This window comes from Engraulis encrasicolus, chromosome 16, assembly GCF_034702125.1.
Source record: "Engraulis encrasicolus isolate BLACKSEA-1 chromosome 16, IST_EnEncr_1.0, whole genome shotgun sequence".
Classification (NCBI taxonomy): Eukaryota; Metazoa; Chordata; class Actinopteri; order Clupeiformes; family Engraulidae; genus Engraulis; species Engraulis encrasicolus.
The window spans coordinates 7,071,424-7,143,133 of NC_085872.1; the positions used below are offsets into that span (position 1 = coordinate 7,071,424).

Below are 71,710 nucleotides of genomic sequence, written 5' to 3' on the forward strand. Positions count from 1 at the left end.
TCTTGACAACCCTGTTGTGCTTTTTAGAGCACTCTAGCTATGCGTACACTTTAAGTAATTGCAACCCCCCCCACCAACCCATCCATACACACAACAGCAAAAATCCCCTGTCTCCCCCTGATACCCTCTATCCATTGATTAAGGCAGTGACCAAACTCTTTAGTAGCAGTTTAGCAACTTGGTTGAGGTGAGTGTAGAGAAATGGACGCACCTGGCCAGTTGTCTCTTTTCCTAACTGCATAATAGTAGTGGGGTACTTTAACTCAAGAATCATTTTCCTACCTGGTCAGGTGTCGCAAAGCAAGCCTGATACAACGAGCATCAGACCAAGACATGGCCTTAGAGGCTAAAGAGTTCTCATTTTATCATGTTATCCATGTGTTTTAATTGAAGATAATTTCGGACTTTGGTCAGAGAATGCAAGGTGGGCATCCTCCCAGATCTCTCCAGCTCCCCTCTCTGCCTACTGGAAAATCCCTTTACTTTATGACTCCCCGACTCCCACTCCCTCAGCCTCATGAATCCTACCTTACTAGGTTTCCAGGGTGGGTAGATGGCGGGTAGGGGTGGGTTATGTATCCTCTACCGCTCACTAACAAATTGGCTTGCATTCCCTCCTTGTCCTTCCCCACTCCCCATCCACCCCCACCCCCTTACCCATCCGTCTAGCCGATCGCCTTCTTCCATCCCCAGTCTGATGGCCAGCAACGTGACCAATAAGACGGACCCGCGCTCGCTCAACTCACGGGTCTTCATTGGCAACCTCAACACCATGCTGGTGACCAAGGCCGACGTTGAGGCCATCTTCAGCAAGTATGGCAAAATCGTGGGCTGCTCGGTGCACAAGGGCTATGCCTTCGTGCAATACGCCAATGAGAGGAACGCCCGGAACGCAGTGGCCAGTGAAGACGGCCGCATGGTGGTGGGGCAGGTGCTCGGTAAGGGAGAGGGTGGCAGTGCAGTGCAGGGTACAATTAGTGTTGAGAGGGTTTCATTGTGGTCCTTAAAAGTAGATTGCCAGGCATGTAACAGAATTAAAAATGCAATACTGGGGTTATGATTTCTGTAACGGTTTTTAAGTTTCCATGTATAGACAGGTTGCTGTTGGTAGACAAAAGGCAATTTCTCATGAATTGCGTGCCATGCTTTAGCACATTACAGTTACAGTGGTTGGGTGAGGAGACATTCAATTTTGTGTCAGGCTTTGAACGGAGGTCTTGCTCGCCAGGCTAATTGTGTGTTTTTGTGTGTGTGGGGGGGCTTTGCAACGTTCCCATAGATATTAACTTGGCAGGAGAGCCCAAACCGCACAGGACGAAGACTACAAAACGCTCTGCAGGAGACATGTACAGGTGAGACAAAAAATGTGCCCACACTTTATTTTTTCACCAGTCAATGTATGCCCTCTTCATTGTGTGCCTTCAGGATTTTGTCTTAAAAAAAAAAAAAAATGTTTGGTCTTTTTGTCTGTTCTCTTTTTTTTCCTACATGCAGCAGCTCAACATTCGACCTGGACTATGATTTCCAGAGAGATTATTATGATAGGTAAGAGTTGTTCAACACACTTTGCATAAAACTTTGAAATAAAAACTATGCATAGGGTTGGTAGACAAATCCTGCACACTGTCCATTATGCTTGCATTTTAATTGCTCACAATGTTTCGGTCGTCCGCCTGCAGCCGAAACGTGAGTAGTTTGTAATGGAGTGTAAGTGTAATGAACAGTGTGTGAGATTTTTGTATATGACTACTACTTTGAATAATTGGTTACATACAGTTCACCCGTTAGATTTCAGCTGGGCAAAAGGGTCCTGTGGTGAAATGCTTAGTATATTGCTTTGTATATTTTCTTATTGGCCCTTAGCATGGAAAACAGATTTGAAAAGGTCCAATTAACATCGCAATGTTCAAATTTTGTCAAATGAAATTGATCCTGTATGCTAGGGGTGGGGAACCTTTTTCATTCGAGGGGCCACTTCAAATTCCTACAAGGGCCGTAAAAGTCCTCCGAGGGCCGTATTATGAACACAAAACAGGATTTCCCCCTGCACTTTAGGCCTATATTTAAGGCAGCTACCTTTTAAAACAGTCCCCACCTTCTCTAGGACCCCTGAATATAACTTAATTGTATTGCAAATGTAATTTCTAATATTCATTTACAAAATATTTCATATGAAGCTGCATAAGCTTAAAATCATATCGGGGGGCTGGATAAAATGACCTCAAGGGCCGCAAACGGCCCTCGAGACAGAGGTTCCCCACGCCTGCTGTATGAGGATGAATGTCATCAGTAGTACACATCCAAAAGTTTCTGCTTTCCTGATTGGTTTGCTCTTGTGCTCGTAGGGTGTACTCGTACCCGTCCCGAGTGCCTCCGCCGCCGCCACCCATCCCTCGGGCCGTCATTCCCTCCAAGCGGCCACGCGTCAGCATCAGCAGCGGTGGCAGCCGACGCACCAAATCCAGCTTCTCTTCCTCGTCCAAAAGCAGCCAAAGGACATCCTCACGCACCAGTTAGTATTCTCCTCTCCATTATTTTATTTATTTTGGAAGGCATTTTATTGGGAGAGGGTTTGAAATGATGGGTTTGGGTTGAGGTGGAGTAGGGTTAGGAACTGACCCAGGCCCTGGGTCTCCACGAGCAGCTTCTCGCACTGTCCCGCCACTGGGACGTTGCTATAGTCACTGACAAAACGACAGGGTTAGCGAATCTGTCTCGGGGGCTGTTGACGTCCCTTGAGGCTGTCTTATCCGGCTCCCGATGGAATTTTAAAGGGACACTGTGAGATTTTTAGGTGTTTATTTCCAGAATTCATGCTGCCCATTCACTAATGTTACCTTTTTCATGAATACTTACCACCAGCATCAAATTCTAAGTATTCATTATGACTGGAAAATTGCACTTTTCATACATGAAAAGGAGGATCTTCTCCATGGTCCGCCATTTTGAATTTCCAAAAATAGCCATTTTTAGCTGCAAAAATGACTGGACCATACTAGAAATATTTGTTTATTACTTAGTAAACTTTCATGTAAATATAAAATTAGGCAATAGGCAGCCCAGTTTCAATGAGCAGCATAGTTGCAGTACCTTTTTTTTGGACCATTTCCTGCACAGTGTCCCTTTTTAATGTTATTAAGTTTGGCATGAATTGGTAACTAGGTTTACTTGCACCGGTGACCTCTGGAATTACAAGGACTGCTTAGAATATTTAAAAAAAGTATCATCATGTCTAAAAGACTCTGAGTTACTAGGGAATGGGGTGCAATGTCAAGGGTCGCTTTAAACATGTTCTTGGAATACCCCCCTGAACGTCCCCTGCTCCTTGTTGTTTTATGACAGTGAAGGCAGATGACCTGCAGACCATCAAGAAGGAGCTGACACAGATCAAACACAAGGTGGACTACCTACTGGAGAGTCTGGACCGTATGGAGAAGGACCACAGCAAAAAGTCAGGTACAGGACACCCCGTTTTCAGGATTAAAATAGAAAAAATCTACTTTATTTTTGTAGGGTAGTCACATTAAGGCTGTTGCCTCTTTTTTTAAATGTGCTCCAGTTGGATGACGTCTAAAAGGATGTCTCTTTCTGTATCTCTCTCTCTCTCTCACTCCACCCCTTCTCTCTGGGTGTGGTGTAGACGGTAAGAGTGTGAAGACAGAGGCTGGTGAGCCATCGGCGCTGCAGCACTCCAGCAACAAGAAGGAGCGTGAACGCGAGCCCCAGGAACTCAACGACTCTGAGGAGGAGGGCGACCTGCTGGAGGAGGAAGAAGAAGAAGTAAGTGGCCGGCCGCCTTCCCTAGACCCCTTTAGAGTTTGTAAACCGCTATGACGTAATTTGGCTGCGTGCCTCAGATATGCAGTGGGCACCAAGGACACGGGTATTCCTGGCGATGTCATCAGTCCAGTCAGTAGTTTAATGTCTTGTAACAACAAACATCTCCTATGCTTCTGGAACAGCCTCTTCCCTCTCAAAATAGCATAACAAGTGTACTTTTCGGAATCTCTCTTTTTATCAACGTACACACTTCAGAACGGCAGTTTTTCTCTCTTTAGTGTCTACACTGTCACCCAGTATTACATACAGAATCACCACTCCCAATTTCACTCATGGCTGCAGTTATAGTGGCCGCTGTCGAGATACGGCTCTGAGTGCAGCCGCCCGTTCTTTCTGAATGGAGTCTGCACTCCCCCTAGAGTGCAGTACCACCCAGAAAAGTGGAGTCTCTCGTAATATCCTTACAATATCTCTGGCGTGTTTGAGTCCACGATGCGCACGCATTCATGAGCACGTCGACTCTGAGTGGGTCTATAAAGATTAACATTACATTACATTACACTTAGCTGATGCTCTTATCTAAATCCCTAAAATAAAATTAAGTGTGGACTGCATTTATTTACGCATGTGCTATGTAGGTGCATGTGAGATTGACAAGTACACAGTATGGGTAGCCTGCTCTTCTGCGTTTTGCGTTGTCTAATAATTCCATCGTCTGTTTTTGTTCATTCATAGGTGAAGAGCCAAGGAAGAGAGAATGAGGAGGAAGAGGAAGAAGGGGAGGAGGGAGAGCAGGAGGAGGGGGAAGACGATGGGGACAGCGTCAACGGAGATGATTCCTAAAGATCAAGAAGTAACTCATCCATACACTAGGTTTTCACACATTCAAGTGGTGTCATTTGATTGGCATTTTATCAATTAACACTAATATAGTACACATGCATGTTCTCTCGGTCTCACTCACAGAAAGGCACATTTAAACACACACACATACACACACACTGTTCAAGTTCACTTGAAGTCCTTGGAATGAATCTTGTCTTGCCATTCCATTTGTTCTTATGTCCTGGCATTTCTCTCCGCTGTAATCTGCGGTTAGGACTCGCTCTGCCTGTGTGTGTGTGCGTGTGTGTAAGCGGGAGAACATGTGTGAGAATGTGTTATTCGGTTTATGACCAGCATTGGTAAAAGAAAGTGGTTGTGTTCCCAGGAAATCTCAAAGCTCTAAGTGTCGTCAGGATGCGTTGCAAATATGATGTGTAAAAATGTGTGTGTGAAGCAGATGTGGCATCTCCTTTGTGAACATTGTGAAAGAAATGCTTTTATCTTTGTATCGTTTGTGTTTTAAACAAGTGGTGTGTCGTTTTTAGTTCCTGAATTTGTGTCTTTTTATATTATCTCTGTAAAAGAGAGTTAAATAAATCTTAGATCTTAAAATACTGTTCCTGTGTTTTTTCCTTTCTGCGTCCTGAATTTGCTTAGTGTTTTTTTCTTTGTAATGCATTAAATGAATATTCCAACAGTTATAGGAGCTGCTACAGGGGGAGTACACCAGCAATGTGCTCAAGTCTCCTAAGGGGGGCGTTGTCCCCTCCTCTTTCTGTGGCATTTGGTGACAGCGTGCATAAGATGTGTTCTACTGCCACCTACAGTGCCAAGGTTTATTCTCAACCTAAAGCCTCCAAAGGTGTCCTAACAGCAGGTCTCCTAGAACCAAGAGTTCCTAGAACCTCCTAGAACCAGCAGGTCTCCTAAAACCAAGAGCTCCCTTGGTGCTGTAGATGGCGGTAGTGCATATCTTATGCAAGCCGTCACCGAATGCCACAGAAAGACAAGAAGAAGGAGGGGACAACACCCCCTAATTAGAAGACCAAACTTCAGCACCCTCCTTTGCATCGGGTGGGTGGAGTTTGAATGATCTTACTCTACTGGAAGATATTTGATCCTACTCTACTCTATATGACCGTCTGAGACACACCTGAATGTTTATTGTTTTTTTGTTTTTTTTATTGTTGATGGTCAGTGTTCTACCACTTGGGGGGCAGTCTTGCTTTCTACCCAAATCAGGGTGATGCAAAACATCAGCTCTTTGTCATAGTAACACGGTTGTAAAGACGTGAGTGATCATTCTTAGAACTATTGACAACCTGGATTCTCTATCGCGCACACACACATGCGTGCGTAAGAAGTGTACTTATTCTTATTACTCATTTTTGGAAGCAAAGCTGAATGGCCAAAGGTCTAACCCTGATGCAGAGAAAATAAATCAAGTCGATACCAAATGAATGACCAAAGGGGCAAATGGCATTTTTGCTGCTCCAGATCCTTGTGTCTTTAATAACAAATCCCCATCTGATGTCAAAATAGGCATTAACTTCACAGCACACTAAATAAAGACGCTGTTGGATCTCCTTTCATACTTTTATTAATAACTCACCTCTCGACTTTCAATTTGAAAACTGATCTGGGAGCCATTTAGCTACCACAGAAAGGCACAGAGACACACTCCAACACACACACACACACACACACACACACACACACACACACAGCATTTACACGTTGCATTCTTTTGTTTACTTGAATGGCACACACAATAATATATTATGTCGACTATGTCCTATGTCAGGTCTTTTCACTTGTGAATTTGTGTAATACGCTGGGTGTGAAAAGTGTGGATTAATAGATGGATATGGAAAGGGTTTCAACATAGCCTAAAATATCAACATGCATTAGCGAAGCTGTTGTTACAGTAGCCCTACAGTGCAGATTGGTACAGTTGAGATACACATGTAACTTGCTACATTGCCATAACAAAGCTTAATTTTTTTCTTACCAATTGTATACAGAAATAGCTGTACCGGTACATCAAATGCGAAGAATACCAGCAGTTTGAGTCATGGACAAGAAGGGACAGCCATGCAGATCGACCCTGTGTACCATCCTGTTCCTTGTTGAAAGATCTTTGTAGCCTTCTCGAGTAATGCACAGTAGAGTAACATTAGAGAAACATCTGCAATCAGTGCTACTGACCGCTTTGGCTGAGCAAAGAAAGCTGAAATCTGATTCCCTGTCAATACAATTGGACGAGGACTCGATTCAGAGCACCCCTTTTCCCTGGCCCAGGACAATGGACCTATTTGTCCCCCTCTGACAGCTTCCCTGTTCTAAACTGACTGAAGCTGGCACAGGACTGAAGGTGACTTGTCTGTCTAAGTAGCGGCCAAACTTGAGTGTGCAAGTTGGGGGCCAAACTTTTAAGACCTGAGCACCTGTGCTACATATATAGTACAGTTTAATTATGCTGTTCCAGCAAATACAATGAGATGTTCAGTGATCCTGACACAACTGCACAGCTAAAAAGTGTCATTTGCTTAGTCCAGAGCAGTGTATGGCTCCTACAAAACAAAAGACATGGGTCTCAGTCTAACTATGCCTATTTCCCACTGTGCCCTGTCTTTTTTAAAGATATTTTTATGGCTTTCTGGCTTTATTAATGATATGACGGCGAGAGAGAGACAGGAAATGAGTCGGGAGAGAGAGTCAGGGAAAGTTGTGGCAAATGACCCGGGCCGGAATCTAACCCGGGTCACTGGTGTAGTGGCCCACTGCCCTACCGTTAGACCACAGTAGGGCCTTGTGTCGTGATGTTGCACTGTGATTTATGTGCTGTGGACCGACCGCGTAGTGTGCTGAATGCCAGGGAGTGAGTGCATCGTCAGAGCGGAGGGAAGGTCATCGATGGACATCTTCGAGGAGGACTAGTGGTGAAACTCGATCTGGAGTCCAGTCGCCCGCTCCCTCTTCTGTCCCCATGCGACCCACTGCCACATTGTCGCCCAGGCTGTAGCCAATGAAACCTAGCTGGACACCAGGATAGACCCTCCCTTCCACACACACACACACACACACGCGCGCGCGCACACACACACACAACTTCTCCCCTCCTCACTCATGACCGCCATACAGTATTTTTAGCCTATGGAGCACCTTAAAAAACTCAACATGGGAGAGGAGTATTGGGTGTTTGCATTCTCCGTGTGTGTATGTGTGTGGTTTTTTTTTGGGGGGGGGGGGGGGTCCTATTATCAATCCAAGCTTTTATGTTTCTTTACTATCCAGCTTGTACTCTGTGGCTGCAGGGCATTCTCTAGTTTCACTTCCACCACATTTGTCTTCCCCCGTTACAGTAGCCCTGGCGTCATCTACGAGCCATGCCAATCCTGCTTTGGCCCGGCCATATCATCTCCCTTGCTCTAGCTATCTCTCTCTTCGTCTCTCTTTATATCTTTCACCCTCTTTCTCTCTCTCTCTCTCTCACCCTCCCTCTACTTGTCTACCTCGATGTCTCTCTACCCCCTCATCATTCCTGTCTTCACAACTGCCACCCGCTCCTTTGCCCTTCCCATATATTTTCCCACACCCTCACTCTCTCTCTCTCTCTCTCTCTCTCTCTCTCTCTCTCTCACACACACACACACACACACACACACACACACCCTTAACCCCCCGTCTCCACCCCATCCCCCACCCCCACCACCACACACACACACCAGAGCCCTCCCCTTCAAGTGTCTTTGCCCCCCTTACAACTTCTCTGTGTCAGGGGGTCTTCTCTTGGGGGGCTCAGGACTTGGCGTTGCTCTTCTCTGGGTCTGCTTCTTTCTTCCTTTCCTTTCTTGCATTCGGCCTTGCATATTTTTTTTGCGGTGGAATAATTTCGCCCGAGACGTTCATCTGAAGCACAATGAAGTGGGGCTGGGTGCTGGTGGGGTTCCTGGTGGCCTCCCTGGGGCATCTCTCCCAGGGCAGCCACCACGGCTTGGACGTACCCGAGTATGACGGACGGGACCGCGTCGTCGACCTCAACGTCAAGAACTACAGGTCTGTGATGAAGAAGTACGACGTGTTTGTGCTTTACCACCACGAGCACGTCGGGAACAGCCGCGCCGCCCAGAAGCAGTTTGAGATTGAGGAGCTTGCACTTGAGGTGGGTCTGGTTTGTGGTGGGCCAGGTAGGGTGGGTCGGGTCAGGTTGGCCCGGGAGGGTCACTCACCGTGGGAGCAGAGGTGACAATTTTGGGGTTATCCAAAGAGTTTAGCTAGCTAGCAGGCTGCTGGACTTAGAGCTTCCCATGAACAGTTTGAAGACTTTGGAAAGAGTGAGAATGAGACATTTTCAAGCTCAAATAGGAAGTCCAGTTGCCTACCTCTGAACTTTTTGGATAACTTGACCTGGATGAATGAGGCTCTTCCCTGTCATAAAAAAGGTTCAGAAAAAAATAGAGTGATGGAGAGTAGGGAGTGAGGGCGATAGATGGGGAGGGGGGCAGTCTGTCTATCTGGCTGGCCGGCTTATTGATGCAGCTGAGGTGCACGGTGCCAAGATACAGATGTGCCATTCATGCGTACTCGAGCTGGAGGAGTCACAGTACAGTTCAGTATCTAAAACACCAGGAGATTATACTGTACGGCAGTGGTCTCCAATCAGAGGACCGCGGGCCAGATCCGGCCCGGGCATAGCAAACATTTGGCCCATCATGAGGTAGGAACAAATGAAGACGTGTGTATTCCATCTGTCGCCTTACAGCCAGGCGATTTGTTTGGCCCTCAGCATGATTTGCTCTACATAATTTGGCCCTTGGAGAAAAAATATTGTAGACCACTGCTGTACAGCAAAGCAGTCCAAACAGATAAATTCCAATTAGTATGTTTGATAACATCTAAAAGAGGAAATCCCTGCTGAATGGTAGGCACGGCCTAACTCTGTTGACCAGGGGTGTCGAAATCAAATTCACAGTGGGCAAAAATCACAATCTTGCAGTTTGATCTTGCAGACCAAATAAATTGGCCCTGTGGGCCAGATAGACATTTGACATGACCTTGTAGGACAAATAAAATAAGATTAGACATTGTAGCTGTGTGGTATATTTAGCTACAGATCTTGTACATTCTGCAGTGATCATCAGGGCTGGACAAGGACCAAAAAAAGGCCCGAGCATTTTTGCACATGTGGTCCCCTCTAAATTGCGGGCCAGATTATGACAAAAAAAACCAACAGTATTGGCCCCTATGAACTATCGGCCCAGAGGGAAATGTCACATTACCACTTCAGGCCTGATGACCGTGCTCCAATAGTTAAAAAAGGAAAAAACTAGTATTTTTCTGCTCCCACTTTTTTGATGTTTTGCATCATGTTTCTGACTTTACTTGTGCAAAAAAAGGCAGAAGAATCCTGGTTTAAGTGGACATTTTTATCGTATTATCTTAGTATTCTGTCATTTGGTTCTCCTGCTCCCAGGTCAGACATTTTTGAAAGTGCAGACTTTAACCTACTCGTTCATGCTCCAACAGTTATCTGTGAAGTTGGCTGTGAGATTGAGACCTTTACAGTCATGAGAGGGTTACCTCAGGGCCTGATCATGACTAAAGATAGAACTGTGAATATCTGGTTTGTTGAGATCTTTCAATACCTGTTTGATGAGATTTTGCAACCTTTTCATGAATATTTATTGACTAATTAACTAATATTTACTGGTCTGACAGTACATTTTGCAGCCAAATATGTCTGGTAATTCAAAGTGGCACACTTGGAGAAGATCCACCTATTCATGCATGAAAAGTGTATGTTTCAAAGTCCTAATGAATAGTATACATGAAAAAGATTTGTGAATGGACAGCATACATTATAGAAAGAAATTATTTTTAAGAAGAAGAATACTACCTCTCATATCTGTAAAATCCCTGTTTTTTGGGGGGGGGAAATCATATCAGAACAACGACCCAGTTTGAATTGCTCTGATGCGACCATACCATGCAGATGTGCTCACTTGCACTAACATTGCGGGCACTCACCTCTCAATGTGAATGGGCATTGTATTAGCATCGTTATACAGTAGCTCTAAGTTTCAATGGGCTTGAGTGAGCTTGTAATTTACCTGGTGAATACCACTGATGTCGGGGACTCATGTATGAAGTGCATAACATCATCATTTCACTCTCCTTTAGTGAGACTTACAGTGCAATGAATACAGAGAGCTATAGCCCAGGGTGCAATGGCAGAATACATGCTACAGACATTTCCTAGTCCTGGCTAAAGCTACCAGACCAACTGAATGTACTGTATGCCGCACACAAGAACCACATTGGCACCACACACTGTTGACTACTGTTTACACAAGACGGCAATATTTTCTGGTCCTTGTTGAAACATGAGAGGCTTGTTTTTAATTTCGGTGTACGACCATGTCTGTGTGTCTGTGAGCCTGTATGTGTGGATGGGGCTAGAGAGGGAGCTGGTGGCGGGTGGCAGCAACTGCTGACTGTCCGAGTGTCTTTCATATCTATTTCATACATTGGAGACCTAATGGGTCGCCGTCACAGCACCGAACACCCAGGGCTGGACTGGCCATCTGGCATAGCGGGAATTTCTCAGTTGGCCCTGCACCCTCGTTGGGCTCCTACTTTCAGAAATGTAACAAAAACCTTTTACATTTCTGAAATTAGGGCCCATAAGGGTGCGGGGCCCACCGGGTGAGTCAGTTCTGCACCGCTAATTATGAGGGGCCCCTTTAAGCCAAAAGTGCCCAGGCACTATTTCTTGCCCAGGTCAGCCCTGCGCACACCTCGGTCTGTCTCAGTCCAGCGTGCCTACCAGCCTGCCAGAGCCCCACCTGCTGACTCATGCAGACATGCGACTCCACGGCTATCTCTGGCCCGCTGTCAACTATAGGGATACCTCTGTCCCTGTAAAACGGTCACAGGTCAACGGATGATGGAGACCAAGCCAAAAGAAAAACAAAAAACAAGCAAGCCTTGAGCTGAGTCATTAGTTAGGCAATACAACGTGTGGACATAAGTGTTTCCATAGGCTTATGCACTGTATATTACATAGGCCTATGCATTTTAAAAAGCCATATTAACAGTACATGCAGACTCTCAGACATGAAACATATCCATACTCATAAACCTTTCCAAGGGATGAGCTAGGACTGTTTTCCAAGGATTGCTGGATGGATGTCACTTGGTATTTTGTGCTTGTGTTTTGTGCAAGTTGTCATGCAACTAGATTTGAACCCACGTCTGTGCTGGTATAGAGGGCATGTCCCAGTCCTCAGGGGCCAGTGCTAATAGGCTTTTGCATTTTCTTCGAGACGGGCCCAAAATTGAGGAGCCCGCACAAATATTATGCCTGCTGGGCCTTGTTTTGGTGCAATCCAGCCCTGTGTGAAGCCTGTTTGAATGAATGGAGCCCAAGTAAAGTTCCTGGCGGTGATACGTTTTTTGGTTAGAGGATTTCACAAATCACTTCCATGCATTTTTTTGGGCAGTGGCATGTGTGTTTCAGCAAACAGGCCTGACATTGCCATTACTGTGCGAACAAGTAAATGTTGTGCCACATTACAAAGTTCAAGGTATAATGAGCTACTGTACATCTGTAATGAGTCAAATACTGTGAATGTGGACATGGTTTTGACCTTGTACGGAGAAACATGCCACTTTATACTGCCAATATTCTTCTGTCTCCCATCACTAATTAATACCGACGCCTGGGTTTGCTGTGTGTGTGTACACATCGTTGTGCCCTCATGCCTGTTGGAGGACTAGTAGAGAGCCAGCTGTTCCTCTGCAGACAACCTGATGAGCAATAGTATGAGCAATGGTGGAGTGGTTCAGGGGGACACAGGGTTTGGATAGGGAAAGGACAGGAGAGGATAGATAGTTCCAAGCTTCAGGATCCATACATGTAGCTACCTCGAACTACACAACCCTCCAACAACCCTAGCCTACTTTAATCAGGCCTGGACCGGTAATCTGGCATACAGGCAGGGGCGGAGCTATAGGGAGGCGAGCAGGGCATTTGCCCTGGGGCCCAGGGCCCTCCTGTATTGGATGTGCCACCCTATTGTGACCTTGGCAGGCCGTATGGGAGGCCCTATCAGAGTCTTGCCCTGGGGCCCTGAATGTAATTGTTCCTCCACGGCATACAGGATATTTCTTGGTGGGCAGACTCTTCAGGGGCCGATGCTGTTTTTTTGGGGGTTTTTTGTTAGAGAGAAGGAGACACATAAAAATGATTGTCTCCCAGTCCAGCCTTGGCTGCTATGGTCTACAATTAATACCCGGATGGATAAATTGGATTGGAAAGATGAGTGAAAGTGAAAGCCCACCTGGGAAACTCCAACTCCCATTGTCATTGTGACACAGCACTCCACAGCACTTCACTGCACACTCCACAGCACTTCACTGCACACTGCACACAACGAAATTGCATTTTATGCCTCAACCGTGCGAGGGGGCAGCCCCCAATGGCACAGTGACTGGAACAGTGCGGCGGGACAGTATCATGCACAGGGTACCTCAGTCATGGAGGAGGATGTCAATTTACACTTAATAAGGTGGAGAATGCGCGCACATCAGTGGTACAGGTGCTGGACAAAATAGAGTAACTGAAATAAATGATAGAATTCCGCAACATTATTAATGCTTCCAGTGATTTATTTGCACGACGTTTCGGATCTTCGTCCTTTCTCAAGTGCAACTGGGAGCATTAACAGTGTTGCGGACTTCTATCATTTATTTCAATTTACACTTAATTACATAAAGCTGCTACAGCATGTAGCCTTTTCAGTTTATTCAATTAATTGCTATGCTGACCATGTTCAAAATGGGCACTTGCTCACTACGGGGTACAGTATGCATCGTTATGTTCCCCACAGAGTCCCCTATGCAGTGTAACGAGTGAACATTTTCAGACTTTTGTCAACTGTGTTGTCACATGGCCCCCTTTGTTGATTGGTCTGATCTGTTTTCTCGGACAGAAAAGAGTAAACTGTCAGGAATCCTTCAAATAGAAGGCCATAAGTCACCCAGTCATCCTGTCACTTAAAGCCCAGGCAGCATTCCTGCTGGTCAGAAGGTTAGATAATTGTTTGGCCGTGCTGTCACCCCCCTGGTTTTGAATCGTGTCACGCCTGACGCACACCTTGGAGGCACAGCACGTGGACACCTGTTTCCCTTCAGAAGGTTGTACAGTATCTAATGCGTGGAAATACAATATATACTCGAGTAGGAACTGTCTGTGTGAACTTTACATTACACTTCTTTCAAATTATATTGCATTGCAATACTCTTGGCAGATGTTTTTTTTTAAATCAAAAGTGACTTCCAAAAGAGGACATACAGCAAATGTGTGAATCAACACAAAGTAGGTAAAGCATAACACGGCTAGTGTAGCCAATAGTACAGGAAAGTCTTGGTGAGTGAGCGGAGTTAGTTTTGTGGGCATATTTGCCAGAAATGTGCAGCAAAACTATTGGAGAGCAATAATCTCTTTTTAGAATTTCTGTTCAAGAATGTGCATGCAAAGTAATAGGTCAATATTTCTTTGCATGTCTTTGGAGGAATGCAAGTGGACTATAAATGTGAACGTTACATTCTAAATTAATATAAATCAGAGTGATAGTGGATGGACAGATAATTAATGGCATGGAGCGGGAACGAAGCGTTTCTGTTCAGCTTTGATGTAAAGACCAGGCATGCGTGTTAATTTTGGTTTTAGTATTAAGTGGTATAAATAGGTAGCACATTGCATAACTGATCTCTGAGCCACATGCCACGTGGTTCCTCCTATATGTAACAGGAGAAATGAACGTCCGAAATGGATTTGATATAAAATCATCATAGTTCTTGTCAGTCAGACTATAACTTTGACAAGTGTGTTGCTATGCAGGCATTTACACCAAAGTCCAGAGTTCAGCAAGTTCACAGAACTGATCCCAGTGGAATCATCAGTTCTATATGGGTGTGCACTGGTGGGCGAATTCTGCGATCATGCCGTGCTTATGTGGCAAGTTACACCCGAGGAACATATTTGACGCGGTCTCATATGACGTGTGGCCCAATACCGGTACATCTGCACGGCACATACGTGAGCCAGAGCTTGTTCGCCTTAGCAGGGGGACATAAATCAGGCGGCTGGCCGCTCATGTACAAGTATGAGATCATTTTGGGGTGCGTGTGTGTGTGTGTGTGTGTGTGTGTGTGTGTGTGTGTGTGTGTGTGTGTGTGTGTGTGTGTGTGTGTGTGTGTGTGTGTGTGTGTCAGAGGTTACCCAAGAGGGCGTGGAGTGGGGTGTGGTGTTGGTGTGTGGTAGGGGGTAAGGGGGTTGGCGTATGACAGATGATGAGGAGTTGGGTCTGGTACTGTACCGGGGATCTGGCAGAGCAGAGCAGAGCAGAGGACTGGCTACATGGGGTTACTAGCAACACACAGCAGACACATCCCCCTGCAGCACTGGCAAACCAGGCCAAGCCAGGCCGAGCCAAGCGTAGCCAAGCCGGCCGATGCCTAGCAGAAGAAGGGAGCGGCTGGTACTGTACCTGTCAGCAGATCCCAGGGACTCCAGTGTCACCAGTGCTGCACCTGGCCAAAATAGTCCCGGGCCGGGCCGGCGGTGTCCTCTCTGGCTCTCAGCAGCTAAATATAGTCAGCATCGGCATCGGCTGAGGTTGTTTGTGCTTCTCGGGATGTTAAGCAGCTCCTGAAGATCATCTTTCTTCCCTTATAGATACATTTGCAAGGGCAGGGAATGGCACTGACTGGGATCGAATGGGATTGGATGGGGATGGGATAGGGAGTGTGCGAGCGAGTGGCTAACCCCAAAAGATACAGCATTGGGTACATTCTAGCCTTTGTCCTTAGAGCAAGGGTTCATGGCTAGCTAGAGATGGGATGTATGAGTCTTAAGCATACGGACAGATCTTAGTGGCTTGTTATTTTCAAAGAACCATAAAATAATTATTTTTAAACATTTCTTTAGTGTTAAAGGAACAGACCACCCCTTTTTGATTTTCACATAATTTGCAGTATTTCTAAGCATTATTCATGAATGCGCATATCATGTGCATATTTGTCTAAGTGTTTGTGGGTGGTTGACGTTTAAGGCCGTAACACGCTTAAAGGAGGAAACATATTCCAATTCCTGAAAAAATGGGTGGAAAAATTGGAAAAAAAAGAAAAAAATGGGGATGTCAGTAGTCCGTGGAATTTCGCCTAATTCTTGCCATTTTTGGGAAAATGTGTCCTACGGTGTGACATCATTGGTGTGACATTTCTGTAAGATACAATAAAATGATTAAAAAAAAAACAAACAAAAAAAAAACAATAAAATGATTAGTATTCTGCACAAACATACCCCCAATGCTCTTTCTGCTATTGTTCCTTTCCCATACCCCCACCCCCCCAACACACTACAACCCACCCGCACCCCCATCCCCACCCACACACGCTTATGCATCGTAGAGGCAGACAACTGTGATTTCACTGCATGGTTTCACTGTATTATTTGTAATAATTGTGTGAATGTGACAAATAGGCTAAATCTCCTGGTATCCTTCTGGGTGATTCTCACGAAACGCGCAACAAAGGTGTTTTGACAACCATTTTTTCAAAATGCTTTTTTGATTGAATTTCTTTTTGAATCGGTTACATTAAAGTGTACAGTTACTAAGCACAATAATATCAACTTACCTGACAACTATTTAAAACACATTTTCTAACGTTTTAAAAGTCCATGTCTGCTAAAATGCTCATTACCGCAATTTTTTTCTTTCATGAAATGTATTAGGAAACTTAATTGTTCTTGCAGTTTTGTTCATTGAATATTGATAGTTGTACTAGGGGCTACATAAAACACTCAAAAAATATTTTTTTCTTATTATTGTAGTTTAAGAATTTTACCATTTTACCTCATTACCGCAATAGGATCATTTGTTTTCCTCTTTAATTTTAGAATAAATCAGTGAAAACCTACAATTTCGGTCCAAAAATATACTGAAGTGAAAGAAACATGAAAGGTACTGTGTTCATAAAAATATACATGAATACAGTTTTCCTTTAGTACTTTTTTTTCCAATTAAGTGCTCATTTCGGTAATGAGGGATACGTTTCGGTAATGAGAATGAGTTTTCGGTAATGAGAATAAGGAGGAATAAATTGAACTAAAGACAAATATTAGTAAATGATGTGATTTGTTATTATTATTAGCACAATGACAGAGTCTCCAGGGCAGAACTAATCAAATGACACCTCAAATTATTATAAATATATTCTATATAAAACCGTTCATTAAGCTACTAAAGGATATTGGGATTCAAGACTTAACCCAGCCAAAGACCATAGGTCAGGGGTGGGGAACCTGTCTCGAGGGCCATTTGAGGAAGTTTAATCAGGCCCCCGATATAATTTAAATGTTATGCCGCTTCAAATGAAATATGACATATTTTGTAAAGGAATCTAACAAAATACATTTGCAATACAATTAAAACTAGAGAAGGTGGGGTCTGTTTTAAGGTGGCTGCCTTCCATATAGGCCTAATGTGCAGGGGGAAATCCTGGTTTGTGTTCTTAATACGGCTCTCTGAGAACTTTTACGGCCCTCAGATGAATTTGAAGAGGCCCCTCGAATGAAAAAAAGGTTCCCCACCCCTGCAGTAGGTGAAGAGGCGAGGCCCCTCCTGGGCACCAAAGTAACATCATAGTATAAGGGGCGAAGGCCAAGGGGTGCACTCTGAAGTTAAAGTTAGTCCATCATCAAAACACCAGAGGGTAGCCACCTGATGACCCCTGATACATCCCACTCCTCATCCCCACCCTGAATATGACATCACAACTCCACCACTGATCTCTCCAGTCAAAAATCTATGGTGGACCAGAAATCTAAATCTTGTCATGAGAAGGAAAATCATGTCGCAGTGCGAGGCCGTGCACTGGACTTTTTTTTCTGACTCGGCGCGCACCGGCAACTAGGAAGTAGGTAGTAGAAGGAACAAGAGATGACTACAGTAGCTTGTATGGTATGCGGGTTCGGTACACCTTGGTTTTAGGGTCACAGTTCGGTACATTTTTGGTACAGTATCACCATAATGCTGTCCGGACCAAAGCCGGAATTCACAATGAACGTTATGTGCTATGAAATATCACTGAACACCACTAACTGCTTGTGTTGCACATTTGCACATCAATGGGCAGTCATGGGTTAGGTCATCAGACTCCCGATTCCAGACCCGCCAGGTTGGTGGAGGGAGTAACTTAATTAACCAGTGATCTCCCCCATCCTCCTCCATGACTGAGGTACCCTGAGCATAGTACTGCTCCCGTTCTGGCACTATTGGGGATGAGGCATAAATGCGGGTGAGGCATAAAATGCCATTCTGTTGTGTGCAGTGTTCATGTGTGTGCTGTGAAGTGCTGGATCACGACAATGGGAGTTGTAGTTTCCCAAGTGGGCTTTCACTTCACTCACATTTTTGAAAAAGAAAAAATGTTTGGTTTTTCAGGACAATATCAACATGCCCCTAATTAGTATAGGGTACATGAAACAGAATTAAAACGTTGCAAAATCCTGCTCTTCCCTTGCAGTATTGTTCGTTGCATTACCTTAACTTCCTTGTCATTTTTTCTAGCATGTTTGATACTTGTCAAAGGGTGGCACAATAGACTTGGAATTTTGAATTGCTGTGAATGGGCATTTTCAGCTAAACCAGTGCAAAGTGCATTTGAGGCTGTTTTGATCCAGTTGCCTCTCCACTTACCCAGGACATCAAGAACCCACAGCATGACTAAAAGATGGGTACATGGGTGTTTGAGCATGGCTAAAGGATCGGAGTATGGGAGCTGAAACCTTGCTAAAGGAAACAACATGCATAAGCAGTTTCTAATTTGGGAAAGTGTAAAGGCAACTACAGCATTCCTCCAAATGATTCTTCTTATTAGTTTTGATTGAAATATTCTAAAAACTGCTTCACACTGAATTCGCTAAAAAGGCCTATTCACTGCTATTTCAAATGCCAAGCCTTTTGTGACACCACAAAGATTTTGTAAGGAAGTCAAGTTGATAAAAAGGATAAATACTCAAACCCACTACAAATGAGGGTATGACAACCAAACACAGGAAGCAAAAAAACCTGTCAATTTCTGGAAAAGCACATAGACTTGAAGTGAGTCGATTTTGTCTCCCAACTTTTTCCCTTTTTGCCATCTACGCAATCTGACAACTTCACTGCAAGTGCTGGCTTCATTGTTTGCAATTGCCTTTGCATTGGGTGACATCACAAGGCAATTTGATCATTTTTTACATCAAAAGACCACATTTCGAGGGTGGAAACAGCCAGAATATTGATTCACGGGTTGGCATGTGAGCAAGAATTAAGTTGTGACTTGCTACTCTCAATTAACTCTCACAACAGGGTTTCTGGCCCATAGTCGATTATTGTTCTTCCAAGGTGGGAAAAAATGTAAATGTTACCACAACATTAGCCAGAAAGGATGAGAACAGAAAAATGGTCTATGAACAACACCTATATGACCACTCAATTTAGCCTATGTAATGTATAGGGAGATGATCACTTTTACAGACAACCCCCATTAGATGAAGGAACTATTGCATATGTTAGGCATTTACTTTTGCTTTGCAATATTGTATATCGAATACCGATTCAATACAATTGGATATTTCAACCTGAAATGGAGGCAATTTCACTTAACACTTTCATTAAGTGCTTTAACTATAATTAAGTGACATAGTGACAATATTTATACTGCAAAAATATAATTTGTATTTAAGGTTGCAGTTGCATGTTTAAAAATGTAAATAAAAAAAAAAAGCGAAATACATATATGTCAAGGAAATATATTCTAAATGTAAATCACCATAGAGTCTCATTACCGAAATTGACAATCCTCATTACCGAAAGGTACTTAAAACATTGCGGTAATGAGAATGTGTATTGCGGTAATGAGATGGCTCAGCACAGTAATGCTAACTGTAACTTGAGTAATTATGACATAGCTAATTCATGACCATTGTTGAATTCTGAAAAGGAATACCCTATTACCAAGCAAGTTTAAAATGAAAAAATCTTTTTCATTTCGAAATATTGACTGATTTCGGTAATGAGAACCACTTTTGTCGTATTTGCATATTTTTGAGACAAATTGTGACATTTTACAGGCAAAAACAATAAGGCTGACTAATCATGTAGCCATCTTGAATCTCCTGTTAGTACAGATGAATTGGAGGTAGTTTCAGCTCATATTGAAATTCTGATGGCTTTTAATTGTAGTTCTGAAATATCTTGCGGTAATGAGAAGAAAAACTTGGGGACATGATCTTTTCTTGAAATATTCATTAGTGTTCATTATTTAAATTGCCAACAAGGAACACTTAATGAAACTTCGGACATAGACTAACGCTCTTGTAGTGTCATTTATGCATTTTTAAACGTTTTATTATGTTTTTCCCCAATTCAAAGACCAGAAATTTTGGTCAGGACACATTTCGGTAATGAGAATTTGCCTATAAAATGCATAAAAAGTGGAAAATAAAAATAATATTTTTTTAAATGAACTAGTGTGCCACAAAGTACACGTCTTGCTCTACAGTCATGTATGTTATCAAAAGAATCCCTGTCATATTTAACCATTAAAAAGTCATTGCCATTGTTTTTTTTAGCTTCGTGAGAATCACCCTTATATCCTTGCATGATACATGAAAAATAAGTAAGGATTGAGTAACACAATGCCTAAGCATGTCACACCACAGGACATAACGTCACACCACAGGAAACTCACTGCATTGTGGCCATTTTAATCCTTTTGTATTTGTGACTGACCTCTGAGCTCATGCTTACTAGATAATGATATTGTGTTCAACCTTAATATGTGTTTTCACTCATAAAATAACGTTTTTTCCTTCCATAAGAGCAGTCACACCACGGGACACCATAAATGAACCTAAGCATTGTGTGACAGAAACATTGCAATATGTAGACATATTAAGAGGTTAATAGTCACCTTAAACTTCCACACCACTCTCCAATAACTGAGGTATAACTGGTTAGGAGCCTGTCTTTAAGACCCTTGTAGTTGGCCTTGTAGCTGCCCGTCCACAAACCTGACTTACATGTCACCCCGCTGGACGCAATTTGTGTTACGAAATTGAACTTGTAGTTAATATTACTGTATTGAGTTTTTTTCACATTCATATTTTCTAATATCAGGTTAATATTTATGCAATCATGCCAAATGCTTTATAAATGATTCAAAATGTTGTTGGTTTATTTTATAGCTGTATATATTCCAGGTTGTATTAATGTTACAGTCACACCACACAGTCATTTCACATATAAACCTTTCCATAAATCTGGACAAAAATGTTTCTTCTCATCTGACTAATATGAAACATTATGTACCACATCGTCTTTCATTTACATTTGTTTTCAAGAGGAAAAATATTAACTTTGTAGGTTTTTAACTAATGTTACGTAAAAACAGGGCGTCTTGTCAACCACCCTTGTATTGCCTAGTTTAGCAGTATAGCCAAACTAAACGCAGCAATGCACGTCTATAGGAGCAAACAAAACATAATCAAATGTACTTACTTATAAACTACTTCAAAATGAATGTAACATTCAGCAGAGTGCAAATTCAGCTATTTAATCCCAGCCTGTGATCACTTGTGGCTTGATGCTAATGCTCCCATTTACTTCCAGTGATTATGCTAAGCTATGCTAATAATTCTGATCCACTAAATCTAAGTGCTGAACAAGCTGAGAATAAAATTATATGCACATTCATGAATACTTGGAAATACTGCAAATATGTGAAAATCAAAAAAGGGTGGACTGTTCCTACACCTGTGACTACACCTTTGAAAAAACCCACAAAAAATCAAACTGAATGAACGAAAAAAAAGAGGAAAAGCTGTGACTTGGTTCCAGTCGTTGACGTGTAGCCATTCCTGCCCATATACGTTGGACATGTAGAATATGTAAGAGGAGCCTATATACTGTAGAACACATTTCCACACCTCAATGAACAGGTGGGTTGTATGTAAGTCAGTAAGTCAATATCCATTACACCTGCAATTTTATTGCTCGCAACGTTTTGATCGTTCAGACCTTCTTCAGGTAAGTTATTAGTTTCCAATACTTTCACAGTGTAATAATCTTTCAAAGTGCGGAAGTCAGATGATGAGCGGTGACATATGGTGAACTCAGAACGAAGAATGTGGTATGTTGTGCTTTGAAATAATTAATACATTACATTACATTACATTACATTACATTACATTACATTTGGCAGACGCTGTATAACCAAAGCGACATAATCATATCCAACATCACTAGCAAATACAAACTGCACAGGAAATATACAGAACAAGTGCAGATGCAAAGAAAAGTTCATTTTTTGTTTTTTTGTTTTTTAAGTAGAGTACACACACACACACATACACACACACGCACACATCATGTCAAGAGTCTGGCCTGGGGCTAGGGCAGCTAAAACATTAGTCTAGTAGATTGTCACGAAAGAGGAGAGTCTTTACTTGCTTCTTGAAGGCTGCAAGAGATGTGCTTAGTCTTGCTGCCTCTGGGAGACTGTTCCACCACTTGGGTACAACAACGGAGAACAGTCTTGACTGGGAGTACCTAGAGTGACTGGATGGCAGAGCCAGACGGCTTGTGTTGGAGGAGCGCAGTTCTCTTCCAATAACATAAGGCTTTAATAAGTCCTTCAGATAAGCTGGGGCCGTTCCTGCGATGGCTTTGTAGGCAAGGGTCAAGGCCTTATGCTTGATCCGGGCGGCGATCGGTAGCCAGTGCAACTCAATAAATATGGGAATAACATGGGTCGTTTTGGGTTGATTGAATATCAACCGTGCCGTCGCATTCTGGACCATCTGCAGTGGTTTTAGCGCACAAGCAGGTAGATCTGTCATGAGTGAGTTGCAGTAGTCAACGCGGGACAGGACCGTGGCCTGGACCAGTCGTTCTATAGAATATTGGGTTAGCACAGGTCTGATTTTCCGCACGTTGGACATGTGGAATCGACAGGTCCAGGTGACTGAGTTAATGTAGTTGGAGCATGACAGCTTGTCGTCAACCATGATGCCAAGGTTTTTGGCGAATTTGTTTGGGGTTACAATGCTGGAGCCCATCTTGAGGATGATGTTGTGACTGAATAACTCTTTAGCTGGGATCACCAGGAGCTCTGTCTTGGACAGGTTTAGCTGTAAGTGGTGGTCCTTCATCCACATTGACAAGTCGGTGAGGCAGGTAGAGAAAACCGTGGTGTCCCTTGGACAAAACGACAGGTAGGCCTACATCTGGGTGTCATCAGCATAGCAGTGGTAGGAGAACCCATGTGTTTGAATGACACGTCCCAGGGAGGAGGTGTATATTGCAAACAGAAGGGGCCCCAGCACTGATCCTTGGGGTATCCCTGTGGAGAGGGTGTGTGTAGTAGACAGTTTCCCTTGCCATGACACACTGAAGGTGCATCCAGATAGGTAGGAGTTGAACCATGAGTGGACCATGAGTATCCATGAATACCATGAGTATCCTCAGGAGTATCACGTAGAGAAGAGAGATATCCACCGCATTCCTGCACTTCACAATCTGGTGCGTCATGGGAAAGGACTAGTAGATGCAGGGAAAGAAAGGAGTCACCGGAGCATCTTCAGATGTGGAAGTTCACTTGTTTTATTGGGCAAGTGCCAAGACTAACATTTCAACGTTCTCACGTCTTCTTCAGAGTCAATATGGCAAACCTGGGTAGGTGGTGCTTAAAAAAAACGTTCAGAAGCACCTGACAGGTGCGTAGTGGGCGGTGACTAGAACCACCCAAGGGTGCCAATGACAGAGGCGGCACTCCAAAAAAACAACAAAGTCCCAAATCAAGCCAAACAAAAAGGAAAGAAAAAAAGTACATATATATTTCACCAAAATAACATCCCAATGATGTTTCCCTATTCTCAGGAGTATCTTGTGGTTGACTGTGTCAAAGGCTCCAGACAGGTCTAGTAGGATGAGGACGGAGGATAGTCCTTCCGTTCTTGCAGTCCTTAGAGCTTCAGTCACTGAGAGTAACACAGTTTCAGTCGAGTGTCCACTTCTGAAACCAGATTGTTTCGAATTAGGTCTAGACTGCATATGCACCCATATCGTGAAATACTACAGCCAGATAAATGTAAAAAAGCAAGCCACATACCTTTCCTCCATACATGCGTTGCATTGCAAATTCCAAGCGCTAGTCAGAATTCCAAGAGCTATGGAGGAAAGGTACGGTATGTGGCCAGAGTTAGCCCTCAGCTAACTCTACTTAAGCCATTTTACACCGGATTTCTCCTTTAAGTAAGTTAGCTCAACTTTAGAAAGCCTCGAGTTGAGCTAAGCCTCGAGTTGTAATTACCAATTATCTAGGCTATGTTTACGATAACGATTTGTTGCGCTACGATGGTGCTCAAGACAAGTTGGATCATAGTCATCTCAAGTGCTCCCATTAAAAAACGGCTGGGGTGTTACACCGGGAAGACCGCCGTCTTCTCTTTGCTGCCTAAATGTAACAGTTTAAATGCCTCATCTCCAAGCAGCACAATCGAAACTATTGGCTATCTAGCTTGTGAGTTTGGCTGGTATTCAACAAGACGAGTCAATTGGAATTAGGTCTTGCGAAGAGTGGAAAGAGCTTCGTTACAGGCTACGTCGCGTGTGTGTGTGGGCGAGAGAGAGCGAGAGAAAGAACTTTTCCCCCACTTGTCCGGCCCCCACCTAAGTTAGCTCAACTTTAGAAAGCCTCGAGTTGAGCTAAGCCTCGAGTTCAGTAACTGACAAACTTAAGGCAGCAGGGCAACTTACTTTTTTACATTTAACTGGCTGGAATTTTTTTACAGCACCATGCCTCATCATCCCATATGAAGATATGACATTTGTGTCTGTGAGGCCCACAGCGTGCAATTTGTGTAATATTTTATTCCCCAAAATTCTCTCATCTCACCTACACTCACCGGCCACTTTATTAGGAACACCTCTCTAGTGCTGGGTTGGACCCCCTTTTGCTTTCAGAACTGCCTGAACTCCCCACAACAATACTCAGGTAGGCTGTGGCATTCCAACAAAGATAAATTGGTACTAATTGGTCCAAAGTGTGCCAAGAAAATATTCTTATGCCATTATATCTCAAGCCTGAAATGTTGATGTAAGGCAGGGTCGATCCATGTTTTCAGGTTGTTGACGCCAAATTCTGACCATTCCACCTGAGTGTTGCAGTAGATATCAAGACTCATCAGACCAGGCAACATTTTTCAGATCTTGTCATTTATGGTGAGCCTGTGTAAATTGTTGCTTCATTTTCCTGTTTTTAGCTGACAGGAGTGGCACCAAATGTGGTTTTCTGCTGCTGTAGCCCATTTGCCTCCAGATTCGATGTGCTGTGTAATCAGATATTTTCTTATGCATACCTCAGTTGTAATGAGTGGTTATTTGACTTAAAGTTGCCTTATCAGCTCAAACCAGTCTGGCCATTCTCCTCTGACCTCTGCCATCAACAAGGAATTTTTGCCCACAGAACCACCGCTCACTGTATTTTTTTTCTTTTTCGGACCATTCTTTGTAAACCCTAGAGATGGTTGTGTGTGAATATCCCAGTAGATCGATCTTTTCTGAAATACTCAAAACAAGCCCTATCGGCAACAGCCAACAGCCATGTTCAAAGTCATTTAAATAATCTTTCTTCCCCATTATGATGCTCTGTTTGTATTGCATTAGATCATCTCAACCATGTCTACATGCATAAATGCATCGAGTTGCCACCATGTGATTGGCTGATCAGAAATTTGCCTCAATGAACAGTTTTAGTAGGTATTCCTAATAAAGTGGCCGATGAGTGTATTTCATGAACATTTACAATCACCACCAATGTCAATGTCAGTAAATCAGTTATTTTGAATAACCAGCTGTAGACATCTTTTGCTGTAAAACCTGCTCTGGTCAGACCAATAAATATGTGTAATAGTTTAGAATAGATTACACCTGTTAACTAAGGATATACTATCCGATTTGTACAATTTTGGAAATGAACCACTAAAGTTACGCATTGACTGTTTAGACACCGACGCTGACAATATGTAAGCTGCAATGATTTCCACACGCACACATATAGTGTCTCCCGTTGAGTTTTAGCCGCACATGAACAAGCCATGAACTGGGAATCAGACTGAGAATGCTGTCCTCCAGCCGCCATGAGGTCATAGGGATGCCTTGGGGTTTGGCTCGACCCGTGGCTCTGAAACGAGACCTCTGGGACGACTATCCTTCCCTGCAGGAGTCAGTAAAGATGGCCAAGTACAGGCCATCCTCTCACTCTGTCCCACTCCGTCATGCTCATACCCTGGGCCGCTGACAGCTTTGGTTGGGCCTGGGACAAAGTCATCCGAAAGGAACCCCCAACTCAATACATGCGATGTAGTGGAAACCCAGTTTGGGGTCCCCCCTCTCCATGAGCTCAGGACAACTGACCCCTTTGTCGACCTCCCCCCCCCCGTCGGCTTCCTTGCACCTACCCACATACTCCATCCACCCCCCACTCCCCACTCACACAAACACACACACATACACCTCACCCCTCTTCCTCTTGCCTACACATTCACATCCACATCTACCCCCCCATCACCACCGCACGCACACACACACACACACACACACACACACACACACACACACACACACACACACACACACACACACACACACACTAAAGCGCACGCACACACACACACACACACACACACACACACACACACACACACACACACTAAAGCGCACGCACACACACACCAGCTTTCCATCCTCACACACTCACACCCCACCCCACTTCTATGGCAGGGCTGGGTGCTGGATGTTGGTGGAGGTTTCCCGTGTGCCCCGCCACAGTGGAGAGAGGTAACCCGAGAGAGAGATGAGGAGGGGTGAAGACATGCTTGAGCTGGACTGGATCAAATGTCCCTCCTTCCTATCTCTCCCTTCCTCCTATCCCTCCCTCCCCTGCCTCCCTCTCTCGCTCCCTCTCTCCTTGCCCTCTGCCTCTCTCTCCCTCCCTCTCTCTCTCTCTCTTTACCTCCCTCCCTCCTTACTCTGATTTGACAAGAACCTGAAGCTCTCCTGAACCTCTCGGCCGCGGCCTTCGTGGCAAATATTTCCCCCCTTCTTGTTGACTCATGGCTTCTGTCAGGATACCTTATATAGCAGAGGCCCGCTTGGCCTAAAGCCTGCGAGCTGAGTTTAGCACACAATCTGCTAAATAGATAGGCATGACCCTCAGCCTCCTACACCACCGTTAAGTGCGTTTTCATGTTAATGTTGACTAAATGATACCTGGGCTAGGCCTGCGACCTGCGGATGAGGTGATGAGGAGGTAGAGGGAGGTGGACAGCAACAGTCACTGGCACAAGTGTACAAGTGTACAGTGTGCACCACTTGTGTCAGAAGACGGAGGGGGCTTGCCAAAATGCGGTGGGTGGGCCGGTGGAAGTTGGTTGGGTATGCAGAGTGTTTTTTTATACTTTGAAAGCATTGAATATCAAAGGTCAATTCCAATGTGTCCCTCACAAAAGTCTATCAGAACACCATTTATGAGTTCATTGTAACCCATGTGGCCTCAAAGCAGACCTGAGAGAGAGAGAGAGAGAGAGAGAGAGAGAGAGAGAGAGAGAGAGAGAGAGAGAGAGAGAGAGAGAGAGAGAGAGAGAGAGAGAGAGAGAGAGAGGTACACAGAGAAAGATACAGAGAGAGAGGGACAGAGAGATGGGGGGCATGAATGAGGTGAGTGAGTAAGGGTGAATATATAGAATGCAGGAAGTCGAGTGGTGTATGTGAGTGAGGTCATTGATATCATCTTAGACACCTACTTGCAGCCAGACAACACAGAGGGACACTCCGGTGTAGCGCCATTCTAAAGCCATTCTAAGTGATGACAGAAACCGGTCGTACATCAAGTCTTGTGGCCAAAAGACTGAGACAAGGGTACAACTGTCACTGTAACTGTAACGGTAACATCAGCAAAATACAGGATGTTACAAATACAGTAAAAAAAGACACATTTGTGTTGTCTTCCTGCTGACAAAAACTGCATTTATTATACACACACCTGGTTCAACTACTGTCTCTTATAATCTGAAGGTCGAATCATCCAAAAAAAGCACATTGTTGCAATTCTTGAATTGGATTTGTCAGTTCGTCTACATGTGTTGTAGGTGGTAGGTAGCCTACTCTGTGGTCATGCTGTGAGTCTCTTCGGCTTTCAGAAACCTACTAAAAGACAAGCAGTTGCTATATTGCAGTGTAAAGGCAATCGTGAAGTATGGCCACCATTTATATAATATTAACCGGAGTGCTGGGAAATAACATGGAAAGGAGAGAGAGAGGGGGATGGGGGAGAGGGAGGGAGAGAGAGAGGGAGGGGGCATATTTCCTTAACAAAATGTAACTAGACATCTAACACTGGAGTGCACCTGTTGCCGCCCAAGAACCCTATTACTCCAGCTTAGTTGGCACTCACTCAGCCTCCCTCTCCTCATGCCCGCCGTCCACAAATGCCACACTGCCATTGGTGAATGCCCCCGTCCATCACGGGGGTCGGGTTTCACTCCGATATAGAAAGTGCATGGACAGCGCTCCTAATGCCCGGCTTTTATGGAGTGAAGTCTTCATCTGGACATGCACCCTAACCCTCAGCACACTCACAAATACTGTTCGTGTGCAGGGAGAAAAAACAAACAAATACGCATCATGGACAATACAAAGGATACCACTAATCACTGTTGTGGGCTATGTCACCATGAAGTCACGTTAATGTCCACCCTGACAGTCATTTAGATTTGTATGCTGGTTTCACTCTTGAAAGTTGATCGGAAATATTATATGACTTTGACAAGATACATTGTAGGTAATTTGGTCCTTGTAAGGCAGTGCTTCATACTGAAATCAGACAATGGCACAAGAGTGGCCTAATAAATTGCGAAAAAGTTCAATGAACCTGTCTCACGAGCGACTGTTACTTACTGTCATTTGTGTTGGCAGTTTGCAGCCCAAGTCCTGGAAGACCTCGATGACGAAGATATAGGATTCGGCCTGCTTGATGCAAAGGCCGACCGTGCCGTTGCCGCCAAACTAGGTAGGCCTAACCTCACTTTTCCTCGTGGTTTTACAGCATAGGCTATACAGTATGCTCGGTGCTTTGTGTGTTCATTTTTATAGGGCCGCATATGCATGTGCACAGCACATCAACTAGGTTTTTTAGGAACTACAGTATACTGCTAAGAGCAAGGTAGAAGCCATTAGGCATTCAGCTCTCCCTGACGGAATGTGAATGTGAATCCATTTGTAAATGTACACTCCACATGCTCCAATAGTGCCCTACTTCTGCACTCAAACTGAGCTCAAACACTCCCTCTAGTGGTCCCGGTCTGCAGAGCCTGACTTTGAGTCTCTTTAAAAATTGTGTGCCCCCCTCTCCCCATCTCACAGACCTGGATGAGGAAGACTGCATCTATATCTTTGTCGATGACGAGGTCATTGAGTATGATGGGGAGCTTGCTGCGGACACCTTGGTGGAATTCATCTTTGACGTACGTGGAGAGAAAGCATGCCCCCCTCTTTCTTGGTCTAATGCATCACAATTTCTGTGACTTGTCTTATTCACTTACACAGCATCTATACCGAAAAACAACGACAGCCAAGCTACACAGTACTTACTCAGTTTGTAATTATAAAACCAATTTTTCACCAATATTAAAATGCTTTCATGCAGACTGTCTACTAAACACTGTTGTTAACAATATGCAGAGGTATCAAAAGTAAAAGTAAAAGTAAAGTCATGGTGTACATACAAAACTAACGTCATATTACACAGCTGTTACACGAGTTGGTCCATTGCACCTAATGGGGTATATACAGTATAGCCTACTGTGTTATTACTGAAAAGCACTAAAAACCTAACAGGAATTCACCACAAATTTGATCCAACCAGCGCAGAGTTAGCTGATCGCAAGACAGGTAGTACACAGGTCTACTTGTTACTCAGACAACTTACCTGTGTTGGATGGAAACTGTGTTTCTTTTTTGACGTGTACTTTTACTATTGACATTTCATGGTGATGAACAAGTCTTAATCTGCTACTCTTGGTAATGTCTCATATGTTGGTATGATGTGGTTGAGTTTTCTGTCTGGTGCCAAAAGGCTACCTGTACTATCTGATCCCAATTCCCTCCACTTTGCAGCTACTTGAGGACCCTGTGGAAATCCTTGACAACAGGCATGAGCTGAAAGGTTTCTTCAACCTGGAAGAGGAAATCAAACTGGTGGGCTACTTCAAGAATGCGAAATCTGACCGTATGTACTAAAGCCGTGTCCCACTAACAACAACAAAAAAGAGAAAATTCTCACTCTTCACATAATCCTGTGTGGGGTTTTGTGTGGTGCAATCAGGGGTGGATTCAAGAGAGGGGTGCTCCTGTGGGGAATAAAAACATGGGGGGGGGGGGGGGGGTATCCTTTATTAGGGGTTCAACTTGTACACCTTGCCACCTGGTACGGGAGAGACATAAAGGGGATTGGGAGAGTTTGGTTTGTCCTGGCCCCTTTGAACCTGTGTCCCCCTTGGGGCTGGGCCCAGTACGTCTGTTCTTTATTCCACCCCTGGGTGCAGTGAAGTGACCTTAGGTTGTGTGTGTGCATCAATAACCTCTGATGAGATCACTTGATGAATTTGATAATTTGATGAATTCTGACACACTCCAGATTTCGATGAGTTTGAGGATGCTGCAGAGGAGTTCCACCCCCATGTCAAGTTCTTTGCCACCTTCAATGAAAAGGTAAATATAACATATTTTTTTCTCTTTTGGATGTAACAAATCAGCTGCCTTGGGCATGGTCAGTAATGATTCTTCAGAGCCTAAAGTTTCCTTGATGGTTCTTGAAAACCTTCTTTAAAGAACAAAGTTTTCCTCTATCATCCTCATTTTTTTACATTTTAAAGGAATACCATGTTCACTTGGACAATTGTTTCACTTTCTTCAATTCATGACTATAATATCCACAGAAAACAAAACCTTTACACCTGTCAGCAGGATAACTCAAAAAGTTATGCACAGATTTTGATGGATTTTTGTGGAGTTGTTGGAAATGACACAAGGAACAAGTGATTCAATTTTGGTGGTGATCCAGATCACAATCCGGATCCAGGTTTTTTTTTTAAAGATTCTTCACCATTGTGGGATGGGGCAAAGTTTGACATTCCAAATTCTAACTAGACTTGGGGGAAAAATAGGGTGTAACATAGTCACATATTCTATCGAGCAGCTTCTTTGGCGGAGGACTGCACTCTCTGAGTGCGTTTCTGGTTTAAAATGGAGTAAGCCTGTAATCAAAGAGCACAGATCTGTACCAGCACAAGTTACAGCTGGCACTCCAAATGCACTATTTATTCTCAGGTTGCCAAAACTCTTGGACTCAAGATGAACGAGGTTGACTTCTATGAGCCCTTCATGGAGGCTCCCGTCACCATCCCTGGAAAGCCCTACACAGAAGACGAGCTTGTCGACTTCATTGAAGACAATGACCGGTATGCTTTATGAGATTGTGTGTGTGGGCATCTCTGTGTGTTTTGCGTGCTGTGCGTGTGTGTGTGTGTGTGTGTGTGTGTGTGTGTGTGTGTGTGTGTGTGTGTGTGTGTGTGTGTGTGTGTGTGTGTGTGTGTGTGTGTGTGTGTGTGTGTGTGTGTGATGTCGTTGAGGTGTTCTCCTTATCTAAATGGGTATTTTTGTTGTTGGTCTGACTCCTGCTTTTTTGCTGCCTTAGACCTACCCTGAGGAAAATGCAGCCACACAACATGTATGACATCTGGGTACGTACACTAGATCACCCACAAATGGTTACAACAGTCATATTGTGATTATACATTTTTGTTTATGTCACACTTTACTCATCGCATTTTATCAACTGCTAAAGGAAACAAATGGCATGTAAATGCATTATTATAATGCTGCCCTACAATGCAAAAAAGCAGTATGCATTGCATTGTTGTTGAAAATGATTTACTAAATAGTAATATATTTTAATTACATTTAGGCCTATATCAAAATATATGTTACACAAGCTAAATAAATTGATTGATCTGCAAAGAAATATAAAGTAACATCATGTCAATAACTTACTGTACCTAAAATGACTTGGGGTGGACAACAGGATGATCTTAATGTACGTAATTTTACTCAGTTGAGAGCTCTGCACAATCACTGCCTTTTGCTTTGGGCATTAGGGCAATATACAGCAGCTTAATTCCAACATTACACTTATATTTATCATATACCGTAGGAGGATGATGACGATGGAGAGCACATCATTGCATTCGCTGAGGAGTCTGACCCAGGTAACAAAAAGAGAATGGGGGTGGGAGGTTCATCTGTAGCAATGTCAACTAATTCATGAAATATAGACTTTAGTTATATATCTCAACTCAACTAAAATATAAGCGTTGATTTTTTGGTTTGCATGTTTTGTGGTGTGCTGTCGTATACATGAAAAAACATACATGAAAAAAACATACATGAAAAAAGCAAAAAAGTCGTTTAGGTGCAGAACATTATTCAAGCTTATTTCAGCAACATACACAGCATGTAACCTTGAGTTTTTTAATGGCCTTTATTATGGTAGATAGTGTACATTTAGCTGCATATTTAACAATTTCAGGAGCAGTTCCAAAACAGGACTATATTTTCTTGCTAGTTTACAGCACCTGTTTCCCGCCTTTTTCCTTCAGATGGCTATGAGTTCCTGGAGATTCTGAAGGAGGTTGCGGAAGAAAACACAGACCATCCCGACCTCAGCATCATCTGGATAGACCCTGATGACTTCCCATTGGTAATACACCAGGCTCACTTTGAAGTTCAAAGCTACACTATGCAACATTTTCATTTTCTTCATAAAAGTCTTTAAATGATTAAATGACCCATTGCAGGATGAACGAATGTTCTTCTGGCTACACGTTTAGGCTACATGTTGACTTGTGGCAGCCGTGTGGTGATTTGACAGTGAACGGGCAGCCATGGCCTAGTGGTTAGAGAGTTTGTTTTTCAATCTGTGGGTTGTAGGTTCAAATCCCAACTGACAGTTCAATCTATGCCTACTACACCTCAATCTATGCCTGAAATGCCCTTGAGCAAGGCACCTAACCCCACATTTCTCCAATGCCAAGAAAATGTTGAAGTGTAAGTTGCTTTGGATGAAAACTAAGTGTAATATATTGTAATGAACGTTTAATCTTGACCTGCTGGGGGAGGCCCAAAACAAAATCAGATAGAAAGTATTAGAGCATCTCTTTATTTGGAAGTTGGAAAGAAAATAAATGATACGTTATGGATCACCTTGGTTATCAGCTTCACATTGTTGACTTTACGTAATGTATTTATTTGTTGTGACTATATTTTGTGGACCATCTGGAAAATAAGATGCCCCATCTCAAGGGGCTATCCTCCAATAAGGAATTGGAAAATTAATGGACGAAAATGAATTAGAATTAACATCTGAATACTAGTTCCAGGTACAGAGAATTTTATTCAAAGCCCACATCCATTTGCACAAGTCGGAAAGACAGATTGTTGAGTTTTGAAACGACCTAGGCAGTTCATCATCGAATAGCCTAATAGCAATGTCGTTGTTATATTACACAAATAGTTCTTGATTTAATACTCAAAGATCTGACTCATATGCACAGCCAGTTTCCAGGTGCTGGTGAAGTGCACTCATCAGTAATCCAAGGGAAACAAGAAGAATCACCACACACTGGTGGACTTCATTTTGCTGCTTTTTTTATTTAGTGAACACTGCGTTTCTCTTGTGCTTCGTCAGGTTCACTAACTTAATTTAATTTCAGACACTTTTGGTTTTTATAGCTTGTCGCCCACTGGGAGAAGACCTTCGACATTGACCTGAACTCCCCCCAGATCGGTGTGTTGGATATTGATGACGTAAGTGATTTCTCTGATTTTATAGATTTTATTTTATTTTAGAATCAGAAATGCTCAATTGATATCAAGACAGCTCATTCCAACTATGAAACTGTTCTTCCACTGCTAAATGGACCATTGAAAATGGTTCAAAATCTGTTCAATTGTACATAGGGGTGTCATGTTATGAAAAAAACCACACTGGTGGATTTCGGTATTATCACACAGTTTTTGTTTCAGAAATTTGTCAGAATTTCATCTAGTTTTTCCAAGTTTCCCAGTTTCCCAGTTATTGTGACATCCCTAAACATACAGCAATTGGATCTTCATTCAGCATGAAAAGAAAGCACTAACTAATGTGACTTGCATCTGTTGTGTAGGGAGAGTTTGAGTGGTATGATATGGACGATGATGAAGACATGCCTGATGCTGAAGAACTGGAGGAGTGGCTTGAGGATATGTTGGATGATGACGATGATGATGACGACGATGATGATGACGACGATGATGACGACGATGATGACGACGATGATGACGACGATGATGACGACGATGACGATGATGATGACGACGACGACGATGATGACGACGACGATGATGACGACGACGATGATGATGATGATGACGACGATGATGACGATGACGATGACGACGATGACGATGATGATGACGACGATGACGACGACGATGATGACGATGATGACGACGACGACGACGATGATGACGATTATTAAAATCTCACCATTGTATTTCACATTACCAATCCAGTTACAAGTTACTAAATTCTTGTTCTGCATCAGTTTCAGTCAACATTTTCAGAATCTCCTTGTTGCTCGTTGTTCTAAGTCATGTTGAAACCTTGTGTTGTGTTCGTGTTACATGATTCAGTGTCTACCCTCGTCTCAACGTTCAACCGTTAGCATCCAAATATCAAAACCATCCAATACCTATATTGAGAACAATCATAGTAATCACCTGATTTGTCATTGGCCCCACTACATTACAGGTTAGCAACTCTCTTTATGCAAATCTAGTCATTAAATATCACAATCACAAGAGGGAATGATCGCTGATTGTTTCTTTGTCCTCTGTAATATGTGTTAGCTACACTCAGTGTTGTTTGTTTCATTTCCTTGATGGATATGTTTGCCCCTGCCTCTCACTGATCGAAACCCAACGAATACTGGCAAGCATTTCCCCCAAGTCATGGGCCTAAGTAACTTCCTTTCTTAAATCATTGTGATTGTGTTAAGAAAAGACAACACACGGCATGCCATACCTTCCTTTTTTGAGCAAGTGCTGTAAATCATCTGAACGTTTTCTACTGATGAAAGAAATGACAACAGTATTCTATTTTTTGTAAACAAAGAGAACTTACTGTAAAGTCTTAAATAAATAACCTTGTGGGAAGAGATGAAAAAAAGTCATTTTGATCATTTGTGACACAAAATCACCCAAATAATGCCTGTTTACACATCTACACATTACATGTCATGTAGAAATAGAAATAGAAATAGAAAGCCTTTATTGTCATTATACAAAGTATACTGAGATTGTAGCTTCCCTACGAAGTGCACGGTCTATAGATGAACATTGTCCAGTAAGTGTGAGTTCATTGTTGTAACAGCTTTGGGGAAGAAGCTGTTCTTCATCCTATTGGTTCTGGCTGACAATGCCTTGTAGCGCCTGCCAGAGGGCAACAGTGTGAAGAGATGAAAGCCAGGATGTGTGGGATCTTTAATGATACTCCTGGCTCTACTTACGCAGCGTGAGTTGTAGATGGTGGGTATGGGAGGCAGGGGGCAGCCTATGATTTTTTGCGCTGTTTTGGTCACCCTCTGCAGTCTCTTCCTGTCAGCCTCAGTGCAACTTGAGTGCCACACTGACACTGCGTAGGTCAGCAGGCTCTCTATGGTGGAACGGTAAAAGGTCACCAGGAAGCTTGAGTCTAACTGTTCTTCCTTAAGTACTCTGAGGAAGTGCAATCGCTGCTGGGCCTACACATGTGTATTGTGTACACATGTGTACACATCACATGCAAAGTAATGCAATGTAATGCAATGAAATACACATAGCCTACTGCTTATAAACCACACACCAATGCACACCCACTGAATCAAAATTAAATGAATGATCATTGATCCAGAATGGTGTAGGTATTGTGAGATAAGAGAGTAAAGAGGGGCTACAGGCCTTTGTGTAGTTGTCTGAGATATGTGATATGCTTCCACCCCGTTAGTCCTTTCTGAGTTCGGTGCCGATCCCATTCATTATTTTCTGAAAAAGCTTAACTACAATAAGGTTATAACAGAGGCTCTGTGCTAAGGGGTTATGACATTGGGTCCCAATGAGGGCCTGTTCTATCACTGATTCTTGAGAATGTGGCTAAAACTTAATTTTGAAAGAGAAAAAGTTGTTCAAATCCAAAATATTGAGGTATGTTATCATAGACGAAGGTCTTGAGTCTTGACTTTGCAGCAATGTATTGGGTAAAGCTCCCCATATTTTAATTTTTTCATAAAATATGCTATTACTTGGTTTTGTCAACACCGTCTGAAAGAATTAGAAGTAAAAAATATATATGTTTACTGTATTAAAGTGAAGAATTATTTAAGATACAAATTTTATCTTTTAATTAATAATTATTAAATAATAAACAAATATTTAGTAAGTAAGTTTTGCTGCTCAAAAAGGCCTATTTCTGGAAATTCAAAATGGCGGATCATGGAGAAGATTCCCCTTTTCATGTTTGAAAATGGCAATTTGTCCAGTCAATGAACACTTAGAATTTGATGGTGATGGTAAGTATTCATGGAAAGGGTAACATTTGTGAATGGACAGCATGGATTCTAGAAATAAGCTACTAAATATATCACACAGTGCACCTTTAAATATGGTAAAGGGGCTTTATACGTAAAGAATTGGGGTCTATGGGCTGTATGGGACTTAAGAGTGGCTGCGTAGGGCATCATTTCTGTATACCAGAGAACATCAAGATTGCAGCGGAACAGTACCATACTCAGGGTAGGTTACCTCAGTCATGGAGGAGGATGGGGGAGAGCACTGGTTAAGTACTCTACCTACCAACCTGGTGGGTCGGGAGTCAAACCGGCAGCCTTTGGGCTACAAGTCTGACACCCTAACCGTTTACCCATGACTGCCCTCAAAGAGCACAGGGTGCCAATGGCTAAAATGCCAATGTTGATGTTTTTCTGGTATACAGTATGCAAATCACTCTGTACAGTGCCACTTTGTAAACATAGGCCCCATATGTGGACACCAGGCCCTTGTGCCCTCCTCATGAAGTCTGTATCCAACCATTTGTGTGGAAACATGCACATCAGTTAGCCTGGGAACTCCCATACTGCCTTTAGTTCTACACAATCGTTTCGATCTGAAAGACAGTATGGCGAGGATGACTCATAACGTACAAGATCATGGGATCTGTGTCATAATGGCCAAGCATTCCGACCTTAACAGTTTCTCTGCCCAATCAGAGAGCAGGGCAGTGTGTCATAATAGCCAAGTATTCCGGCCCCATACGGAATTTACAATAGGCAACTCCCCAGACCTAATCTCACTTGTGATTAGGTCTGGTGTTAACCAGGCAACACATCAGTGGCCTGTAAAGCTCATTGTGCAGGTATCTGGCAGTGGTCGTCTTGTGCCACTTGCCACAAGGAAGAAGATACCAATCCTGCTGCTAAACCGTCCTATGGCTTCTGTCATGACCCCTGGTGGACTGGCATGTCTCCTGGCACTTCAAAAAGTGGAGAAGACTCGCTCACACTATCTCCTAAATAGGCTAATTTTAACAGTTCTTGCAGTTTTTCTTGATTGCCTCCACACAAGTTCTGGTACTTCACACACAATTCTCGGAACATCTCACCCATTTCCCAACTCCCCTAACCAATGTCACTGAACACTAAGCACAATTCCTTCTTTACACTCACAAATCATTTTTAAAACACACTCTTTTCAAACCACTACACACAATTCTCTGGATTACACACAATTTTCATGAAGAAAATCCCTGGTTGTCGCATTGAACACACTGCCATTCAAAATTCTAAAATCAACTGCCATACTATGTTCACTTCCTCATCACATGGGCAAACTCTCTTCATACCGGTATACAATCTGAAATCATCACCCCATAAGGACACACATTGCATGTGATATTGATGAAAACTTGAGTGGATGCAGTGAGAAAACACGTTTGTTTAGTTTTTGAAGTTGAAAATATGTTATACAAGAGATCTCTTTCATGTGGTTACCCAATATTTTACAATAAATTAGTGCATTTTTTTTTCAAATGTCAGAAAAATATGAAAAATATATATTTTTTGCCACACATCTGTGTACTCTGTCTACAAACAATATTTCAGTATTTTACTACAGAAAAATACCCTCTTTAGTAAGTAGAACAGTGAAAAAAATAAGTTTGTGTGTCAAGTTGAGTATAGAGTTTTACCTTGTGCATATTAGTGTTCAATGGTTCACATAAGAGTGTATTACAGTTTTTCTCGATTGCCTACACACAATTTTCGGAATCGGTCTTCGAATTCTCAAAACTCTACACACAAATCTCCAAACCTCACACACAACGGGCCAAACTCTTCACTACCTCTGAAAAATGCACGTCTTGTCTCAAAACAATGTACTCTCTTCTAAAAACCTCATTTTGTCGTCAAATGACACACACAGACAGTAACTACAATACACATTTGCAGACCCATTAAAACACTGTTGGGCACAGGGTAAAACTAATTTCTCCCAGTAACTTGGGCTTTTTTTGTTCTGGATTGCATGGATACTGTGACATAAGTTGGAAAAACTTCATTCCCACAACACACAAACAGAAACAGAAAGATTTTTAATGTCTTTTTCACAAAAATAACACAAAGATAAACCCCACTGCCTATTTGGCAGTACAAAAACCCCATTACATTACTGTATAGCCTATTGCTATGAAAAAAAACTCTATACTCAACTTGAAACACAGTAGAAACTTATTTTCTTCAGTGTCCTAATTACTAAAGAGGGTATTTTTCTGTAGTAAAATACTGAAATATTGTTTTTAGACTCGACAGTATATATTTTACATATTTTTAAAAATATTTAAAAATTGCATTAATGTATTGTAAAATATTGGGTAACCACATGAAAGTTATGTCTTGTATACCGGTAACATAGTTTTGAGTTCAAAAACTAAACAAATGGGTTTTCTCCTTGCATCCACTCATTTTTCATCAATATGACATGCAATGTGTGTCCTTATGGGGTGATGATTTCAGATTGTAAACCGGTATGAAGAGAGTTTGCCCATGTGATGAGGAAGTGAACATAGTTGCAGTTGATTGTAGTGTTGTGAATGACAGTGTGTTCCATGAGAAACCCAGTGTTTTTCTTTATGAAAATTGAGTGTAATCCAGAGAATTGTGTGTAATGGTGTGAAAAGAGTGTGTTTTAAAACTGGAATTTGAGTGTTAAGTAGGAATTGTGTTTAGTGTTCAGTGACATTGGTTAGGGGAGTTGGGAAATGGGTGAGATGTTCCGAGAATTGTGTGTGAAGTACCAGAACTTGTGTGGAGGCAATCGAGAAAAACTGTAAAATGACTTGTTGTGTGTGTCATTTGAGAACACAATGACCTTTTTAGAAGAGAGTACATTGTTTTACACGTAAGACAAGACGTGCATTTTTCAGAGGTAGTGAGGAGTTTTGCTCACTGTGTGTGAGGTATGGAGATTTGTGTGTAGAGTTTTGAAAATTCGAGAACTGATTCCGAAAATTGTGTGTAAGCAATCGAGAAAAGCTGTAACTGGGTGCTGAATCCCACAAAAAAACTTAATTGAACGAATGAAACGAAGGACAGCACTCTTCAGATTTCTTCTTTGTTTATTCCAATGTCTCCTGGCACCTCTTCCACGCTCTGGACACTGTGCTGGTGGACACAGCAGACTCTCTTGCCATAACACACATTGACGTGATAGTGAAATCCCACCTGGGAAACTCCAACTCACATTGTTATAGTACAGCACGCAAGTGTACAGTAAAAAATTACATTTATGCCTCACCTGTGCAAGGGGTCAGCTCCCAATGGCACCCCAAGGAAGCGGCGGGACAAGCCCATGCTCAGGGTACCTCGGTCATGGAGGAGGATAGGAGAGAGCACTTGTTAATTATACAGCCATACAGGACAATCACCGTTTTTTGCTCAAGTGTGTGTGTGTGTGTGTGTGTGTTTGTGTGCGTCCTGTGGCTCCTTTACTTGGACTTTGCACAGTGACTTCTGAAACTCCTGGACAATTTCTTTGACACTTTGTCTCTGGTTGCTCAGGCACACGCGATAAATCACCGTTACACTGATATATTTATCACCAACCGCAGCTGTATGTGTGTGTGTGTGTGTGTGTGTGTGTGTGTGTGTGTGTGTGTGTGTGTGTGTGTGTGTGAGAGAGAGAGAGAGAGAGAGAGAGAGAGAGGGAGAGAGAGAGATCTGCCTGTGCCTGTGTGTGTGTGTGTGTGTGTGTGTGTGTGTGTGTGTGTGTGTGTGTGTGTGTGTGTGTGTGTGTGTGTGTGTGTGTGTGTGAGAGAGAGTGTGTGTGTGTGTGTGAGAGAGAGAGAGAGAGAGAGAGAGAGAGAGAGAGAGAGAGAGAGAGAGAGAGAGAGAGAGAGAGAGAGAGAGAGAGAACTTTGGGCTGCAAGTCTGATGCCCTAACCACTTACTCATGACTGTGTAATCTTGGATCAGTACCACTAGCTGAGCAACTTCAATAAGTGATATACTTTCTCACAGTGCATACAGGGATGTGAAACTGTCAACATGTGACCCACAAAATCACCCAGAAAGGATGAGAAAGAGAAATGGATACCAACTGCTGAGTGTCTCTCTTTTGGTGCCGTATTTTTGGTTCTTACGTTTACCGATTGCTTGCTAAATTTGCACAACAGAAAGCAAAATTGACTCGCAATGAGTGTTGCTTCCTAATTGTACAGGCTGATATCACAGAAGTGTGACTGTTCCCTTTATTTTTTGAACCGTGTAAAATAGGCAACTTTTTGTCATGTTTTTAGGGAACAATGTGAAGAGCTCTTTTCCAAAACGCTATATAAACCATTTTTGACTTTTTGCATTTTAATATTGGAATTGACTGTTAAGATGTCATATCATCTATGTGTGCATTTTTGCCAGTCAATTTTTTTGGGAACATACTTTAAAACCTCTATAAAAATGCATTTTGCAATGCATTTCAATGGAATGCCCAATACAAAAATGTCAATTTCCCAACATTCTATAAAATGGATATATCTCATTTTGGAAAAGAGCTCTTCATGTGTAGGCCTATGTATCGTGTGTGAAATTATCCCTGCATGTGTTCAAAAAACCCTGTCGGATTTCCAGATATTCTACTCCAAACTAAAATACCATTATAAAAACTTATTATGTGCTAGTGTTAGCTAGAATCAGGTGTGCTCATTTTAAATAGGGAGTCGGACAGCATGGTGTCCAATCATTGAATTTCAGTTTTATTTGTGTGATACATAAGATCAATAAATTATCCAATTAATATTTACATGATACAATTATTTGCTGAGCTCTAGGCTATAATTATGACCTGACCCTAACCGCAGCAAATCAATGCCTTGTCTTCGCCTAAACGATCTCTTTTACAGTCTAGGTTATGATTTTGTTGGTCCAGAGTCCAGTATTTTTCCCTAGTCCTCGTTTGCTTTATTGGATCTTTCTGTTGAAGTCCTTGGATTCCGTCTCCTGTGATGCCCAAGAACCAGATGCATCCACCTTGTGCCCATTCTCATGTAGGCTGGGCTCTCAGTTTGCTCAATCATATAATTTTGTTGATCACACACATACTCCTTGATCCATATACAGAATGTTCTTTTTCATGAAAACACTTTTGATAACTTCTGGCTAGAGTTTCTTCAAATTACGCAAAATGGTTATGGTTAATAGCCTAAAACATTCTCAAAAGATGTAATTATTATTTATTGTTAAACATTAAATTAATTTCAATGATATTGTGTGACTGATATATTCACCTCCTAATAATAATAATAATAATAACAACAACAACAACAACAACAACAACAACAACAATAATAATAATAATAGTAATAAACTAATAATAATAATAATAATAAAGTGAAGTGAAGTGACAACAACAACAACAATAATATTAATAATAGGCCTACATTATCATTAAAGGTGCACTGTGTAATATTTTTGTCAGTTTCTTTCCAGACTTCATGGTGCCAATTCACAGATGTTAAGCTACCTTTTTCATGAATACTTAGCCTACCACCACCATCAAATTTTAAGTAGCCTAGGCATTATGACTGGGAAACCAGCATTTTTCATAGGCCTACATGAAAAGAGGGATCTTCTTGTCCACCATTTTGAATTTCCAGAAATAGACATTTTCAGCTGTAAAATGTAGGCTAGCCTACTGTAGCCTACTTTGGTCACAATATTGGTTACTTAGTTGGTCCACATATTCATAAAAAGATCTAATTTGGCAAAAGGCAGCACAGGTTCAATTTGATCTTGCAGTAGGCCCTACCTAGGCTACTCTTGCCACCTAGGCCTAGGGATCAGTTTATCAAGGTGGAAATCAAGTTAAACAAATAGCAGTCTGGGCTTTCCTTCTAATCATGTGACCTTTTGACTCTGTCAGCTAATAGGACGCTTTTGATGATGATGAGAGCATGGACATATCAACAATCATAGTAGGCCTACATGTCAAAACAAATAGATGGCATGGATCAAAGGGCCTACGTTGTTTTGGTTTGAGGTTGATTCTTTTCCCGCGAGATCTGGGAAGTCTTCGCACCCCCTGACCGCGGTATACACACAGCACCAGTCAGCTGCAACAGCACCTCCAGACCACCACGACTCGCGTGCAAGAAAATTCAGCCCACCTAGAAGTTTTAGACATTTGTCAAAATGTCTGAATCTGTGTCCGACTTTCAGGCACAGGTTGCTTCTCTGATGGACGTTTTGTTGAAGACGGCAGTTAAGGAAATAACAAAACTTTTTGAAGAACGCTACAATGCAGGGAGATGCATCGCACAGACCGAAACTAAAACAGTGGAAAAGCCCAGAGAGATTTCACTGTCTGCTGTGCGAGCTCATTTGGAAAGTTCACTAAAATCTTCTCGCGGTAAAACGCTATGTAGTATCGGTGTGCAAGTGGGAAAAGAATGGACGCCAGTGCAGACAGAGGGTATGTGTTGTGTTGATTTTACGGTTTGTTTATAGCTGTTAGCCATGCTACCAACTTGTGCTAGCGCTACTCGAAACTGCATGGCGTCGCTTGGCTGGCATTGGCTAGCCGCCCACCAGGCTATCCTAACTTGATTTTCATATTCTCAACATTATGCACAAACACAATAACACGTTGTTAGAATGGCATACTGCAATCTGCAATGTTGATGTGCTAGCATGAAGGTCGCGCAGCAATACGTCATATTAAGTAACCATTGCCCACGAGCTGCAAATTCATGCAGGCGTGCTTGTTGTGCAGCGTGCTCAGGTGGTAGATACAACATTGTAGCTATGTAATAGCTGTGGAAGAGCACCGAAACATGTAACAATCTATCCAAGTTGTTTTTTCCAGAGATTCTTATGAATCAGATGGGTTAAGGAACTCCAGGAACAATTTATATACTTTGTATACACAGCAGACACGATTGTTGTCCCTTTAATAATTAGGCTACTGTTTTTAGAATGTGTTGCACTGTTGGTGGACTGGCATTAAAACTTCAGGGAAAGTCTATGTTTTTGTTCGAAGTATCCTCGTGTGGGGCAGGGGGGACCATAGCTAAACTTGTTTTCCCCCTCTTTTCAATTTGCAACAAATTTTGTTGTTGAATGTCCCCACAGCTCCACCCCTCCTGCTGCCCTGCCCCCTTCCTCGGCCGCGGGGCAGCTCACTTCAGGGGGCCCCACAAGAAGATGCCACAGCCTCTCCAGAGGAAATGGAGGGGTTGAGCACCTCAGGCTCAAACCACGGCCGCAAGGAGGAAGCCCTGGGATCCGTGGACCTGCACTGTACCGTTGACCTGCCTTGCACAGCACTGAAAGATAGGGTTAGCATGACACCACAGATTTACTCTTTGATGTATTGCCTTGATATATGCATTGAACCGTCCAGTCCTATTATGACCCATGCAAAGTCTTTTAAAGGTTACCTCAGGTGTTTAATATCTCTTAACGTCCAATACATTGTAGGCATGATGATTATTTAATTACGTTGATGGAATAAATAATGAAAAGTAAGAGTTGTAAAATGCTTATTTTTATGTCTGGCTTAGGATGGGGACTTTGCTGCTAGCAAGGAGAGCATTGTGTCTGGCAAGCCGCAGCCTGAGCAGTCCAGTGTGGCAGATGGTATGTATTATTTGTATTATTTTCATTTTTTCGAGAAAAGTTTAAAAATGTTTTTAAAAAAAGTTAAATAGTGATAATAATAATAATAAATGGCATTCAAATTGTAGTGTGTGAGCAGGCTTAGGGACAGGATACTGGCCTTCATTTTCAGCCAGCCATTTCAGCTTCCCGTCTACATGTCCAGGAAACAACTATACCTTTTTTGCCGCTCAACAGTAGAACGTTAGCAAACCTCCGTCCCAAAGGTGATCTGATTGTGATAGATGGAGCTAGAGTAGAGTAACTTTATTGATCCCCGCGGGAAATTCAGGTGTCAACTAGCTTACATAAATACACATAATGGCCACAAGGACATTTCAAGACACATGTAACATGGGTAATAGTCAGGGAGGGGAAAATAAAAACTGAAGAAAAAATAAAAAGGCAATTGTGCAAAAACATGAGTTGTGAATTGGCCTAGAGCTGTCAATGTGGCCTAGAGCTTCAAAACTGTCAACCCTAACTTCGCTCTGCATGTCATTGAGGATTCAGTACATCTGCAACGTGTAACTGGAGTAACCCAACTATTGCCCTTATTTTGTCCTGTCATGTTTTGTTATTGCTACCACATGTATCAGTATGCAGATAGCATTTTGGTAGACTCTAGGCAGCGGCAGCAATACCTACAGATAGCCCCCGGGTGTATTATCCAAGTGAGAGGAAGAAAACAGTGCATGACTGGTAAGAAGTTACATTACATTTAGCAGATGTTTTTATTCAAAACGACGCAGTTATTCACACTGTTTTGGTTACATTTCCTGGGAAATGTGGGGTTAGGTGCTTTAGGTGCCTTTTCTTTTAATATATATTCATGTCATGACTCATGACCTATATTTGGCCTTTGTGTAAACATACAAGTATATAGCCTACCTACCGTAGTCAACTACTGATATTCCATTTGCTTTGGGAAATTTCTGTTATTACAGTGAAATTGAAGAATAGCAGAGGGAAAGTGCTCAATGCAGTGCTTTTTATGTTGACAATTTCATGTTGGGAAAAAACTTGAAGATAAGGTAAATCTTGAGGTGTTGGCTTATTGTAGTGCCAAAGTCTGTCTTAATGTTGCCATGATCAACTGCTGAATCATTATATGCTTCAAATATTAAGATGTGGTTGTATTGTCTATTAATTCATTTATTTTCGTTTATTTCAGCGCCTAAAGAGTTTGGCAATGTGTTTAACTACTTGAGAAAGACCTTGGGGTGGTCAGACTCGCAACAGACACCAGACAGCCCAGAGCCGCCCGTACTTGAGAAGGAAGTGCTAGCAGAAACTGACAACAACCCCGCCGCCGCCGCCGTGACCTACGATGACGGCCTGCCAGACACTCCTACCTCGCTCTCCCTCTCTTCGCCCACGTGCACGAGCCAGTCCGACCAAAGCCTCGCCAGCTCCGGCTCCTCGAGCGACCGGGACCCCGATCCCGACCCCGCCACACCTGTGCAGGTGGAGGTGCAGGCCTTGCCCGCCCTGCCGGAGGCCATGCGCTTCCAGCTGGGCGTGGAGCCTCGTGACTGGAAGCTGCTGCAGCCCTGCGCCGTGCAGCTGGTGGACCTGCACCTGCTCACGGGGCCCAGCAGGGGGCACAGCTTCCCGCGCGGCTCCCCGCGGCCCAAGGACCTGCGCCCCCACCAGGGCCTGCACACCGGCCGCCGCCTCTGCTGCTTCTCTGAGTGCGGCGGCGGCGTTTGGCGCGTGGTCGGCTCGGTGAAGGCCAAGGCGAAGACGAAGGCGGCGGGTGGCGGTTCATCGGGGGCGCTGGCCTGCAAACTCTGCGGCAAGACGTTTGCACGTCGCAAGCTGCTGCGGCGGCACGAGCGGTTCCACGTGGGAGAGCAGCCGTACGTGTGCCACCTGTGCCGCAAGAGGTTCACGCTGCGCAAGAGCCTGCGGCGCCACCTGCGCTTCCACACCGGGGAGAAGCCTCACGGGTGTCCACACTGCAGCAAGTGCTTCCGGCTCAAGGACAGCCTCAAGGCACACATGCGCTTCCACACGGGAGAACGACCCTTTGCCTGCACGCTCTGCCCAAAGAGCTTCAGGCTGCAGAAGAACCTGGAGGTCCATACGGCGACTCACTGACATGGCGTGACTTGATGCAGGGATGCCGAAAAGAGGGGGGCGGCAAAAGGGTCACTTGTCCTGGGCCCAGGGTGAATGGGGGCCCAGAAATGGGTCCTCATTACATTGCATGTCTTGGTAGAGGGAAGCCCTTCACCTGACTTTGTCCAGGGCCTGGCCAAAGCTGTCAGTGACCCTGCTAGACGTCACGTAACCTGTGACATACTGACTTGGCACTCACTCACAGAGGGAAGTTTGTTTTGCTGCTGCGTGTGTTCTCCTTTTTGCTTTGTGAGCTACCTACGTTTGTTTCCACTTGATTCGTTCAAAGGCTGGAGGTGACGGCCGTGACTCGGCTCTGGAGACAGACTGGCACGGACACGTCAAGAGTACATCTCACTTCCAGCGTGTAAGCACCGTCGTGGTGTTTTGTTGGTTATCATTTTCCAGACTGGACAGACTCATCTGATGTGTAGACATGACAAACAAGGTTTACTGTTGATCATGGTTGGATGTAAACTACTAAGAGAAGAACTTTTTATCTCCAGATTTTATTTGTTATTGTTGTATTTTGTGTTTTTGAGGAGGTGATCTCAACCTTAGGGGTTTGACAAGGCCACTCAGTCTCTTGGTCATTTAAAGTGATATTAATGTAAAATACATTACAACACAATATGACTGACAGGTGTACAGTCCCCTCCATAAGTCAATAGCAAGCCAAATTTGGTTGCTTGGTTTACCAATACTCAGTTGGATTTGTGTTTTGTTTTCATCCCACTCAACTGTAACTGGTCTTGATATTTGAGACGTCAGAGTTATAATAACTATTAAATGTAGTTTCCTTATACATTTATATGCTAATTTTAACCAAAATATGCTTTGTATGCAGTACCCAGGAAGTTAAACTATTATATACATCAAGAATCATTACTCAATTTTTGACTGGTGAATGTTGTCAACATGAAGAATTTTCATGTGGCTTACACTGGAGTTTATTTGGGCCTGTATTTTTGTTGTTGTTGTTGTTGCTTTTGGATCTTAAAACGTGCACAAATGTAATGTGCTCTTCTATTAGCCTGGTCTTTTTTTTATCAGTTTGCATTCTTTATGATTAAAGATGTCTTTTGTTGACCTTTTAAATGTTTGCATTGTTTCAGTTACCATTGCAAAGGAATAAATTGCTCGATTGCTTAAGAGCTCATAAAACTTTTATATTAAAATATTTATATATAGGCTACATTCATGGGTTTAAAACATTTCTCAATGCAAACACTGAGTGTAAGCTATGGGGAAGTTTGGATACAAAGGCAGAAATAGTTTCCTTTCTTCAATCGTTCTGACTGAATATTCTCCAATATTGAGCCAAGCCAAATGCAGCCAAACCAATACAGTATTTCCATGGTATTAGCTTATTTCCCTTCTTTTTATCATCCTTTGTTCATTACTATTAAAGGAGAAAGCTGGCCAATTTTAACATGCGGTTGTAGGGCTGTTTAATTATGAGAAAAATCAATGTCACGATTATTTCAGTCAATATTGATATCACAATATTTTTAGATGATATTTCTTTTTAAAGACAAATAATAATTGTGCTAAATAACTCACAATCTTCCCGCCCTTCAGCAGTTGGAGTGGAGGGCCATAGAGAAACACACAGTGGTGTTCTGCATGAGTGTTGGGTAGCTAGTCTGCTCTGTGCTCGCAATGGCTCAAGTGGAGGGGAATGCCGTGCACTTAGCGTAACTTTTTGGCAGTGTAGGCAAATGAAAAAAATATTGTTTCAAATCGATATTATAAAATTTGATTTTGTTTGACTGCAATATTGATATCACAATATTAGTTTGATATATTGCACAGCCCTATGCGGTTGTATTGCTTATGCTAGACTAGTGTTTCTAAACAGGGGCACTACAGCCCCCCAGAGGACTTTGGGGAGCCCTAGGGGGTTGTTGAGTGGGGTGAGGCTTAGTTCTCATTGGGGGGCATTAGTCTACTTTATTTTTCAATACAAAGGGGGGCCATTGGTAGGTTTATGAGGAGGTCAAGGGGGCATTTATTAAAAAAAGGTTGAGAACCACTGTGCTAGACCTATTCCAAATACAGCTATCCCAAAAGTTGTCTTCTGATTGCACAAGGTTTGCCAGATTTTGTTTGCGTTAAGGTTGTGATCAAAATTCTTCCCGCAAACATTATAATGACACCAAATGAAAACCGAATGAAAACATGTTATTGTCCCCGTTTAAAGTCATTAAGGTAATGATTAATCATTAATGTCTCGAGCAAGAATGATTGTAATTAATCACTTTTTCAATTTTTCATTTTGGGTTGGGGGTGCTTTAATTTAAAAAAGACTAAGAACACTCCTATAAGGATTACTTGACGTGTGGGTGTGTACAGTGGTAGGGTTATAAAGTTCCAGCTGACTTCATTAGTCTTTGCCCATAAAAATGCTGATTTAACGGATTAATGTATGCATTTTTTTCTATTTGGTGTTATATACAGCATGTCCTCCATACGAAGCAGTTCAATACAGTATGACCTCCTTACGAAGCATCTCACTACCTTCTTGTTGTGTTGGGTTGGGCTGCCTGACCTGTCTGAGTGAAAGAAGGAAATGCTGGTATTCCAGTAAGCCATCTACTGTGTGTCAACAGCGGGGAATACCAGTGACCTGCATGCTGTCTCTGAAATCACAGTTGTAAATCAAGATACTGTGGTATTGCATAATGGGCATGATTGTTCAAATCAGTTGCTTTTATTCTAGTGTTTGCTGATAGGCTTCTACATTTTTTCTACAGTGGGTTTTTGACACGCCACTATAAGGATTGGTCAAAGAAGCATCTTTATGATAATCATATTGTTATAATATTTTATGGTCTCACGGTGTCATGTCCCGCAACATTGACAACGGTTTCTTTCACTTTCAGTTGGTCTGACGTGACAACATTGAGTGTTGCTAAGACACATTGGAGAGAGTTCACTGGATGGCTGACACGCCGGACTGAGACGCCTACTTTCTCTCAGTCCCTCCGTGAGGCAGGTGTAGGCCTATTATCATTAAGTTGCCTGACTGTCTGGCTGACTGTAGTTCTGTCATTGACATGGCACATTTTACTGTAGAGACATGTTTGTCAAAGAGCCAACTAAAACAATTGCTGACCTGTCCGGTCTGCATGGACATCTTCAAAGATCCTCACCAGCTGCCTTGTGGCCACAGCCTCTGCATGGAGTGCCTTGACGGCATGTTGAAATCGCGGCTCCCGATGCAGCCTTTCTGCTGCCCCAACTGCAGGGCCTACTTTGGGCCCCTGATCGGTATACGGAAGAGCTACACACTGCACAGCATCGTGGAAGACTACACCACCAGCTCCCACAAGGTTGGTATCAGATCGCAGGTTTCACACAAAATGGTGTCATTTCCACGTTTCCAATGAATGCTTTGTTTTTGGGAACTGATGAAATTGGCAAAGTTTCATTGGTCTTTTTTCACCATTAGGAAGAGAAACGAGATCAGAGGGAACAGTCAACTCAGACCAATGAAGTTAGCAAACCTGTTGATTATGTCAACTACAACCGAGTGTTGACTCTACTGCTGATTTTTCTGAGTGCTGTTGCTGGCTTCTGTTTTTATTATGGTACAGCACAAATCAAATTCCCTTCTCACTCTATATGCATATTAACCACATGAACATCCCTGGACTTCATCATGTCATGTTTTTTTTCTTATTGCAGCTCATGAGTGCTCATGGGAGAGGCAGATACTTACTGAAAAAATCCAGAGACAGCAGAATTTACTAATGACGTTTAAACCCGATATGACTGGTAAGACCATTTTTAACCAATGACTTAATAAAAAATACTTCATATATCAGGACTATATGTACTGATATATTTCTGCATTTAGTTGAACAATTCTGTCTGGCTTATGAGTGTTGTTGCGCAAACCAGCACCATCTTGAATAAGGGTTAGACACTGAAATGCTATACAGTACATGACAGAACTAAACACCCTGTTACCAATGCAAGTGTTTCACTCATTTCCATTTCTGATTTGTTATCCAATCCTACCATCCAGACCTCACCTTCAATAAAGACACGGCCAACCCTTTCCTACATGTGTCTGACGATCTCCTCACGGTCCGACGGCTGAAGAACCCCCAATACTACCCACCACACCCCTTACGATTCACGGAGGATCCTCAGGTCTTGTCCACCCAGTGTGCATCACATGGCAGACACTACTGGGAGCTGGAGGCAGAGGGCTCCTGGGACATTGCCGTGGCCTACAAGACAATCACTACCTCAAGTGCATTTGGGACAACCCAAGAGTCTTGGACTTTGACACGAGGCAGCAAAGGGCGCCTGTTTGTCTACCATACTGGGGAAAGGCAGAGAATCCATAAATACCTGATTGAGAACAGAGTCGGGGTGATAGTTGACTTCCAGAAAGGCTTAATCACTTTTCATGAGGTGCGCGCCATGTGGAACCACCTGCACACGTTCAAAGCCAACCTTTATCAGCCCCTGTGCCTTGGACTGGGACTACTTCGGGATAACAGCACGATCTCTTTGAAAAAGACCTTTTCCAGCTGAAACATGACAGCTGTTGTATCAGTAACAACAAAACAGTTGTTACCGCACATACAGTAAGCCTACATAACCCAGTCCTTAGCCTTACTTTAGAAAATAAATTGTTATATTGTCTTAAGCACTTTCATAACTCAGTTAGCTGCAAGGTCTAGGGAAAACCAGGGTGCCAAAAGAATGTAAATGTGGCTGATGTTACCCAACTGTGGGCCAGTAGCACTGATGACATACAGAACTGACTGTAGCCAGGCAGCTCAGGTATTTAAATAATGCTTTGTGTTTGCAGTTACGTTAGGTAGGGGTTGCTGTGAACACTTAACTCAGGTACTGACTTATTTAAGCACTTTAAAAAAATCTTCATGATTTTATTTGAGTCATTTTCTTAAAGTATGAGTATATAGCAACTATTTTGTTCAGACTGAAGTGATTTTTAATGTTTTGTTGTGTTTGTTGATGTGGTATTGTAATATTTTAACATTTATTTGACAGATTGTAGTGAAATATTTTCAGTCCAGATTGTATATTACTAGGCCTTTATTAAAAAGGTTTATAATATTAACACACACTGCCCGTCATCATTGCCTGTGCTTTTTCAACATGGAAATGTGAACATTGTGCTTTTGAGAGTTATGGTGGCAATAAAACATTCTAGTTTTTCATTTTTTTCAAGTTCTTGAACTGGACTAGGGGAGACCGGGGCTGGTTCGATCAATTTTCATTCTCATTTATTTTTCTCTGCCTTTACAAAGCTTACAGTTGTCAAATGGTGATTAACTGAAAGAGTCATGTCTCCTCTATAAGAGACATGTGTTAGGGTTTTGGACTTTGTATTTCTGTGTGGACTTTTTAGTTGAGTTTTTGAATCATGTTTGAGTTCCTGTCTTTGTAGCTTTACCTCTTGTGTGCCGTGTTAGCCATGTTCCTGTTTTTTTTCCTAGTCTTCAGTCTTGTGTTTTCTTGCCTTCCCATGCCTTTGTTTACTTTCTGGGTCTTTGACTCCATGTGCTTTTGTTTACTTCCTGTGCTTTTGAAACCCGGAGTTCAAAAGACATGAACACACACACACACACACACACACACGTACACAGTGTAAACAACACAGTTCACGACCTACACACCATCCACTCGCATCCACTACATACTATGCAAGATACACGAAACAGAGTGACCCCTGTTCTATCAGTATTCCCCATGAAATATGACAACAGCTACACATACACGCAAGATTTACTGCAGCCAATCAGATGTCACGCAAGCCCTAAGAACGCGAGCCGATGAATGAAACCGAGGCGCAAGGATTGTTTCAGTCTCTTTGACAACCATCGTCTGAGCCAGCCACTTGCTGTTTGAAAACCGTTATCATCATCACAAACAACAACATCTTGAGCATCACCGGACAGTGTGGAAGATCGCCAAAGTGAGAACATCAACAAGAGCCACATGTTAGCTGACAGCCACGTCGGTAAGACAACTCTTTTATGTGAGAAACGAAACACTTGATATTTACCGCCATCTCCGGCACTGATGCACTGATTCTGCTAACAGGCTAACCCCTCGAGAACCACCAGAGGCATCAACTTTTCACCATCGTATTCATCACACATCACCATCTTCAGGAGCGACGGTGAGGAATAACTGTGTTTTAACTCTTGTCCTCTCATCTCCTGCACTGTGTGAATGGATTAGCCACAGAAATGTTAGCAATGCCCAACAAGAATAACGGTTGCCCCGAACGTTCATTTCTGCTAACAGGCTAACCCCCGAGAACTGCCAGGCATCATCATTCACCGCTGTGTGTCCATCATTGTACTCACCGGATTCACCCCCTTGAGCACATCATTAGGAGCAACGGTGAGGAATAACATCTGTTTAGCCGTTTAGTGCCCTTGTCCCATCTCCTGCACTATATCAATGGTTAGCCACAGAAATGTTAGCAAATGCCGACAAGAATAACGGTTGTCCCGAACGTTCCCAATGCACTGACCAGGCTAACGTTGTAAGCGTCACTGGTGAAAAAGATCTTCACGATCTTTACAGATACTGATTACTGATACTGATAACTGATATTACTGATACTGATACTGATACTGATAACCATTATGTAGCAGAGACGTGCGGTCAGGGTAGGCAGGGTAGGCAGTGCCTACCCTGGGATAAATGTCTTAAAAATAAAAACTAACACGTGTTTAAAAAAATATTCTTCAGAGTTCACATAGGCCTACACAACAATAACATTGATTCAGCATAAATTATGAGCTGTTTAAAGTACAGTATACACAGGACAACGATCAAAAACCTAAGTAATCGCACGAAGCAAAGCGCTCAGGCTTGGGCAGGTTGCCGTGGCAACGCGCAGTCCCGGCTGGTAGCAGAGACCGGCTGAAAGCAGAGCTTTCGAATGCCAGCCAGGCAGCCCGGTAAGGCTCGCTTTTCCTCTGCCTACCCTGCCTTCAATGCTGTCAATGTAGAAGTTTGCGCATGCGTATTAAGTTGTCACATAGCTTGTCAATGGGACTAAAAGCAGAGCCTTTACTCTGTGGCGGGAGTATGTGAGCCAATCACAGCGCCCAAAATGAAAAATTGTTACAATTCAGGTAGTAGCCAATTTCTGCCCTACAGGCAGCTATGATAGCAACAACTAGCAAGGCAAGGCTTGTTCAAATCTCTAGCCGTATCGGAAAGAAAACATGGCAGTCTTTGGCTTTTTGTCTTTATTATTTTAAAAAATGCCGAGAAGTAGCAAGAAAGACGGTTCAAGTGACAGACAGCTGAGCCGTTTGCAATCGCTGCATTGTGGAAATATTCAACATCAGATGGGTAGCAGCTTCAAGTAGTTTGCACTGGGACAAAATGTCTTCATCATGTCAACCACCCCGGGCTTTTAATGGAACTAGCTTGCATGAAAAACACAGCCTACTTGTGATTCTGCTTTAAGGTAAGATTCATCTAATTATTATGCTGCGGGTAGCCTTTTAACATGAACATGCTCAAGTTTTTTCGTGGTGCCTTTTGTTGTCACCGTTTGTCAGGGTGTTGACATTGAAGATTGGTTGTGCGGTGGTGGACATGAATAGACCGTGTGTGTGTTATTATGGACGCGAGATTGTTTTTTGAGCGTACGACATGACTCGACATTTCCCTAATTTATTATGATGATGACTACGCAATGCGTGAGTTGTGTGGAGCCTGTTAGCAAGTGCAGCTGCGTTCTTTTGAAGTGCGCGGTGTGCGAGTCGAGATCAACGTGGAACAGGACGATTGACTGGGGATGGTTTCTCGGAGTGCTTCCGCACTCACAAATTGACTTAATTTGAAACACCTTGCACAACCGTAGCTGAAGTGTTTGAGAATGAGTCTCAGAAGTGGTTTCGTTGGTTTACTCGATACTGTCTGAATGCACGGGTCATGTTTGCAAGCAACCCGCCCCCTTGCCTACTTTCCTTCTTGTCTGTGAGTGTTTGATTATCAGCACAAAACGCGGCAGTGAAGCAGGAGCTGTTACCTAGGTTGGTTTATTGCTAAATGTAAATCGTTTCCCCCTCACATGCTATGGTGTGATTCACAGTTGGTGAACTAGACATTTTATCTTCAAAAGTAGGCTACACTGTGCCACCCTCCATCCATGTGAAACACCCTGGCATTTGCAACAGAATAAACAGAAGAGCAACAAAATCAACTGCTAAAGCCAAAAGTTAAAGCTTTTCCCCCAAAATGTTGTAGCTTTCTAAATTATTATTGTAAAATGTAGGCCTACAGGTCCTTAAAGGTGTACAAAGTATGGGTCCTGGAGCTAATTTGGCAATTTGGCAAAACAAATAAGTGTAGCTGGCCTTTTCAAGAAATTGAAATTATGTTTTCACTTATTGTTTCAGATTTAGGTCTACTGACAATGTCCAAATGTCTAAATAGTGTAGCCTATTTACTTATTTAGTTATTAGAGCTGTGGTGGTTAAGCACTGATGGCATCTTATAGCCTACTTTATATTTACAGTATTTAGAGAAACATAGGCCTACTAATGCACATTAAAGACCATATCAACATGTTTATGTGAATAGGCCTATTTGCCTATTCAAACCATACCTTGTGGCATAAGGCCCCCCTCTCTCTCTCTCTCTCTCACACACACACACACACACACACACACACACACACACACACACACACACACACACACACACACACACACACACACGTTACATTTCAGATCTGCATGAAAGGGGACTATTTGTTCAAAGTTTTTAGTCTTTTGTAAAAGTTTTTAGCTGAAAGTGACTCTCCAGATTTGGTCAAAATGCAGGAAATTGCATCTAAGAAATACATTTTTTTCTGGGGGAGGACCGAACCCACCGTTAATATATATATATATATAAATATATATATATTCTATATTTACTGCCTACCCTACCATACCCTTCACTGCACGTCACTGATAACCATCGGTAGCCCATTACTGACACTGATGCTGATTACCATCAGTAGCCTTACACTAGATACACTAGCCTTACAGTAGTTCAGGGTTCGTACGGTCATGAAAAACCTGGAAAAGTTATGGAATTTGAAAATTCAAATTTCCAGGCCTGGAAAAGTTATGGAAAACGTATTTTTGGTCGAAAGTTTTGGAAAAGTTGTGGAAATCCATCCAGTGTTTCATCAATTATCTTTATGAAGTTGATGCCACGGCGTAATAAAATCTAAATGTCCGAGTTCTCGTGGAAATGTTGTCTAGTGCAGGCTGCGTCTGCCTAACCATGTGTTGCCAAATTGAGTGGGTTTCAAATAACGCATGTTGTAATGGCTCCAGGCGGGTTTCAAGCGTTTTTGGCGCTAGAAATCAGTCACACCTGGCAACCCGCCTCGTAACGCGCGAGCTAGATGTAGTGTGTGCGTGGTGGTGAGAGGTGATCATAGCTCTAATCCTAGAAAAGAAATGTGGTTCTGTACGATATTACAGCATGTCGCGAAGTGTTACTTCAACAATGCGCGGCTTAACTTTCTGAAAAGATGATCAACAATGGCTGGAGAGGACGAAAGTTTTGATGTGTCCGTCCGATATGGGCGAAGCAGCGGCACTTGTTAGCCACCTGAAGGGCAAGATACAGCAGGCGGTTACCTCCTCAGCTACTAACAGGTTAGCAGTTATACGCGTTGTAAAATATTTAGCGGTTCCACTGAAACGTAGCTAATGCCAAAAGGAATACAATCCTGTATTCCTGTTTGGTCTGTTTGGTCTTCGTTTAATTTGCCAGATAGGGCACCAAGCGAACCTTTATGCTTTCGGTAAGCCCCGAGATTTTGATAGCCTATTGATAAGCAATGCACCTGCTGCCTGCGAGTGAACTTGTCCAGTGTGCTGAAAGATTACATGAAATCCGTACAGTAGTCTATGTGCAGCTGACCGCGAGCCAAACGACTACCAATGTCGGCATGACGCGCCTGTTTTGAAATACGGTATAAACGGCAGCGTGACTAGAGTTTGAAAAAGTCATCTGTGGCTTTGTTTTCAAATCGGTCAGATCGTTGCAACACAAAATGAAACTCACCCTAGCATCTCCTTGAGTGGGCGTCAGACTAGAACTATGCCACGAACAGTGCAGCCTCTCTTTTTTTTTTGCTCCAGCAACGACAACAACAAATGACAACATTATCATTCTTACAGGAGCTTTGGACTTTTGTGCTTAGGCAGGTGTAGTAGGCAGGCCTATGGTTTCTTACTTGGGCAGGATGAGCATTTATCCATCTCCATAGAGAGCATGTTGATACAAATGTGTCTTCATGATGATTTCACGACCTAATTTGCTATAGGCTGGCCTAGGCCTATTCATTTTCATTTCTGACTGTACATTAGACAAGCGAATTATATAACATTGGTGAATTATAGCAGAATTAATGTAATACAACATGAAGTATAATGGTTAGCTTGTAGTAAAAGATGACCTATAGTATGACTATGTTTATTGTTTACATATTTGTATAGGCTATGTAATATATAATATAATATGCCATAGTCTATAGTATAAATATATACAGTAATTACATATTTGCAGGGTTGGGGAAGTTACTTTTTAAATGTAATCCGGTAAAGTTACAAATTACTCTTTCAAAAATGTATTCAGTAATGTAATCCCATTACTTCAATATTTAAGTAATGTAACGGATTACTTTTGGATTACTTTTGGATTACTTTTGTACTTTCTGAATATTAGCAGTCTTACCAGGAGGTGTTTCTTTAAGTTAGACGTTGTGTCTTTCGACGCTGACAAGATATTGACTTTGGGTTGGCACAACCGGCACTGGACATCGATATTGGCGCCCTTGTCTTCCTTGAAAATGAAATGTTTATTGTATTTCCACCGGGTAAATGCATTTTTCTCCATTGCTCTTGCTCACGACTGCTCTGTACTTCTTTGACTGAGTGATTGATGCAACGACAACGAACTATTGAACACTCCCACCAGCAGGGAAGGGAAGCAAGGCTGAGAGAACGTAGGTCGGTCAGGAATGCTACTGTCACTGTCGTCATTACGTAACAGGTGATGATTCCGGCGAAAAACCAAAAATCACAACATACAAGCCGCGGCATAACAATAAATGAATAAATAAATCAGTTAATATAATAATTAAATAAATAAAAGGGACCAAAGACGCAATTTCGCAAGAATTGTAATCCTGTTAAGTAATCCCCATTCCCACTGAATGTAACTGTAATCTGAATACATATTTTTTTGCTTGTAATGTAACGGATTACAATTACATTGATTTTGTATTCTTTTACCGTAACGCCGTTACATGTAATCCGTTACTCCCCAACCCTGCATATTTATAATATAGGCTACGTATATAGCCTGTAATATAATACCCCAACCCCCCCGCGCGATTGGTCATTGGTTTTTCGGTCCTGGAAATTCAGAAAAAGGTTTTGGAAAAGTCATGGAAAAGTCATGGAAAAAAATTGGTGAAAAAGTGTATGAACCCTGGTAGTTACTATTAATTACATACACTAGTTATTATTACTGATGGGTTCTACACAAAGAGAAGTTTATTACTCTTTATTTAATGGCAATTTAACTAAGACAAGAGGATAATTTCATTGCTGTTATGAATGTAATGTTTCATTGTACTATGCAATTTATTGAAGCCTTTCACAGTATTTAATTTAAAGTAAATAGAGGGTAATTTTTAGTGCAGTTTCTTCTTACATGAATAGGCCTATTAGTGTAAGAGGATATTAAGCACGTCTCTGACAGTGATCCCTTCTAAGCTTTAGATTCTAATGTGTATTTTATGTTTTATGTTGTATGTATTTATTGTTGAGACATTTTGAATGTAGTTTTATTGGACCCATTGCTACCTGCGTTTTGTAGAAAGGCGTAGCACATGAACGTCTTGTTTTCATGCACTTGAATTTAATGATTAGAGAAGATTTAAGAAGATATGTGATTTGTCATCCCAGTATGACAATTAGATAATTTAGATAATATGATGCATCTTAGATTAATTGTACATTGTACTAATTGAAATGTATGGATGGATGAATGTGACCTATCAGGTCAGGTTTTTTTGGACGGATAGGATCGAAAAGAAGACAACTGGGCCAGGACTTCACCTGGTCAAAGGACACTGATGGCGAGCCTTTCCCAGATCGACCACAGATACCATTAAGTACCCTACCAAGGAACTTTTACCCCCTTTTTTTTCCACTTTCTTACCATTTTTATTTTGTTTAAGTCCCGGGGACCATTGTTTATTTTAAGTGTGGACACCGTTTTATTTTGTTTGGGTTTTATACACTTTTTAACAATTTGTAAACAATATACGAGTTTTTCACTCAAAAAGGATTTATCTTGTCTGACTCGTTATTGTTGCACAACACTCGCTCCTCTCTCTTACTTAGATCTTCTGATCCAGGTCCTAGTGTTATTGTTAATTATTTTAATTGTAATTCACTTTCTTAAAGGAAAGCCCGGTTACACTTTTGTTTTGGCTTTGCCATGTGTCCACCTTGCTGTCAAATGTTGATCTCCGCCCCTTGGTCCTAATTGGTTTCCCGAGTGTTTTCACCTGTCTCGTTGTCTCTGTCTGTTCCTAGTTCTAGCTTATAGTCCTCACCTGTACCTTGTTGTCTTCTGTGCTTTCTGTTCGTTCATCTGATTGTCTGCTGATTAGTCCCCTGTGTCTTGTTAATTGCTTTCAGTGTATTTAAGCCCTGGTGTGTCTCTTTGTCCTTGCTGCGTCATTGTTGAACCTTTGTCGAAACCTTGTAGAACCCTGTAAGTACTGTCTGTAGTCTTGATTATTCCTAGTTCGTTCGTGTCCTTATCTTGTCTTAGTCATTCTTGGTTTTCCCCATTGTGGGTCTTTTTGTTTGTAGTTGCATCTCCTTCAGTGTTTTTGTAGTCTTTTGTTTGAAAATAAAACCCCCTTTATTGTCATCCTGATTCTCTGCGTGCTGCATTTGGGCTCCCAACTGAGATTCCTGACAACATGCATATAATGTCAACAAATGATCCCTTGTTTCGAGTAATAAGCAATGTAATTGTCACTGAGAAATTGATCGAACCTGCCCCGTGCCGGGTCGGGGCTGGTTTGATCACAGGCCTAACTAAATTATAATGTGAAATAGCAAGCAGATAGCTTGATAAATTAATAAAGGCATGTCTTTTTACCATGGTTTCTTATAAAGATCAGCTTGAATGCAAAGATAGAAATGTTTAATTGGCTAATGATTAAATAATCATAAAAATATCACTAAACTTGTTAAAAACCTAAGCTGTTGAACATATTACTGGCAAAAAGGTCAAACAACATGTCACATTCAACATTTAACCTAATTTGGCTATTTTCAGTTCAATTCCATATTCCTTTAATGTTTCTGAAAAATTACATAGACCCCCATTGTAGTGCCATATAATGGAAGTCAATGGAATCCATTGATCGAACCTGCCCCGACATTAGTGATCGAACCTGCCCCGGCCATTTGAGGAACAGATTTTTTCACAATCAAAATGTTTTTCATCTTTTAATCTTTAACTGTCACTTTTCTGGGATGTGTTGAGTGGAATGTGTAAAATCCACGGAATGGCACCCCAAAACTGAAAAGTTGCTCTCACCTCAAGGGTTAATGACTTTGAGAACTCCACTGTAGGTTGACTTATTCTGTCCAAATGGACATCATTTTGGTGTTGAAAGTATCTCTCAGCACCTCTTAGTGTAGTGGCAATCAACAATGATCATACCTGCCCTTGATCGTACCAACCCCGGTCTCCCCTAATTTAAAGAATGTTTCACGACTTGTATTGACATTTTTTCTATTGGAAATATATTGTGTTGTGTGAAAGTCTGCAATCTGCTCTTTGACAAATGGTACAATAAATTGTACTAGATTTCAGTTTCAAGTCAAAGTGTAAGCTACTTTGTCAAAAAATATAATATGTAACAGGTTGTAGGTAGCACAGAATATTGAAATTGTTTGTCAGACTAATATTTAATACTGGTACAGAGCTTACAATAAGCACACTCATAGAGAAATCAACAATTACATTTGATACATAGTCAAAACAAATACTAATATAGACTTAAACAAGAAATAACGCACATCCACAAAAATACAATCAGTAGACATGCGCATGTCATAGGCTTGCCACAAGCAGGAAGTATTGAAATAGTGTCTTGTCTTGCAGATAAAAACTAATTTGCGGGGTTCATTCATATGGGAACATTTTCATGTGAAAGTGAAAGTGAAAGCCCAGCTACCATTGTCATTGTGACACTGCACTCCAAAGCACAAGTGAATACTGCACACGGCACACAACGAAATTGTATTTATGCCTCACTCGTGCAAGGGGGCAGCCTCCTATGGCGCCCGAAAGGGAGCAGTGATGTGGAGCGGTACCATACTCAGGGTACCTCAGTCATAAAGGAAGATGGGGAGAACACTGGTTAATTACTCCCCCCACCAAGCTGGCGGGTCGGGAGTCGAACCAGCAACTTTTGGTTATAAGTGTCATGCCCTAACCGCCTGCCCATGACTGCCTATGACATGAAATTACTTATTCCATGTAGAATACATACTTCATTCAATATTAATTTACACATCACAGGAACATTTTTAATTATTGACCTATGCTGCCCTAATGGCTTATGGACCTAGACACATGACCGTGGCGCAACCATGTTGTTTTTGTATATTTTATACTTTTTAATGTCCTCATTTATGACAATTTTCTGTGCAAACAGACATTAACGTATTATATTATCTTATATTGGTTATAAAGTCAGTAAATAGATGTTAAGATATGTGTAGTGACCCTTATCACCCTAGACACCCTTATCATCATTTTATAATGCAGACGCTCATGTTGAACCGGAGACAAACGTTTCAACTGCTCATAGGGTTATTGATACCGTGACGTGAGCAATGGAAAATACCTTCTGTGTTCACCATGTGTCTCAAAACAACAAGCTCCCCTTGAATTTCCCGTCTCACATACCACAACACTTTGCGCTCTGCTGCCAAGTTGTGGGTATGTGAAACTGATTTGTATCACTTCACCCGACCATGCCACCCCCATAGTAACAGGACATAGGATGTAAACTTGTTATGTGCATTTGACTTTGTTGACAATGGTTGATGTTGACAAAGCACAAGAGCGAGGACTTGTCACGATGTGGGTGGCATTAAACACTGTGCATTTAAAGTCGGTCACAAATGTGTACGAGACGATGAGCTTGCACCAGTTTGATCTACCACCCACATCGTGACATGTTCTCGCTCATGCGCTTTGTCAACATCAACCGCTGCCATCAAAGTCAAATGCACCTAACACTGTGCTTCTCCACGTGACCTCTTCCTCTAAATACAATGTCTGTGATAGCGGCTTTCTAAGAAGACAGGTGAGCAGACATCAGCTGCACCTGTTAGGACCACACCCACATGACACCTGTTACAGGTATTTTCCATAGCCCCTGTCATAGTCTATTTACTTTGACAGTGCAAAACAGGGTAACACTTTATTTTAGGGACACATCTATTAGCACTAATACATGCAATGTCCCTGTATAAGTAACTTGTAAAGCATGTACAAAGCATAATCAAACATTTGTTAGGCATGTATTCGCAAATGTCTTGTTCATGCACAATAAGGGATTTATTACCAATTTAACCTTAGTAAGGACCTAGTAGGCCTTAGCGTTTGCTTAGTACATGCCTTACAAGTTACTTATGCAGGCATTAACATTGTATGTATTAGTGCTAATAGATGTATCCCTAAAATAAAGTGTTACCCAAAACAGTCTATGTTTGTTTTCTTTAAAATCTGGGATTTTATTGTAAGATTTTATTTTAGAATTGTAAAATAAATGAGCAGAAGCTTACAGATGGCATGCGGAGTTGAGGGATTGGGTGGACAAGTTCTTAACATATCTCAGGTGTTTTACTGTCACTGCAGGCTATATCTAGGGCCAACCCACAGGCTAAATATGACTACAGCCTAGGGGGCCCCTAGCCTCGCGACACCATCCTCTGTACTCCACCCAAAGATTTTGGCTCCGCACATCGTCTGGCAAAAGCCTCGTGCTCGGTTCTCTCAGTGTTTCGCCAATCAGCAAACAGTTGAGAGTGGTGATGTACTGTAGAACTCACCCGCGAGCTCCGTTACTGATTGGTTAAGGTAACTATATTCACACTTTCGTTTTGTTATTTGTATGCTTTTGCAACGCTATAATGTAACAGGCATGCTAATAAAGCACAATATGGGTTTTAATTTGAGTTTGGAACTTCAATTAATTTAAATGATAGAGTAAGATCAGACCATCTCCCATCGTCCACGGAGACGGATTCCTCATGACTTTTGCCAGACTGATTGACGGAGTCAACAGTCGGCTATTCGCCCAGGCTAGGGGGCCCCACCTGTCAGGAAAGAAATATATTTGGAGAAATGTAAACAAACATTGAAGAATTATGATGCTGTCTATGTAATTTTGTTGTAAAATTTGCTTTCTGTGGGGGCCTATAGCAAATAGGGGCCCCAGGCTGTCTTGATCCAGCCCTGGCTATGTCTACTGTAGTGTCTTGAGTCTGCTTCTTTCACTTTCAGTTGGTCTGACGTGACAACATTGGCTATTGCAAAAACACACTGGACAGAGTTCAGAGACAGGGTGTGTATTTTGACTGACACGCCCACTCTCTCTCAGTCTCTCAGTGAGGCAGGTGTATTTTCATTCAGTTGTCTGACTGTAGTCTGGGTGTCGTTTTGCCATTGCTAAGATGGCACATTTAATAGAGAAACGATTGTCAAAGTGCCAACTAAAACAATTGCTGACCTGTCTGGTGTGCATGGACATCTTCAAAGATCCTCACCAGCTGCCTTGCCTCTGCATGGAGTGCCTTGACGGCATGTTGAAATCGCGGCTCCCGATGCAGCCTTTCTGCTGCCCCAACTGCAGGGCCTACTTTGGGCCCCTGATCGGTATACAGAAGAGCTACACACTGCACAGCATCGTGGAAGCCTATAACAGTACTGCTCGCAAGGTTGGTATCACTGCAGATTCAACACAACATTATAGCTATTACCACAGTGGCAGTAGTACGCTGAGGTGTCAAAATTAAAAGTAAAATTAAAACTAGAATTGCGCTCAGAGAGTGCAGACCTCTGCCAAGGGAGCTGTTTGATAGAATATTTGACAACTAGTTACACCCTAATTTTTTTTACACCCTAAGTCTTTCTGCCTTGTTTTTGTGAAGTTAGAAAATGGGATGGTCAAAATTCATCCTATGCCGCAATGGTGAAGAATCTTTAAAAAAAAAAATGAAAAAAACAACTCCACATCCTGGATCCGCATCACCACCAAAATGTAATCCCTTGATCCTTTTGTCATTTCCAACAACTGCAAAAAATGTCATCAAAATCCGTGCATAACTTTTTGAGTTAGTTGGATTAAGTTTTTTGTTGGGTTCTTGTTAGGTTTTTAGTGTTTATCAGTAACAACACAGTCTATCTACCTCATTAGGTGTAATGGAGTAAATGGTGTAACAGCTGTGTAATATCATGTGCTAGTGTTACACCATGAATTTACTGTTACTTTTACCTTTGACACCTCTGGTAGTTTATTGATCAGCCTGTGTGCCTTGGACTGGGACTGTTTTTATCAGATCTCAGCAGTAAAGCCTCTGTGAAAAATATAATTGAAAAAACTTGACTTTTCATGATACTTGAGGAAGTACCTTTAAAGTGTACTTTGTGGTAATTTATTGTTGTTTGTTACATGGTGTACTATTTTACATTTATCACTTATTTTGTCTTGCCCTGTTTTTTGTTATTCTTTGGTTGACAATATCTAGTGTGTGTGTGTGTGTGTGTGTGTGAAGTAACAGTTTTGTGCACCACCAATTCTGTTTGATGCAACGTTTCATGGACTAATGTATTCAAAAATAAAATTCTACTTGATTGATGACCATACTGGCGCCTGCTAGCACACTGATTGGTCTACCACCATAGCTACATAACCTGCCGGTGAAGATGCAAGCCCTCTTTCCACTAATATCAGGACTCCAAAAGGGGTTTTACTTAACAAGACGCTGGTTGATACAGCAAGTTCAATAGGTGATCTGTTGTCAGGTGGACTTTGATAACTGGACCAGTCAATACAGCATAGCCATCAAGCTGAGCTGCAAGGAGCGGCCTGGGTCAGGGGTTAGGGTTTGGTTAGAAGAACTGGTAGGCTAGCTCGTTTTGAGGAAGCAGACAATTTTCACACAACACCGGAACTACACTCACATGAAAGATTTACTGTACTTCCAACAAGTGCTCGACTTACTCATTTCCAACAATGAAAATCGTCATTTAAAAAAAAAAAAAATCTTTGAAATCTTGTATTTTCATGTCATCATTGTGTTGTTTAGTGTCTCTCCAGCGAAGCACAGTGTGTTGACAATGATGACAATGAAAGAAAATCCTTTAAATCAACTGTTCAGAAACACTTGTATTGTTGGGCCCATATATGCACCTGCTTGTCCTCATCTGGGTCACAGCTGGTGATGGGTGAGTGCATTTGGAGTGTTGCACTACTTTGGTGTTGCTTGCTTATTGTTCTTGCTTATGCATTTGTCACTCACCACAGTGATGCATGACCATAAACTACTGGGTAGGTACCCTATCCTATAAGCTTTTCTAATTTTTGTTGTTGTTGCATACTTCAGTTATGTTTTGCACAGTTGGTATACATCAACTGTACGGCTTTGACTGAATCTGAAAATGTGTAAATAGCATTCATTCAAATTTCAAAATGTATTCAAATTCATATTGAGAATTTTCTCTTAAGAGGCTGCTTCTGCTGACATTTCAAATCTCACTACCTTCTTGTTGTTGTGTTGTGTTGGGCTGCCTGACCTGTCTGAGTGAAAGAAGGTTTGGAATGCAGGTATTCCAGTAAGCCATCTACTGTGTGTCAACAGCGGGGAATACCAGTGACCTGTATGCTGTCTCTGAAATCACAGTTGTAAATCAAGACACCGTGGTATTGGATGACTGTTCAAATCAGCTGTTCTAATTGTTTTCCTGATAATGTATATTTATTATTACAGTACATGTTTGACATTACACTGTAGAAGCTTTCCTTGAGTGATTGTACCGTCTCAACTCTCTCATGTACAGTAACAGACATCTGCTTCTTTCACTTTCACTGGTGACAGGACACAGTGACGGCTGTGTTGCATAAACCCATTGTACATTGGACACATCGGAGTTCACAGGGTGTGTATCTTGACTGACACGCCCACCATCTCTCATTATGTCAATGGGTAGATACATTACCATTCAGTTAGCTCTCGGAAGACTCTCGCTGTAGTTCTGTTGTTGTTAAGATGGCGCAGTCCATAGAAATATGTTTGTCAAAGAACCAGCTGAAAAAACACCTGACTTGCCCAGTCTGCAAGGACATCTTTAAAGATCCTTACCAGCTGCCTTGTGGCCACAGCCTCTGCATGGAGTGCCTCAAGCGCATGTTGGAGCGCCGACCTCCGGCGCACCGATGGCAGCCTTTCTGTTGCCCCACATGCAGGCATGATCATGATCTGCCCATCGGTGTACGTAAGAGCTACACACTGCGCAGCATCGTGGAAGACTACAACAACTACCACAAGGTTGGTGTCACTTGAGGTTGATCACAAAATGGTGTCATGACTATTTTTTCCAAATGCTTTTGGTTTGTTGAAGAGAGTCATTTGTCTGTTTTGTTTTGTTCACCATTAGGATGAGAAGCAAAACCAATGGGTACAGGCCACTCAGACCCTTGAAGTTAGCAGACCTGTTCATTATTTCAACTACAACAATGTGTTGTATAATCTACTGCAAGGTGTCATCTTCATCTGTATTCTTTACGGTATTGTACAAAGCTCACAGTCACCCCATATCATGTACAGACAAATACTGTGTGTATAGCCATGTTGATACATTTTTATGTCTAATTTTTTGCAGTCTACGCATGTTCAACGGATATCCACACACTCAGTGGAAAAGCCCAGAGACAGCAGACTTTACTATCGATGTATAAACCTGACTTACCCGGTAAGTTAAGGTGGTTTTCTTAGCCCCTTAGCGCAGAGACTCTCTGCATTGTCCTAGCAATGTTGTTATGATGTATTTGAATGTTGAGTGTAGAGAGTGAATACGCCGTCACTGGGCACTCTGCATTCAGAGGCTACCCAATGACTTAATTAACTGACTTGCTTGTCCTGCACGCACCAGCCAACTAAATTAATCAAGACAAAGACCAACAAACCCTTTATGGGTTTATTCATATGCAAAATACAAGCTGTTAAAATCTTCAATCTTTAAAATCAGAAAGTTGATTTTAGTTCATGTGTGCTGGTAGTACTGCTATCAGAGTTATGTTCAAGAGAACTGATGTTGGAAAGGGATATTGTGTATTGTGTGTGATTTCTGCTTATCGATCTACAATACAATTAATTAATGTGGTGTTGCAAATCAACAGCATCTTAACTAAGGGTTAGACATGATGCATGATACAGTATATCATGTAGAATTAAACATAACTGTAACAACATTAGTGTTTCACTCATTTCCATTTCTGATTGGTCTTCCCATCCTACCATCCAGACCTCACCTTCAATAAAGACACGGCCAACCCTTTCCTACATGTGTCTGACGATCTCCTCACGGTCCGACGGCTGAAGAACCCCCAATACTACCCACCACACCCCTCACGATTCACGGAGGATCCCCAGGTCTTGTCCACCCAGTGTGCATCACACGGCAGACACTACTGGGAGCTGGAGGCAGAGGGCTCCTGGGACATTGCCGTGGCCTACAAGACAATCACCAAAACATTAAGTGCATTTGGGACAAACAAGCAATCTTGGAGTCTGAGGCATGATAGCAAAGGGCGCCTCTTTGCCTACCACGCTGGGGAAAGGCAGAGAATCCACAAATCCCTGACCCACAACAGAATTGGGGTGGTAGTTGACTTCTTTGAAGGTGAAATCCTTTTCAAAGAGATGGGTACCACATATAACCACCTGTACACATTCAAAGTCAACCTCAACCAGCCTGTGTGTCTTGGACTGGGATTGTTTTGGCCAAGCCTCAACACCACAATTTCTGTGAAGAAGACCTTTTCTGGATGAAATAAAACAACTATTTCACCTGATTCCGTAACAATAAAGCTGTTGTTACTTTGCTAATTTACCTCATCTAAATGAACCTTGACAATGGTCAAAATGACACGACAGAAAATGCCTTCAATTGTGTAGACAAGACAAGGCAAGAAAGACCAACCCTATACCCTCTGTGTGGTTAATCCAAGTGTTCTGTCTTTTAGTGTACATTCACTTTCATTTGTTGTAGAAAACGAACTGTCATAATGTCTTAAATACTTTAAGAACATTTTACTATACATAACTAAGCCAGCTGCAAGGTGTTTCTTAACTGGTGGGCCGGGACCCAAAAGTGAGTGGCGGAGGAGTCCTAGGTGGCTCTCGGAGCTGTGGTGTAAACATGAATTATTCCCCCTTTTATTGACAGTCACAAAATTGAGACAAGATGCAGGAATGAATAGGCTACATGTCAAAGAGAGGGTGAAACATTGTTACTCAGTGGTGTAGTCTACGTAGAACGCAGGTATACAGAGTATACCCACTTCTAAATTTTAGGGGCTTCAGTATACCCACTTAAAATTGATTGATCCATTATTTAGAATAGCATAAATATATACAGTATACCCACTTCAAAAAATGCTTGAATATACAGCATACCCACTTCAAAAAAGTAGACTACACCACTGTTGTTACTCCTCTCAAATAGTTACATGTCAGCATAAAATGCAAATGCTGATGCAAACCACATGCTGTATGCTATCATATGGATGGTTAATAATTAAAATAAATTGACCAGTTTTCCGACAACTTAGCATAAATTCACAACGTAAAGTCCTTGGAAAATTGTAAGTTCCAAGACTATTCTAGTTAAGAAGCATTGGTTTAATTGCAGAACCAACTGAAGTCATGCCTTAAAAACATGCTGTCTTTCTGCTGTTAAGACACAAGGACTCACTCATTCACAATGCACTTTTAATGCACTTTTTTATGCTGCATTATGTAGGCTATATGACAGATATCAGTAAAGTATAGTGACTGCTTATTAGTATTACTCAGGGAAATATATAAATAATATCTAACTGTGAAATTGTAACAGTGAGTTACATTCACATCTGTCATTTACAAGTAAAAACCCAGTACTGCACTGTGTCAGTATGGAATGGTGAACATTGTAGATTTGAATTGCGATTTCTGTGGTGGCACATAATGAAGTTCTTGAATTAAACTGATGTATGCGAAAGTTGTTGAACCATTTGTTTTTTCCATTGGAAATGTTGTGTCATGTGTGAAAGGTTATATTCCGGGCCTTAACAATACAGCCCCAGGGAAATTCTCACTGTCATTGTGACACAGCACTCACTACAAAAATGCATTTATGTATCACCCATGCAAGTGGGCGGCCCCAAATGGTGCCCCAAGTGAGCAGTGCAGCGGGATGGTATGGTCAGGGTTAGGGCCATTGATATGTTTGTCTGGTCCCGGGACAAAGTCATCAGAAAGACTTCCCCAGTTAATTCATACAGGACCCATTGTAATGGGGACCCATTTCTGGGCTCCCCCTCTCCCTTGGCCTGGGACAATTGTCCCCTTTGCCACACCCCCAGCCCCCACTTCCCATTTTCACTCTCTCCACCATCCTGGTGGATCGGGAATCAAACTGTCAACCCCTTGTGCTACAAGCCTGCAGGGGCGCCGCGAAGGGGAGGAAAGGTGGTACTGATTCTAATGGCCCGGCCCAACGCAGCACGGCCCTCCGCGGATGGGATAATAAAATATTAATAATATATTCTTGCTTTTTTTATATAGAAATTTATATTTACAAAGAAATAGTAATTGGAAATAAGCTTATTAAACACACAACTGTCGATTCCCATAACATTTTCGTCAGTTTTTTTTATTAGGCTATATTGTCATTTACCCTTCCCCCTGAGCTCTTGCGAAATGGTGGGTCCAATCTGGCGCGCGAGGCGTTGAATCGGACAGCATCCGAAAAATGCTATCAGCAGGTGTACAGAGCGACTGAGGTCTTAGGCGTGGGCTAACCCATAGAATGTTAGTAATATACAATCTATGTGTTAATCACATGATGGTGAGCTGGTGGTGACAGTGAAGGCAGGTTGGCAAAAACGTAAGGAAAGACGGGAGAAAGAGGGCCAGAAGAGGCAGGCAACTGGTCACTCAAATGTTCTTCAAGAAAGAAGGTATGCTCACTCAATGACATTGCGTTTTCAAACGCTATCAAATGGTAAGAATCCTTGGATTAGCCTCCAAGAGAGCACGTTAGCACATTTCCTAGGCCTATTTAAAAACTCCACCTTTATTGTCACCGCGCACAAACGGAAAAAGTGGATGAACGTCCGTGATAAACTATGAGCCTCGTGGGGATTAAGTGAAATCTTAACCACAGAGTGGTGGGCAAATGTGAAAGCAACCGACAGTATCAGTTGAAACTAATGTGCGGGAAATTAACGCAGATTTGACAAACAACCTGTAGCCTACGTTGGGGATGCTGCCATCCATCATCCATTGAAGTAGGCCTATCATGTTTGCGCAGGAGAGCGGTGCTTTTTACAAACGGTGCCTATTTTACAATTATCTCTAACACAACAATACAACAACACGAAGAAGCCTAATGGCTAGGACAAGAGATTGTTTTGTTCTCATAATATCACTTAGAGTTCCCTTGGCACGAAATGAATGCTTATCAGACGTCTAAATTAGACTAATGTCAGCGTGGTGCTGATAGACAGCGCACCATTTCAAACTCGTCAATCTGGTCACGTTCGGTGTAACCCCTTAATGCGCACCGTACCTCCAGTGACACGCTGTAATAGTCACTGAAATGTAACCACCATAGCACTACAATACTATGACACAACACAGGCCCTTTAATAATGCACCACGACTTGGTCATTACCATCAGTAAAGTCCGACAGAAAACTTGGATGCAGAAAATGAACAGCGATCACTTGAGACAGAGTCTATTGTCTGTAACTGTTTCAATTGACGTGTTATTTTACTTGATTTGTTATTTTAATGCAACTGTGCAATTTTAATTTTGTAACTTGAGCCGCCACTTGGCCAGGACACCCTTGTAAAAGAGGTTCTTAATCTCAACGGGTTTATTTTTCCTGGTTAAATAAAGGTTAAATAAATAAAAATAAAAAAAATTGACGAGACAACTGAAGGTTAGATATTGCCGGCCCATCACTAACGCTAGGCCCAAAATTATAATCTTTCATAGGGCCCAGAGCCATCTAATAACAGAGTTACGTCACTCCCATAGACCTCTATGGACCAATCTTTCCACAGCAATGGCGGCTCTCATGGAGCCTCACGGAGCGTTAACATGGAAATCCCCATTGACTTTAGTTCTTTTAGAAGTTACTTAGTTCTAGGAGGTGGCCGTAGAACACAGAAAATGTGGTAGGCTAAAGGTAATGTAATTTGTTTGTACTTAGAGTAGAGAGGGGGAATAAGCCCCCCTTAAGGAAAAGGTATTTTTTCTCCAAGTAGATGTTAACCATCTGTGTTCATTTTAACCTTAGTTAGTAACAACAGTGAGGTGAACAATAACCCATCATGGAAAATTGGTCAAAGTTAATCCTTCATGACATTTTAAACAAAAACAAAAAATGTGCTAAAGGGGCCTTTTACCCCGCTAGTGGGGTAAAAGGCCCCCCCCTGAGGTGGGGAATAGGCCCCCCTGAAAAAAAAAAAACCAAACTACTTGGTTCACTGATTGTTTTCTTCAACCAAACAATGGAAGAAACAACATGCCAATAAATAATCAAAATTTGTATGATTTTATTGTAAATACAACGTAATATGAAGCTTTTAGGCTACCTGTGTAAATGCTTATGTACTGACGCCAGAAAATTACATGACTAACCATAAAATTTTACTTTCCTCCACTGCGTCGCTAAAATGCTATCCACACCGGATGTTTGTTTATCCCCGTTAATTTGTGCCATCTAGTAGTCAAAATGGGAAAAACGGGCAGGGGGCGTATTACCCCGTGGGGGCGTATTGCCCCTCTCTACTATAATATTTGTTTGGTATGTGATGGTTCTGTGTTAGTTTCCAACGAACAGAAGTTTACTGTTAAGAAACATTTTAATCTACGCGAATCACATCACCAACCGACTTCTTGGTTCCCGGTTTGCGCAACTCTTATTAGACGGCTCTGATAGGGCCCAAAATTCCTGGCAGCGCCCCTGCAAGCCTGAAACAACTGCTTAGGCCTACCACTGCCTACCGATAGATGGTAATATAACGTCAGCAAATAGGTTAGTTGTGTTAAGATCATGTCCTTATCACGTAGTAGAAACAGACATGGTCGACCAGAGACGTTAAGTTTCGACAAAACAGTCACAGG

General features: G+C 42.3%; 4 protein-coding genes across 9 annotated transcripts in view; all 4 read left to right on the forward strand.

Moving 5' to 3' along the window:
• The window catches only part of LOC134465070 (heterogeneous nuclear ribonucleoprotein C), a 9,789-nt gene extending 4,569 nt beyond the window's left edge, over nucleotides 1-5,220 (forward strand). For 3 of the 5 annotated variants that reach the window (XM_063218493.1, XM_063218495.1, XM_063218494.1), the window contains exons 3-9: nucleotides 670-938; nucleotides 1,280-1,352; nucleotides 1,495-1,545; nucleotides 2,346-2,512; nucleotides 3,343-3,456; nucleotides 3,641-3,780; nucleotides 4,516-5,220. In XM_063218493.1, the coding sequence (XP_063074563.1) occupies nucleotides 670-938; nucleotides 1,280-1,352; nucleotides 1,495-1,545; nucleotides 2,346-2,512; nucleotides 3,343-3,456; nucleotides 3,641-3,780; nucleotides 4,516-4,623 (922 nt within the window). In that variant the 3' untranslated portion in view covers nucleotides 4,624-5,220. The remainder of the gene's footprint in view (nucleotides 1-669; nucleotides 939-1,279; nucleotides 1,353-1,494; nucleotides 1,546-2,345; nucleotides 2,513-3,342; nucleotides 3,457-3,640; nucleotides 3,781-4,515) is intronic. The other 2 variants (XM_063218496.1, XM_063218497.1) reach the window with 2 other exon arrangements.
• A 3,138-nt stretch (nucleotides 5,221-8,358) lies between these two features.
• Nucleotides 8,359-34,673, forward strand: casq1a (calsequestrin 1a). Its single transcript, XM_063218491.1, has 11 exons — nucleotides 8,359-8,770; nucleotides 28,698-28,791; nucleotides 29,145-29,245; nucleotides 29,898-30,009; nucleotides 30,418-30,491; nucleotides 31,110-31,240; nucleotides 31,477-31,522; nucleotides 31,993-32,047; nucleotides 32,438-32,538; nucleotides 33,570-33,644; nucleotides 34,004-34,673. The coding sequence occupies exons 1-11, from the start codon at nucleotides 8,528-8,530 to the stop codon at nucleotides 34,355-34,357; spliced, it is 1,386 nt and encodes a 461-aa protein (XP_063074561.1). The 5' UTR covers nucleotides 8,359-8,527; the 3' UTR covers nucleotides 34,358-34,673.
• A 7,745-nt stretch (nucleotides 34,674-42,418) lies between these two features.
• On the forward strand, nucleotides 42,419-47,505 carry si:rp71-1g18.1 (uncharacterized protein LOC559922 homolog). 2 transcript variants are annotated; one of them, XM_063218503.1, is made up of 4 exons: nucleotides 42,419-42,869; nucleotides 43,529-43,734; nucleotides 43,960-44,035; nucleotides 45,228-47,505. In XM_063218503.1, exons 1-4 carry the CDS (start codon nucleotides 42,590-42,592, stop codon nucleotides 46,154-46,156), a joined length of 1,491 nt encoding a protein of 496 aa, XP_063074573.1. In that variant the 5' UTR covers nucleotides 42,419-42,589; the 3' UTR covers nucleotides 46,157-47,505. The 2 variants fall into 2 exon arrangements, with proteins under 2 accessions (XP_063074573.1, XP_063074574.1); XM_063218504.1 differs by lacking the exons at nucleotides 42,419-42,869; nucleotides 43,529-43,734; nucleotides 43,960-44,035 and adding an exon at nucleotides 44,150-44,755 and having other exon boundaries at nucleotides 45,228-47,504.
• Nucleotides 47,506-65,553: 18,048 nt separating this feature from the next.
• On the forward strand, nucleotides 65,554-67,644 carry LOC134465076 (E3 ubiquitin/ISG15 ligase TRIM25-like). Its single transcript, XM_063218505.1, has 4 exons — nucleotides 65,554-65,859; nucleotides 65,969-66,098; nucleotides 66,194-66,283; nucleotides 66,836-67,644. The coding sequence occupies exons 1-4, from the start codon at nucleotides 65,581-65,583 to the stop codon at nucleotides 67,360-67,362; spliced, it is 1,026 nt and encodes a 341-aa protein (XP_063074575.1). The 5' UTR covers nucleotides 65,554-65,580; the 3' UTR covers nucleotides 67,363-67,644.
• The last annotated feature ends 4,066 nt before the right edge of the window (nucleotides 67,645-71,710 follow it).

Coding starts and splice junctions, on each gene's coding strand:
- casq1a (XM_063218491.1), top strand. CDS start 8,528: ATGAAGTGGGGCTGGGTGCTGGTGGGGTTCCTGGTGGCCTCCCTGGGG. Junction 28,792..29,144: donor TGCCGTTGCCGCCAAACTAG/GTAGGCCTAACC, acceptor CCCATCTCACAG/ACCTGGATGAGGAAGACTGC. Junction 32,048..32,437: donor CGCTGAGGAGTCTGACCCAG/GTAACAAAAAGA, acceptor TTTTTCCTTCAG/ATGGCTATGAGTTCCTGGAG.
- si:rp71-1g18.1 (XM_063218503.1), top strand. CDS start 42,590: ATGTCTGAATCTGTGTCCGACTTTCAGGCACAGGTTGCTTCTCTGATG. Junction 43,735..43,959: donor GCACAGCACTGAAAGATAGG/GTTAGCATGACA, acceptor TGTCTGGCTTAG/GATGGGGACTTTGCTGCTAG. Junction 44,036..45,227: donor GCAGTCCAGTGTGGCAGATG/GTATGTATTATT, acceptor CGTTTATTTCAG/CGCCTAAAGAGTTTGGCAAT.
- LOC134465076 (XM_063218505.1), top strand. CDS start 65,581: ATGGCGCAGTCCATAGAAATATGTTTGTCAAAGAACCAGCTGAAAAAA. Junction 65,860..65,968: donor ACTACAACAACTACCACAAG/GTTGGTGTCACT, acceptor GTTCACCATTAG/GATGAGAAGCAAAACCAATG. Junction 66,099..66,193: donor CTTCATCTGTATTCTTTACG/GTATTGTACAAA, acceptor AATTTTTTGCAG/TCTACGCATGTTCAACGGAT.